This window comes from Silene latifolia, chromosome Y, assembly GCF_048544455.1.
Source record: "Silene latifolia isolate original U9 population chromosome Y, ASM4854445v1, whole genome shotgun sequence".
In the NCBI taxonomy this organism is placed as follows: Eukaryota; Viridiplantae; Streptophyta; class Magnoliopsida; order Caryophyllales; family Caryophyllaceae; genus Silene; species Silene latifolia.
In genome coordinates, this window is record NC_133538.1 from 11,303,012 (window position 1) to 11,375,100 (window position 72,089).

General features: G+C 37.9%; 2 long non-coding RNA genes, 2 other non-coding genes and 1 pseudogene across 5 annotated transcripts; 2 read left to right on the forward strand and 3 right to left on the reverse strand.

Moving 5' to 3' along the window:
• Positions 1-1,742: 1,742 nt before the first annotated feature.
• LOC141636804 (small nucleolar RNA R71) lies at positions 1,743-1,849 on the reverse strand. The gene has a single exon (XR_012541389.1). It is a non-coding gene; the product is annotated as a small nucleolar RNA R71 (small nucleolar RNA).
• A 35,714-nt stretch (positions 1,850-37,563) lies between these two features.
• Positions 37,564-37,670, forward strand: LOC141635767 (small nucleolar RNA R71). Its single transcript, XR_012540429.1, has one exon. It is a non-coding gene; the product is annotated as a small nucleolar RNA R71 (small nucleolar RNA).
• A 1,914-nt stretch (positions 37,671-39,584) lies between these two features.
• On the forward strand, positions 39,585-42,899 carry LOC141626821 (uncharacterized). Its single transcript, XR_012536410.1, has 2 exons — positions 39,585-39,972; positions 41,406-42,899. It is a non-coding gene; the product is annotated as an uncharacterized LOC141626821 (long non-coding RNA).
• A 9,576-nt stretch (positions 42,900-52,475) lies between these two features.
• LOC141634130 (uncharacterized) lies at positions 52,476-57,235 on the reverse strand. Of its 2 annotated transcripts, none has more exons than XR_012538884.1 (7): positions 57,050-57,235; positions 56,307-56,381; positions 55,342-55,453; positions 53,615-53,693; positions 53,432-53,493; positions 53,134-53,228; positions 52,476-52,940 (listed from the first exon to the last, which is right to left on the reverse strand). It is a non-coding gene; the product is annotated as an uncharacterized LOC141634130 (long non-coding RNA). The 2 variants fall into 2 exon arrangements; XR_012538885.1 differs by having other exon boundaries at positions 53,615-55,069.
• Positions 57,236-70,657: 13,422 nt separating this feature from the next.
• Positions 70,658-72,089, reverse strand: part of LOC141627599 (beta-amylase-like) — a 2,906-nt pseudogene continuing 1,474 nt past the window's right edge.

Here is a 72,089-nt window from a genome sequence, read left to right on the forward strand (position 1 = left end):
TTTTTGTCGAGTTTTATTCAAGTTTTAGCATACAGTTCTTTAGGAAATAATTAGGGTTCCGAATATTGTTTCGTATTCAATACAAGTTACTTTTTGCATTCGTTTTCTGGATTCTATTCCTGCAAATTCTTCCATTCGGTATTCTCATGTTCTTGTTCAGTTTTATTGCTTATATTCCGTTCATATTATAGATTTGCTAGTTAGTTTCCCGAAGCCAATTATCGTTCATTGTTATTTGTTATTTAATTAACTTAAGTATGAATTCAGTGGTTTATTTCGTTTATATTGTTATTGTTTTCATCAATATTATGAGTAGCTAAATTCATTGTGCTAGGATGTAGGGGATCTGTAGGTTAGGCGGCATTAGAATTATGTAGACCTGAAATCGCGTGTTGGTCGATCGACCGCCCTACCTGGTCGATCGACTGGCCACGTGGGGTTTTGCTTCGTTTTAATTAATTTAATTTCTATGTTTGACGAATCGAGTGCACGCGACTAGTTGAATGTCTAGGATTTGACCGATCCAATAAATATCGAAAGATAGGGAAGGGAGATAGCCTACCTAATTAAGACGACTAGATTAACGAGATCGAAAGATAAGTTAGTTTAGACCTTTAGTCACTTTTCAGAACGAAAGTTACTATTAGTGATATTAGGGACCTGTAGCGAGATCGAAAGATGCTACCTATGAGAGTGGACCGAGAGGACCACTTATTTTCCTGTCTCACGTGTTTGATTTAGACCTACCTAGTATGCTGCCGCCGAAACTATAGTGAACCGACCATCTTAGCACCCTTTTAATTCTTGATTTCATCTACTGGTTAGTTTGTTTTACTTTTATTGCCTTAGCTATAGATCACTCAAATCAATCAACCCCCACATAATGTTACCTTAGACTGAAATTAGACAACTAATAATTACATCTGCCTTTCTGTGGTTCAACCCTATTACCACTAGCTTCTGTTAGTTTTAATAGGTTTTATAAATATTATTTTTGGTACTCACAACGACGAGTATCAAATTTTGGCGCCGTTGCCGGGGAGGCAATTGTTCTAATTTTTAGTTGTTTTATTTTGTTCTGCTTCTTAGTTTAAGGGACATTTGTTCCTTAAACTATTCTCATATTCTTTTTGTAGTTTCCTCTTATACGCAGGTCACAGGGTGGTGAATTAGTACCGTTCAATCCTGAGATTGAGAAGACTTTGCGCGAGTTGAGACGATCATCTAGGATATTGCCGACAGAGGAAGAGCTGAGTACTCTGTCTAGTTACTACGAGAACGAGCTGTTCGAGGAGGATCCACCTTCATCTCCTATTTCTACTTCATCAGCTGAGACCGTCACTTCTCCAGATTTTCTAGAGATGGCTGAAGAAGCAAATATAGCAAGTCACTCTGAGCCGACAGCTGCAAATCTATACAAGGGGTTCGAATTACCGGGAACTGATAGGAAATTCGAACCGAAGCCTTCTTATAGCAACTTGGTTGAGAGAAACCAATTCGGGGGAGCTGCAAATGAAGATGCAGCCAAGCATATGGAGATATTTATTGATTATTGCTGCTCTATACCCCCGCCGACCAGTGTGACCCAGGACTAGGTGAAGGAGACAATGTTTATATTCTCACTCCGTGATGCTGCAAGGGAGTGGTATAGAGACCTCGACCGAGCTGCTAATGGGATCACCGACTGGAATTCTTTGGCCTTGGCATTCTACAAGAAATATTTCTCTTCCTCGAAGACGAATGCTATTAGAGCTCAGATCACGAGCTTTAAACAGGGTCCTGATGAGAACTTTCATGAGGCATGGGTCCGTTTCAAGAAGCTGGTGCGCACCATTCCACATCATGGGTTTGAGAAGTGGAGCCTATGCAATCAGTTCTACAATGGCCTCTATGACGATTAGAGGGCTATCCTGGATGCGGCAGCCAGTGGTCGATTCCAGGAGAATATGGGAGAAACTAAGGGGTGGAAGATCATTGATGACTTGGCCACCCATAAAGCTGAGTATGGAAATTCCAGGGGAATTCAAAGGAGAGCTGCTGAATCTCCTTCTGTAGCTGCATTAGAGGCTCTCACGGCGAGATTTGATAAGTACGAGTTGGGAGGAGCTTGAAAAAGAGGGATCTACCATGTGAATGCTGTTTTAGACGGTCCTTTTGTCTGCAAAAGATGTGGAGCTGAGAGACATGTTTCAGACAACTGTCTTAATCCCTTTGAGTTCTGTGCTACCTTTCAAAATTATAGGCAGATAAACACTTAATATGAGCCGAATGTCCATCCGAATCTGAGGTGAAGCAGCCAAAATGTCTTGAATCCGACTCAATCTCCACAGCAGCAGCAGCAGAATTATGTGCCCCCTCATAAGCAACAACAGTTCCAAAAGCCTCCATATGTCCCTCAGCAGCAACAACAATCCCAAAATTCTGAGTTTGCCGAACTGAAAAACTTGTTGCTGAAGGAGTCCCAAGCCAGAGAGGCCGGGATGAAGATGTTAGAGAGCCAAATTGCCCAATTGGCTAGCAAGAATACAACTCGAGCTCCGGGACATTTACCGACTCAAACTGATCAAAAGGAGACCTTAAATGCAATTACCTTGAGGAGTGGGTCTACCCTTGATGGGCCCATTATGGTTGAGGACGTCACTGAAAATGATGAGGCCGCCTCAAACAAGGAGAAGTCTGTAACGAACAAAAACAAGAAAAAGACGATCAGTAGGTATGTCAGTCGATCGACTGACATACCCGATCCGATCGACCGTCCGCGACAAACCGAAGCTCTTTTTTCTGTAGAAGTCGGGCCGATCGATCGACCAACCTGGTCGATCGATGTGACGTCTTGCTAATAGTGATTCTTTTCGTCCTCCGATGCCCGATAACTTGAGGGATCACTTGTTTCGGGGTACTACTGCCCCGAAAATATTGAGGCCAGACCCGACTGCTGATGGGTCCGCTACGGTTCCGAAGTACGACCCTTTGTCGATTAATGGCTCACATTTGAGACGGTCTGAAGAAGGGTCAAGCTACAACAAGGAGAAGGTGGTGGATTTTCAGCCTAAATCCACCGATGCCGACATGAGAGATTTAGAGAAGAGGGCTAAGTTGCTACTTTCAGCCCCCTATCCGGAGAGATTAGTGCCGACAAAGGAACAGGTATCATTTAATCTGTTTGAAAATGTTGTCCGTAGCTTAAATGTACAAGTTCCTTTTCTTGAGTTAGTAAATCAAGTGCCTGCTTATATGAAATTCATGAAGCAACTCTTATCTAAAAAGAAGTCACTTGAAACTGTGCACACTGTCGCACTAACTGAGGACTCATGTTCTTATTTGACCCATACTGCACCCCTTAAGCTAGAAGACCCGGGTAGTTTTTCAGTCCCATGTAATATTGGCACCTTTCCTATTGAGAAAGCCTTATGTGACCTAGGAGCCAGTATTAGTGTAATGCCCTTAAGTCTTGCTAGGAAGTTAAAGTTTAATAGGTTTGCAGTCACGAACATGACAGTACAGATGGCTGATCGATCTGCGGTCCAGCCAATAGGAGTCTTAAAGGACATTCCCGTGCAAATAGGGAAGTTCTTCTTCCCTGTTGACTTCGTGGTACTAGATATGCCCGAAGATGCCCACATTCCTATTATTTTAGGTAGACCATTCCTGCACACTGCTGGTGCAGTTATTGATGTTGGTTCGGGTACTTTGACCTTTAAGGTAGGCAAGCATTCCATTGTCTTTGCCCAGACGGCTAGGAAGAAAGACCCCATGTGGCCCGTCACTTGCAATACGGTTTCTGAAAAGAAATCTTATTTTATACTTCCTGATATGCCTATCTCTGTCCCTACTCCTGTTGTGACACCTCCACCCCAGATTGGGAGCAAAGTGGAGGAAGATTCTTCTGTTTTAGATATTGCAGGAGCTGGTTTGGGGAAGGAAGAGCCACATGTCGCTCCAGCTGTGAAGGAGCCAATAGTTCAAAGAGGCGGTCTAGGATGCCTTAGCTATGGCACGGATGAGGAGCCCGAAGATGAGCTACCAAAGCAACGGAGTCGATCTGGATTCCGACGAGTCCGAAGAGGTCATTGAATGGGAAGATGTCTGACATGCTGATCCGTTGAGTTCTGCGGATACTGGAGCTGAGAAGAGTGCAGCTAAGAAGATGAGCACTATTGAGGCTACCTCTTGTAGCCAGAAGCCGACCAAGTGGGCCATTCCGTGGCCATTCTTGATCAACTATTAGTTGATTAAGGCTTTTTCAAAAACTATACACTTTATTGCTTTCGTTGAACTTTTATTATTTTGTGTGCGCCAGACTTCGCATTTTAATTTTGCTTAGGATTTTTAATGCTTTATACCGTTACTTTGGGTTTTGCGCAATTTTTGGCGCGGTATTATGTGCTTTTGCAGGTTTATAGACCATATTAGCTTAAGTTCTCGAGCTAATTCGAAGAAATCAGAAAGTTACAGCGAGTTTTCCAGTCGATCGACCGCCTACCCTGGTCAATCGACTGAGGTGCGACTTCCAAGAGCTTCTGTTCCTGTTCATTCTAGTCGATCGACTGGCTGCTATGGTCGATCGACCGTTATCGCTGCTGTACCTGTTCACGACCTTTCCCCTGCTGTGTTTGGTCGTTTTACGGAATTGAGGGAGTCTTTCCTCCTCTTTATTTTCCGACATAATTTTGTTTTCTTCGATTTCTTCATCTTATGCACGTAATTACCGCTTCCACATTGCTTTCTCGGTTTTATGCGTGGTATTGTTGTCTTTTCAGGTACCTATTAGTAGCACTGTTGGCTACTGAAACCTCCTAGCTCACGCTGGTTTGGGGAGGTTTTCTTTTGCTGCGCTTAAAGTCTTGTGAGTTCCTGTCCTTACTTCATATCTTATTTACTTAATTTTCTCGCAAATTCCCGTTTTCCTTTTCTTCATTACATGATTTTGCACAATGGGGACAATGTGCGATTTGGTTTGGGGAAGGGTTTTGCATCGCATCTCATATGTTTTTGCATTCACGTTTACATTTTGTCTTGCATTGTTGTTTAATTTCTCCATATTTACAGAAAATTCAAAAAAATTGAAAAATTTCAACACAAAATTCAAAAAAATGCACGTTTATTCTAGCATATAGGTTGAGTCGGAACGGTAGTATTTCAATGATGACATTGCATTTGCATCTGTTTTATCGCCTAAGCCTTGCTAATTGACATGTTATTAGTATAATCAATTGCATAGTCTACGAGTTTTCGTTAATTTATTTGCTGAACTTGAGACTTGACTTAGAAATTTGGCAAACTACATCATTTTCTGAGATTTAGAGCCTATAACTGGTGACATCCATGACCAGTTTATCTAGGATGTGAGTAATTACTCCTTATGAGACATGTTTCATTAATTTGCATAAATATGAACTTAATCTGCTTAATACCTGTGTGCATTCGGTCTGTGGTTTGTTGACACATGTGGTAGAGGTCCCCTTTTTCTCGTCTTACCCATAAACTCCACACTGCCAAAAATAGCCTTTTTGTCCCGTTTACTACATCCTACATTTAGCCTGCCCTTGTCAAGCTAGTAGTTTAGTTTTTGGGATTGTTACTACGTCTTTGGTGGCATATGCTCATTTTGAGATGAAGTTGGGAAGTTGGAAAAAGGAAAGAAAGAGAGGAACAAAGGCAAAAAAAAAGAAAAGAAGAAAAATGATTCGAAAAAGAAAAAAGAGAGTGTTGTACTGTTTAATGCAGTCGATCGACTGCTCTACTTGGTCGATCGACCGATGCCCGAGAAGAAAAGAAATGAATTCGCATGATTCAAGTCTTTATTCAAATGGCGATTTTTGCTCCGATGTTTCATTTGTATTTGATGGGGAGTTAGTTGATTGATTACTATGGAGATTGTGAGTTTTGTGCTTGCTATAGCACCGTGTCAATTGAAGTTTGAGCAAGAATTGGATATTGTCATATGGTTTTGTTACGGTACTAGCTTGATCACCTGTACCCCCACATTCCCATAAATGTTTTGCCCTTCTTGCCCATTACCTCACATATCCACATTTACCTCGGCATGTGTCATGGTCTTTTGTTCGGTTGGAATGCATATGTACGGTTGTAGAGATTACTTTTATATTATATTGCAGGCATGTTCTTATAGGTCGTAGTTAGGTGAGTGTCACTAACAAAATGAATTCTTTCTATCTTTCACATATATTCACCTGTATTTATTGAGTGATTTGAGCGACCCGTGAGAGTCCAATTTGATAAGTCTCTATAGTTGACGGTTCAGCAGTTTTTGATGACTACATAACATGTTTGCATGATTCACATTTCTAATTGATTGTTGGTTTCTGCATTAAATTGGTTTAGGCTTTACTTGTGCATTTCGCTCTGAGATTGAACTCGTTCCATTAGGTTTTTAGGATCGAGTCTAGTTCTTGCTTGGGGACAAGCAAGGGTTTGGTTTGGGGAAGTTTGATGCGTGTCATTTATATGATGTTTTACACCCTATTTTACACGCATTTCATAGCTCATTTATGTAGTTTAAGGCTACTATTTACCCCATTTCGTCTACTTTCGTATTTTTATGTAATATTGCAGATTTATGCGGAAATGAGTAGATATTGAGCCAAATCCGTCCCCGAGTATCTTGCATTTCATTTGATGTGAAGTATTTGCTCAAGGAACGAGCTTGGTGCGCATTTCAAGGCCCGAAAGAGAAATCCACGAGAAGTTAGAAGTCAAATAGCAACTACTTTAGTCGATCGACCGCTGCCCATAGTCGATCGACCAACCCACGAGTTCCAGTAGCCACTGTTCAGCGAAGAGCAGTCGATCGACTGCCTTGCTTGGTCGATCGACCAAGACGCTCTTTCAGACGTGAATTAAAAGATCGTGAAGTTTGAAGCCCATTGTATTAGGTTTTAGGAAATAAGAACTAGGTGGTATTCCTATATAACGTAGCTTTAGTTTCAGCATAAGGCAGTTCCTTTTTGTCGAGTTTTATTCAAGTTTTAGCATACAGTTCTTTTGGAAATAATTAGGGTTCCGAATATTGTTTCGTATTCAATACAAGTTACTTTTTGCATTCGTTTTCTGGATTCTATTCCTGCAAATTCTTCCATTCGGTATTCTCATGTTCTTGTTCAGTTTTATTGCTTATATTCCGTTCATAGTATAGATTTGCTAGTTAGTTTCCCGAAGCCAATTATCGTTTATTGTTATTTGTAATTTAATTAACTTAAGTATGAATTCAGTGGGTTTATTTCGTTTATATTGTTATTGTTTTCATCAATATTATGAGTAGCTAAATTCATCGTGCTAGGATGTAGGGGATCTGTAGGTTAGGCGGCATTAGAATTATGTAGACCTGAAATCGTGTGTTGGTCTATCGACCGCCCTACCTGGTCGATCGACTGGCCACGTGGGGTTTTGCTTCGTTTTAATTAATTTAATTTCTATGTTTGACGAATCGAGTGCACGCGACTAGTTGAATGTCTAGGATTTGACAGATCCAATAAATATCAAAAGATAGGGAAGGGAGATAGCCTACCTAATTAAGACGACTAGATTAACGAGATCGAAAGATAAGTTAGTTTAGACCTTTAGTCACTTTTCAGAACGAAAGTTAGTATTAGTGATATTAGGGACCTGTAGCGAGATCGAAAGATGCTACCTGTGAGAGTGGACCGAGAGGACCTCTTATTTTCCTGTCTCACGTGTTTGATTTAGACCTACCTAGTATGCTGCCGCCGAAACTATAGTGAACCGACCATCTTAGCACCCTTTTAATTCTTGATTTCATCTACTGTTTAGTTTGTTTTACATTTATTGCCTTAGCTATAGATCACTCAAATCAATCAATCCCCACATACTGTTACCTTAGACTGAAATTAGACAACTAATAATTACATCTGCCTCTCTGTGGTTCGACCCTGTTACCACTAGCTTCTGTTAGTTTTAATAGGTTTTATAAATATTATTTTTGGTACTCACAACGACGGGTATCAAGCACGCCCTATTATCATTCATGGACGGGTATGCTGGGTACAACCAGATCAAAATGGCTGAGGAAGACATGCACAAGACTGCATTCACTACACAGTGGGGTACATATTGCTACACTGTCATGCCCTTCGGACTAATCAACGCCGGAGAAACTTATCAAAGAACCGCCGCCACTCTCCTACATGACATGATGCACAAGGAAGTGGAGGTATATATCGATGACATGATCGTCAAATCAAAAGAGCGGGACGGCCATATCAGCGCCCTTCGGAAATTCTTTGCTCGCTTTCGGAAATACAACATGAGACTAAATCCTCAGAAGTGTGCATTCGGGGTCACCTCCGGAAAACTCCTGGGACATGTTGTCAGGAAAAGAGGCATTAAAATTGATCCTACCAAAATCAAAGCTCTTTAACAAATGCCTCGGCCCTAGAACGAGAAAAAGATTCGAGGGTTTCTCGGTCAAGTCGAATACATCAGCCGCTTCATAGTCAAGCTCACTATGATTTGTAAACCAATCTTCAAGAAGCAAAAAGCCTTCGACAGAATAAAGGAAATCTTATCCAAATCTCATGTCCTCATGCCACCTCAACAAGGAATTTCCTTATCCCTATACCTGACTGTCACCAACACAGCCATGGGAGCAATGCTAGCACAAACAGTCAACGGCGAAGAACGAGCCATCTACTACATCAGCAAAAAGGTCATCGAATAAGAAACAAGATGCACCCAACTGGAAAAGACATGCCTTACCTTGGTCTGGTCAACAAAGAAGTTGCGACATTATATGCTCAGCTACACGGTTCACATCTACTCTAAGATGGACCCGGTCATATACATCTTCGAAAAACCGGTACTAAACGGAAGGCTGTCTAGATGGACACTCATGCTATCCGAATTTGACCTCAAATTCTTACCCCTCAAGGTTATCAAGGGAAGGGCGGTCGCCGATTTCCTGGTAGAAAAATCCCGTCAACGAGGATACATAGACGGACACATGGTCACTTCCTAACGAAGACATCCTTTGTGCCGACACCGACACATGGGACCTATACTTCGACGGTGCATCAAACCTGAGAGGCTTCGGGGTAGGGATCTTTCAAATATCACCAGAAGGGGAACATGTTCCAATCTCAGTCAAACTAGACTTCGCCGTCATCAACAATGCTGCTGAATATGAAGCATGCCTCATCGGCCTACAAGCATCCATAAAACTGGGCATCAAGAAATTGAGGGTCCAAGGCGATTCCTCACTCATCATCAATCAAATGTCCGGATCATGGAAAATCCAAAGCGACAGCTTAGCACCCTACCAAGCAAAAATCAATCAAGAAGATGAATTCTTCGACCAAGTTGACTACTTCCACTTGCCACGGGAGGAAAATCAATTTGCTGATACCTTAGCAAAACTTGCGGCGCTCGTCAACATACCTGACGACGGTACATCGATGCCCCTATGTGTCGAGAGAAGGAGCGAGCCAACTGACATCTACGCCGTCAACAACGACGAGGAGAACCATGTCTAACCTTGGTACCAAGCCATCCTCAATTACAAAACCAAAAATAAAATCCCTCCCAACTCTAATACAAGAAGACAAAGAGCCATCCGTTTACTTGCATCACAATTCGTGATAAACCAAGAACAACTATACAAAAGAACACCTCAGAGGATTCTTCTCCATTGCATTGATCACCACAAAGCCGAAAAAGTCATGGGAGAGTTCCACGATGGAGAATACGGCCCTCACGTGAGCGCAATGATGCTAGCCCGAAAAATCATGCGGTTAGGCTACTACTGGACCACCATGGAAGCCGATTGCAGAAACTACTTCAAACATTGCCACAATTGCCAAATCTTCGCCAACATACAACACATAACACCATCCCTCTTATACATCATGACATCACCCTGGCCTTTCTCGACTTGGGGCATCGACATCATCGGGAAAGTCAACCCGATAGGAACCAAGGGGTATTGCTTCGTCCTCGTCGCCATCGACTACTTCACCAAATGAGTGGAAGCGCAGTCCTATGCAATCTTGACCGCCAAACAAGTGGCCAAGTTCATCCAGCACAACATCATCTGCAGATATGGGGTACCCCATGAAATCATCAGCGACCAACGCTCCCACTTCCGGGCCGAAACACAAGCCTTGCTGGATAAATACAAAATCAAGCGGCATCGATCATCTCCCAATCGTCCCCAAACCAACAGAGCGGTAGAGGCAGTGAACAAAACTCTTGTCACCATTATCAAGAAGATGTAAGATAATTACCGCGATTGGCCGAGCAAACTCCCATTCGCACTCAAGGGATACTGAACCTCCATTCGAACACCAACAAGAGCCACACCCTTCTACCTAGCATACGGTATGGAGGTGGTTCAGCCAGTAGAGTTGAAGGTCCCATCTCCGCAAAAATCTCATTTGAAATTCATCCATGACGGTTTGAGTTTTAATTTTCGAGTCCCAAATCAATTTTAAGCAAATTTCGGTGCAATTTAATTCAAACACAAGTTAATTTCTCGAAATTTCAAATCAGTTTCTTTTGAAAAATTCAAACGTGACGACTGGTCGCGGAATTTTGATAATTTCTTTCCAATTTTAACTTCAAGCCATCGTGGTTATTTTTGTTTTCATCAAATGCTTTTGCGTGTTTACGTGTATGCGTACTTGCTACCTGTTGTCAGTTTTCTACACTAATGATGCAGGGACAAATGCCAAAGCAAAAGGGGAATCAGCCACTGAGCGTGCTTCTCCGAAACACAACAAAAAAAGCCAAGGAAAAACAAACTACAAACCAAAAACACATATATACGAACCGCCTCACGCAAAATGTATACATATGCAAACCAAAGTCCAAAACACGGACAAACAACTACAACTACTCGACGCCTCCCGGCGGGCCGATCTCGGTCTCACGAAGAGTCGCGGGCAAAGCAGACACCACCTCCGGCTCCGGCCCCCTCTCAGGAGAACTCTCCAACGTCTCGTACTCCATCGTGATGCGAAGCTCCTCCGCCTGAGCCAACTGAGCCCTAAGAGAGGCAATCTCCATGATGCGTGTCTAAAATATGACGTTTCGCACTCTATTCTACACGCATTTCAGAGCTCAGATGTGCAATATATGCCTATATTTCCCTATTTTCTTCTACTTTCGTGTTTTTGTACTTTATTGCAGAAATGTGAAGAATTCAACGGGAAATCAAGCCAAATCCGTCCCCGAGTGACCTGCATTGCATATGACGTAAAGGAATTACTTAAGGAACGAGCTTGGTGCGCGATCCAAGGCCCAAAAAGACAAGTCCACGAGTTAAAAGAAGTCAAGTAGCGGCTCGGCCCGGTCGATCAACCACCTTGTCGGTCGATCGACCAATGCTCGTGTTCCGAAGCTACATTGTTTGTTGAGGAGCGATCGATCGACCACCTTTTTCAATCGATCGACGGATTTCTATTTCAGACGAGAATTAGATGACCGTGAATCTTGAAGCCCGTGAAGTCTAGGTTTAGGAAATAAGTTGTTGCGTTGATTGCTATATAACGTAATGTAGATCATCAAGTTTTTATCTAAGTTTTACATCACAATACAAAGATGCTTTGAGTTTTAGTTTTATTTCGAGTAGCTAGGGTTTGGGATAATCGATTGTTGCATTGGAATTCTGCCCTTGTTCTTGATCCTTCCTCTGAAATTCTCGGTATTCATTCTCGCCCTAATTCCATTTATTGTTTCGCTTTTAAATCATTAGTATTAGGATTGCTAGATTAGTGCCCAAAGCCAATCATTGTTATTGTTATTTGCTATCTATTTCAAATCATGAATTCAGTACCCTATTGTCTTAGTTGTATTATTGTTTTTACCTTTATCATGAGTAGCTAAATCTGTAGTGCTAGGATGTAGGGGAATTGTAGCATAGGCGGCATTAGATTGAACACGGATCGAACCGCGTGTCGATCGATCGATCGATCTTGGTGGTCGATCGATCGACCTTGTAAGGTTATCCTTCATTTTAATTGTTCTTAATCTTGTATTTAGCAAATCGAATGCATGCGACCAGTTAAATACCTATTTTGTGACCGACCCATTAGATCGAAAGATAGGGAAGGTTATTTGACCGTCAATTAAATCGACTAAAGTGTGCTAAGATCGAAAGATAGGTATAGTTTAGACCATTAGTCACTTTTCAGACGGAAGTCGATTAGTGACAAGAGGGACCTATAGCGAGATCGAGAGATGCTATATGTTAGGAGTGGACCGAGAGGACCTCTTATTTCCCGCCTTACCTGTGTTTGATTCAGACCGACTTAGTTTGCTGCCGCCGAAGCTATAATGACCCGACCATCCTAGTACCCTTCTTTTATCTGTTTAAATCGTATTTTTAGTTTATTTTCTTTCTATTGTTATTAGCTATAGACCAATTCAAATCAACCCCCATAATAGTTACCTCAGACTGAACATAGATCAACTAAAGTTTACAACTGCCTCCTTGTGGTTCGACCCTGTTACCACTAGCCTAGGTTAGTCTTAATAGGAGATTATAAATTTTATCTTTGGTACTCACAACGACGGGTATCAAATTTTGGCGCCGTTGCCGGGGAGGCAATAGTCCTAATTTTAGTTGTTTTATTTTTTGGTCTTTCTTAGTTTAAGGGACATCCGTTCCTTAAACTTTTCTTATATTCTTTTTGTAGTTTCATCTTATGCGCAGGTCACAGGGTGGAGAATTAGTACCGTTGAACCCTGAGCTTGAGAGATCCTTGCGCGAGTTGAGGCGAACACAAAGAGTATTACCGACGGAGGAAGAGCCGAGTACTCGTCAAGCTATCACGAGAACGATCTGTCAAGAAGACCCACATCTTCAACAGCTTTCCACTTCTTCACCGAGAGACAAGCATTCTCCCTAATCCCGTCATGGCCGAGGAAGCAAGTATAGCTAGTTATTCTGAGCCGACAAATGACAACTTATATAAGGGGTTCGAATTACCAGGAGATGCCAGGAAATTCGAACCAAAGCCCGCCTACATTACCATGGTCGAGAGAAATCGGTTTGGTGGAGCCGCAAATGAAGATGCAAAGAAGACATATGGAGACCTTCATTGATTACTTCTTTGCTCCATTCCCCCACCACCGGCGTGACCCAAGATCAAATCAAAGAGACCATGTTCATCTTCTCCCTTCGTGATGCCGCAAGGGAGTGGTATAGAGATTTGGACCGACCGCTCCGAGATCACGATTGGAATACATTGGCATTGGCGTTCTACAAAAATTACTTTTCTCGCTTCAAGGACGATCGCTATTAGAGCTCAAATCACGGGCTTTAAACAAGGGCCAGATGAGAATTTCCACGAGGCATGGGTCCGATTCAAGAAGTTGGTGCGAACCATACCGCATCATGGGTTCGAAAAGTGGAGTTTGTGCAATCATTTCTACAATGGGTTGTACGACGATCAGAGGGCCATTTTGGATGCTGCAGCCAACGGGAGATTTGCTGAAAATTTAGGAGCAACCAAGGGGTGGAAGATCATTGACGATCTAGCTACCCACAAGGCCGAGTATGGGAATTCAAGGGGAAACCAGAGAAGAGCTGCTGAATCCTCTTCTTCTTTCGCTTGAGGCTCTCACCGCGAGATTTGACAAGTATGAGCTAGGAGGAGCTTCTAAAGGTGGGATATACCAAGTTAATGCCGTGTCGACGACCCTTCGTCTCGTGAAAGGTGTGGAGTTGAGGGCCATGTCTCGAAAAATTGCCCTAGCCCCTTTGAATCTTGTGTCTTTGCTTTTCAACACTATAGGCACAAAACACCTACTACGAGCCACCGCATCCGAACTTGAGTTGGAGAAGCCAAAATGTCCAAAATCCAACCCAACAGCCGCCACAAAGAAGCCCATATGTCCCGCCTCATCAAAAGCAACAAAGAATACCGTAAGCCTCCTTATGTGCCGCAAAGAAAGAACAATCACAAAATTCTGAGTTCTCCGAGCTTAAGAATCTATTGCTAAAGGAGTCCCAAGCAAGAGAGGCCGGGATGAAGTTACTTGAGAGCCAAATTGCTCAACTGGCTAGTAAAAGTAACACTCGAGCTCCCGGACACTTACCCACTCAACCCGAACAAAAGGAGACCCTAAATGCCATCACTCTGAGGAGCGGGTCCACCCTTGATGGTCCTGCCATGGTTGAGGATGCTGTCGAGAAAGATGAGCCAGAAATAAGTCAAGAGAAAGCTTCAACGAATAAATCAAAGAAAAAGGCGTCACAGGCATTTCGCGATCGATCAAGTACCTAGTCGATCGATCAAAACACGGGTTCCGGAGCTTCGAATCAGTGCAACCCACCGATCGATCGAGGAGGTTGGTCGATCGACCAATATCACTCGATGTTGAAGAGTTTCGTCCTTTAATGCCAAATAATCTACGAGACCACTTGTTTCGGGACCACCGTCCCGAAAATTTTGGGGGCGACCAGTGTCGATAGGTCGGTCCCGCTCCGAAGTTCGATCCAATGACGGTCAATGGTTCTCATTTGAGACGGTCTGAGGAGGGGTCTAGCTTCAACAAAGAAAAGGTGACGGACTTTCAGCCTAAGTCCAAGGATACCGGCACGCGCGACTTAGAGGAGAGGGCTAAGGTGCTCCTTACAGCCCCATATCCGGAGAGATTCGTGCCGACGAAGGAACATGTATCTTTTAGTAAATTCGAGAAAGTTATTCGTAGCTTGAATGTTCGTGTACCCTTCCTTGAGTTAGTTAACCAAGTGCCAAAGATACACTAAATTCATGAAACAGTTGTTGTCAAAGAAAAAATCTCTTGAACATGTTCACATTGTTGCGTTAACTAAAGAGTCTTGCTCCTACTTGTCTCACACTGCGCCCCATAAGTTAGAAGATCCTGGCGCTTTTTCGCTTCCTTGCAAGATAGGTACCTTTTCTATCGAAAAGGCTTTATGTGACTTAGGAGCTAGCATAAGTGTCATGCCCTTGAGTCTAGCTAGGAGGCTTAAGTTGACCAGGTTTGCAATAACCGAGATGACAGATTCGATGGTGACCGATCTGCGGTCGAGCCTATAGGAGTCTTAGAGGACATACCCGTCCGATAGGGAAGTTTTTCTTCCTCGTTGACTTTGTTGTCCTTGACATGCCTGAGGATGACCATATTCCCATTATTTTGGGTAGGCCATTTCTGCACACTGCTGGTGCAGTTATAGATGTCGGTCTAGGAACTTTGACTTTTAAAGTGGGAAAGCACTCTATTGTCTTTGCCCAGCCGGCTAAGAAAAAGGATCCCATGTGGCCTGTTACATGTAATACGGTCTCTGAAAAGAGATCGTACTTTGTACTTCCCGATATGCCTGTTTCTATTCCTGTTGTAACCCCTCCGCCCCGGATTGGGAGCAAGAAGGAGGAAGAATCTGTTATTTTAAATAATGCAGAGCCGGTTTGGGGAAGAGCAAGCCGCAGTTATTCCAGTAGCGAGAGAGCCGATCATTCAAAGAGGAGGTCTTGGATGCCTAAGCTATGGGACCGATGAGGAAGTGGAAAATGAGCCAGCCAAGGTGAGATGGTCTGATTTGGAGTCTAACGATCCCAAGGAAGTCCTTAATTGGGGAGATGCCGAAGCTGATCAGCTGAGTTCTCCAACTGTTGAAGCTAAGAAGGGCGCAGCTGATGAGATGAGCACCATTGAGGCTACCTCTAGTAGCCAAAAGCCGACGAAATGGGCCATACCATGGTCCTTCTTGATCAACTATTAGTTGATCATGCTCGTTATAAACTTCATTCTTTTTGCTTTGTTAAGACATTTTTATTGCTTTTGTGTGCGCGAAAACTTTGCTTTTATTCTTTTTGCTTAGAATTTTCAAGTACTTTAGACTTCTTTCTGGGTTTTGCGAAATTTTGGGTGCGTACTATTGTGCATTTGCAGGTATTTAGGGCTTGTTAGCTCTACTCATTGAGAAATTACGAAGAAATAAGAAGTACAAAGAGTTCTTCCAATGATCGATCGGCTATCGTGGTCGATCGACGAGTTTCGCTTTCCAGAGCTTGATCCAGTTCACATGGTCGATCGACTACCCCTATAGGTCGATCGACCACGTCTCTTCGTCCAGACTGTTCACGACCTCTCCCCTGCTGTGTTTGGTCGATTTGCGGACTTAAGGGAGTTTTCTACTCCACTTTATTTTCCGTCACAATTATTTAATTCTTCCATTTTCTCAATTGTGCACAGTTTTACCCTTCCAAATTGTTTCCTTCGGTCTTATGCGTGGTTTTGATTGTCTTTCGTGCACTCTTATTGGTAGCATCACTGCCACTGAAACCTCCTAGCTCACGCTGGTTTGGGGAGGTTTCCTTTGCTGCGCTTAAAGTCTTGTGAGTTCCATATCTTTCCTTTATGTCTTGCTTATTTAATCTCTCGCAAATTCCCATTTCTATTTTCTTCATTACATGATTTTGCACAATGGGGACATTGTGCGATTTGGTTTGGGGAAGGGTTTTGCGTCGCACATCATTTGCTTGCATTCACGTTTAATTTTGTTTTGCATTGTTTTATCTCATTTCTCTTATATATACAAAATTCCAAAAAAAAAAAATTTCAAAAATTTCAAGAAATTTCCATAAAATGCACGTTTATTTTAGCATATAGGTCGAGTCGGAACGGTAGTATTTCTATGATGATTTCGCATTTGCACCTGTTTTTGCCTGAGCCTTGCTTATCATCATGTTATCAGTAGAATCATATAAGTGCATATCTACGAGTTTTCGTTAATTTACTCACTGAATCTTGAGACTTGACTTTGAAAATTGGCAAACTACATTATATTCTCGAGATTTAGAGCCTATAATCGGTGACAATCATGACCAGTTCATCTAGGAATGTGAGTAGTACTCCTTATGAGACATGTTTCCTTAATTTGCATGAATATGAATTTGATCTACTTAATACCTGTATGCATTCGGTCTGTGGTTTGTTGACACATGTGGTAGAGGTTTCCTTTTCTCATTTTGCCCATAAGCTCCACACTGCCAAAAATATCTTTTTTGTCCTATTTGCTACATCCTACATATAGCCTACCTTTGTCAAGCTAGTAGTCTGGTTTTTGGGATTGTTACTCGTTTTTGGTAGCCATTGCTCTTTTGAGATGAAGTTGGGAAGATGAAAAGAAGGAAAGAAAGAAATAAAAAAAAAAAAAAAAAAAAAAAAAAAAATGAAAAAGATGAAAAAAAAAGATTCGAAAAAAAAGAGTTCTGTACTGTTCAAGGCAGTCGATCGACTGCCCAATATAGTCGATCGACTGAAGTTCGAAGAGAAAAAGAAAAAGTCAATTCGCACACTTTAATCCTTATCTTTTGGCGATTTTTGCTCCCATGTTTTGTTCTTATTTTATGGGGAGTTAGTTGATTACTTTTACATCTGGAGATTGTGAGTTTGTGCTTGCTATAGCACCGTGTTGTTTGCCTATGAGCAAGAAGTTGGATGTTGTCCTTTGGTTCCGTTTTGGTACTAGCTTGATCACCTGTACCTCCACTTTACCATGAAATGTTTTGCCTCTTCTTACCCATACCTCACATTTCCCATATATACCTCGGCATGTGTCATTGGTCATCTGTTTGGTTGGAATGCGTATGTACGGCCGTAGAGATCACTTTCATATTTTATTGCTGGCATGTTCTCATAGGTCGTAGTTAGGTGAGAGTCTCTACAAAAATGAATTCTTTCTATCCTCTTACATATATATCACCTATGCTTACTTGAGTGTTTTGAGCGACCCGCGAGAGTCCAATTTGATAAGTCTCTATAGTCAACGGTTCAAATAGCTTTTTAACGACTTTATAATTCGTTTGCATGATTCACATTACTAATTGATTGTTGGTTGTGCATTAAATTGGTTTGGGCTTAACAATTTGCATTTCGCTCTAAGGTCGAACTCGTTCCATTAGGTCATTAGATCGAGTCTAGTTCTTGCTTGGGGACAAGCAAGGTTTGGTTTGGGGAGATTTGATGCGTGTCTAAAATATGACGTTTCGCACTCTATTCTACACGCATTTCAGAGCTCAGATGTGCAATATATGCCTATATTTCCCTATTTTCTTCTACTTTCGTGTTTTTGTACTTTATTGCAGAAATGTGAAGAATTCAACGGGAAATCAAGCCAAATCCGTCCCCGAGTGACCTGCATTGCATATGACGTAAAGGAATTACTTAAGGAACGAGCTTGGTGCGCGATCCAAGGCCCAAAAAGACAAGTCCACGAGTTAAAAGAAGTCAAGTAGCAGCTCAGCCAGTCGATCGACCAGCCTTGTCAGTCGATCGACCAATGCTCGGGTTCCAGAAGCTACTGTTTGCTGAGGAGCAGTCGATCGACCAGCCTTTTCAGTCGATCGACTGGATTTCTATTTCAGACGAGAATTAGATGACCGTGAATCTTGAAGCCCGTGAAGTCTAGGTTTAGGAAATAAGTTGTTGCGTTGATTGCTATATAACGTAACAGAGATCATCAAGTTTTTATCTAAGTTTTACATCACAATACAGTGCTTTGAGTTTTAGTTTTATTTCGAGTAGCTAGGGTTTGGGATAATCGATTGTAGCATTGGAATTCTGCCCTTGTTCTTGATCCTTCCTCTGAAATTCTCGGTATTCATTCTGCCCTAATTCCATTTATTGTTTCGCTTTTCGTCATTAGTATTAGGATTGCTAGATTAGTGCCCAAAGCCAATCATTGTTATTGTTATTTGCTATCTATTTCAAATCATGAATTCAGTACCCTATTGTCTTAGTTGTATTATTGTTTTTACCTTCATCATGAGTAGCTAAATCTGTAGTGCTAGGATGTAGGGGAATTGTAGCATAGGCGGCATTAGATTGAACACGGACTGAACCCGCGTGTCAGTCGATCGACTGATCTTGGTGGTCGATCGACTGACCTTGTAAGGTTATCCTTCGTTTTAATTGTTCTTAATCTTGTATTTAGCAAATCGAATGCATGCGACCAGTTAAATACCTATTTTGTGACCGACCCATTAGATCGAAAGATAGGGAAGGTTATTTGACCGTCAATTAAATCGACTAAAGTGTGCTAAGATCGAAAGATAGGTATAGTTTAGACCATTAGTCACTTTTCGGACTAAGTCGATATTAGTGACAGTAGGGACCTATAGCGAGATCGAGAGATGCTATATGTTAGGAGTGGACCGAGAGGACCTCTTATTCCCCGCCTTACCCGTGATTGATTCAGACCGACTTAGTTTGCTTTGCCGCCAAGCTATAATGACCCCCGACCATCCTAGTACCCTTCTTTATCTCTGTTTAAATCGTATTTTTAGTTTATTTTCTTTCTATTGTTATTAGCTATAGACCAATTCAAATCAACCCCCATAATAGTTACCTCAGACTGAACATAGATCAACTAAAGTTTACAAGTGCCTCCTTGTGGTTCGACCCTGTTACCACTAGCCTAGGTTAGTCTTAATAGGAGATTATAAATTTTATCTTTGGTACTCACAACGACGGGTATCACTCCACATCTCGGCTCAGCAACCCGTCCTCATGACGCTTCAGCTCCTGGTCCCGACTAATGATCCCCAGCTCCTGTGCCTGGATCGTTGACCTCGCTGCATCCAACTCAGCACGGACCCGAGCAAGCTCCGTCGGATCCGCAGTACTCTGTAAAACACAATGTAAATCGTTGAGATCTAAATGTGAAATGCAACACAAAAACACACAAAACAACAAACAAAAGGCACTTGCGCAAGCTGAGACTCCCTCGCAGCCAAGTCACCGGCAAGTGCTCTCCACCGGTTAGCCATCTGCAACAGAGCCTGATCACTGATGGTCGACACCTACAAAAAGAAAAGCCTTTCAAAAAAACAAAAACGTAAGGCAAGACACAAATAAGAAGGAGAGTTTGAACCAGAAACTCACCCTCAAAACTGTCAACGTCCACTCCATGCCAACGTCGGTCACCTCGGGAACCGCAGGCTCTGGCAGACGCAGCTGTAACTCCTCACCACCCGGCCTCTGGAAAGTAGTTTGTGATGTGAAAGCTGGGGGTTAGGTCCTCACGAGCTCGTCAACACCCTATAACGGGAAATCGTGTCGAAGGTAACAAACCCTTCCACCAAAAAGCAAGAGGATGCAATAAAACAAATAACAGAGGAAAACGTACCTCAATCGGGTACCAAGCAAGCCTCGACAGACGGAAAGTGTCGTAGTCAACCTCCCATAACAGCAACTCCTCACCTCCACGGCCATGAAGGTGCTCCTCAACCTCGTCAGGTGTCGACTCCTGGAACAACACCCTAAGCGGATCGGCCGGCACCACGAAGGTCTCACTGAAACACTGACGAGCTAAACGCTCACCAAGGTACCAAACCGGCTCAATCGCCGTCTCGAGGTATAGGCACTGGAAACTACAAGGTCGCATACACTGCCTGACAGCGACCGGCACACCCGTGTAGTGCTCCTAAGGCCACCCGACAAACTGCACTCATAGCAAAGCTAATCAACTAACTGGGGGCTTTCTAAGCTACCTAGTCATCCTATCTCTATCCTTTTCTACAAAACAAATGAGATGAGAAACAGTGACTTACATCACCAACTCGGAGGGCATTCACCTGACGCCTGCATGTTGGAATATGTGTCCTCCGACAATAATGCGATCACAACTGTTGATCATAATGATCACATGTTTAAATCTCAGTTTAAAAGAATACGTTTGGGAAGTATTTTTACTGTCAACTGTTCCACACATATCGGTAATGATTGGCTGACTAGAGTTTGACATTACTGTCGTGCGACGGTGGTGATCAGTTGATCCCCTAGGTCATACCTATAGGGCAACACTCTTAATTGATCATTTAATTGATCGTATAACGTTACGAGTCAATTAAATTATTTAAAATTGACGGAAGATTTTGGAAGTATTATTTACGTATCTCATTGAAATTTGATTAAATGAGATACGGTCTGAGTAACTGAATTGTATCATTACTCAGATGAAATTATTGTTTAAGAAAACAATTAAATTTGAATGAATTATTATAAATACAAATTGTTGTGATTTATAATTGGTAAAACATTTTGGTACAAGTAATTATGAATTACTAAGTCGATTTTTGTATATGACGTATTTTTATTAATACGTTGATTTTTAATATGTTAAAAATACATAACAAATTTATGTAACATATGACATGTGACATAAGACAAATTGACATTTTGACAAAGATAATATGGAGTCCATATTATCTATATGTACCGAAATTAAGGGAGGATTAAGGATAATATTGTGTTTATAATGTGAGTGGTAAACACAATGATTACCTACTAAACTAGCCATGCAACCCTAATGCTCATTGTGAAGAACAACTCAAGCATGCATTGGCTCCCTCTAATCCCCCCCTTCCACCCGATTTTATGAGATGAAAAACCACTTTGGTTTTTCATCTTATTTTTACCTAATATACACTAAAATGTAGTTAGTGTATCATTCATTCTTCATTCACCTAAAATTAGAATTTTAGAAAGATAAAAAAAACCTTCCTCTTCTCTTCTCTCTCAACCGGTTTTGGGAGATTAAAACCAAATTATTTTGGGTCAATTTTTCTACAAAAATTAATATTGTCTAGTATACATAATATTAATTTTATTAAGAGTGTGCTTTGGGTATTAATCCTTAGGAGAGATCCTACACTTGGGTCTTTGTTCATCCAAAAGGAAAGCACAAGAACAAGAGAGAAGGTGATCTCTCTTGTGCCCATTTAAACCGAATTTCCAATGTAAGGATGAATGCTTCTTCTTTATTTTGTTTATAAGTTTGCATGCATAAGATCATTTATTAATTTTATGACAAATTAAAATAGAACATATATGAATATGTTAGGTATATAGATCTACTTTTCCTTCAATCGGTATCAAGAGCCATGGTTGTTTGCATGCAAATCAGTAAAAAGTTTTTCCGAGTTATAAAGATTAACATATAAAACTTGTATAATTTGTGTTATTATGATATATCACAAAATTAATTTTTGCATGTTAAAGTTTCTGATCCTAAAATGTTTTTAGGATATTTTGGTTATTTTATGGATTTTTATTGTTCATATTTCACAATAATGGCATTAAAATATGATTTTATGAGTAAAAATGTCATTTTCGGACTAAAATTAGCTAAACTTCGAATTTTCCAGTGATTTTTGGATATGTTGTCACATGTATTATTTTGAGATGACCTGTAAATTTTCATAATTTTTGGACTTTTTATGCTCGAAAAATGGATTTTTCATTGTTAAAATCGGATTTAAGTGAAAAATAGGTTAATATGAGATAAATTTCGAATCTGGTCATAGAAATTTAGTATGTTGTCAAATGCAATTTTCCAAGATGTGTGTAAAATAATAGGCTATAGTGAAGTCTTTTTGCATGATTTATGGATTTTTGAAGAAAAATAGCATGAATAGTGACTTTATTAGTGAAATATTAATAAAACATACTCTATGACTAAGGAAAAACATTATATGTTGCATTTTATTATCTTTTTTAGATCTAAAATTGAAAAGTTGATGTGTATAATTTTTCACATGTTTTTATGATTATTTTAGTTAAAACCGATAAACCGCAACATTGTTTTTCCGGATAAATTTCGTAATTTTTAACCTAAGTTTTTGAACATTATGAGTGTCATGGTATTTTTACAGAATGTTCATGAGTTTAAATTTCAAATTTTGAATTTATTTGAAATTTTGTGATTTATTTGAAGTTTATAGCTTATTTTTATAATTTTTAAGTCCATTAATGAACAAATTTTAGAAATATGAGTTAATTATGGTCAAATAATTAGTGAAGACTAAATTTTGAGTCCTACGAGGTTAGGGTAATTAACTTATGCATAAATATGAATTTATGTAATTTTTGTGATTATAAAATGTTGAAATCACGCAAATCCGTAAAAACCAAGTAATATACGGTATTGGCTAATTAAAGGCGATTTAGCATAAAATTGGGCATGTTCATACATATTATAATGCTGCATTTTCTATATGATTGTCATAATTTTAATTTATGTAATTTTTGAATTATGTAATTTTTACTTAGTATGGCCTTAGTTTTTAATTGGTATTTCCCGAAATGTATGGGAATATCGATTCGGTTGTAATTTATTGTGATCTCGTATCACCATTTTGTAATTTAATAGATTTATTTTATTTTAGTTACAAATTTATAATAGGAAATTATGTAATTTATTATGTAATTTTATTCATTTCGGAGTTCCCAAAGACGGATTTCTTCAAGATGGTGATACATAAAAACGGTGTTACCTCGAGATGCGTGCCACAACCGAAGTTCAAGGGACCAATGGAGTTGGTTTCTGAATGTGTAATAGTTAAATAGTTTTCTATTTTAGGAAGGCCATACTAGGATTTTATTTATTTTTTTTTATGCTTTGCATTTTATTTATATGTCGCATGCATCGCTAAATCGCCATAACTAAAACATGCATCTTCTTTCATCGAGTTTATCGACCGTGTCAATTAGAATTATCGTAGTTCACCGCTTTAGTTCACTTAAAACGTGATAGATAATAAATTGACATGACCTCTCGCTAAAACAATTAATTGAGACATAGCCTTACCAAATAGTAGAAACCATGAAAACCTATTTCGCAAGGGAGTGCACTCGGCCCTACCGGGGTACAAACCTTGTTACATAGGGGAAGTGGGTGATGAATGTTTATCCACCGAGTTCATGTTAATGAGAGTTTCATCGGCCATACAGTGCCCAAGTTGATGTGGATTTGGATCATGGACACATTTATTCGAAATTTGGATTGAGCTCAACGGAAGTATTCGTGACCGTAGTTGCATGTGTTCCGGGCTATAGATAATTATTAAAGTAATTTTATCGACCAAGAGTTCTAAAAGTAGAATCGATTAAAACGTTAATCCACCGGGTTATATTGATAAGGGTTTCATCGGCCATACCGTGCCTAAGTCGATATGAATTTGGGTCTTGGAATCATTTATCTAGTTGGGTAGAGGTCACTAGAAAAATGCATAAAACTTGTTTAAATTATAAATTTTTACGAGTATTATTATTAAAACGAAATTTGTTTTACTCATTCTATTTTGTTTTGTAGACCACTTCTTTTTCTCATAACAAATGGCAACACCAACCCTTAACGCCACGCCTCTCGCTAATTCATCTTGGCTCCGATCCTTCATGGATCGATGTAAACTTGAAAAGAATGGGTCAAATTTCTCCGATTGGGATGCCCAACTCAAACTAGCCGCCCAAGGTGACGACAAGCTTCGTTACCTTACCGAGGCCTCTCCACCCGAACCTACTACTAGGTCGACCGCCGCCACTAGGGAAGCATATGAGGCTTTCCAAAAGGAGTCCGCCACAATGAAAAATGTCTTGATATTTGCAATGGAGGCGGATCTCCAAAGGAGAGCCTTTAAAATGGGCAACACTAATGAGATTTACTCCAAGCTTGTGACAATGTTTTCACAAACTCCGCGGATCGTCCAATATGAGGCGGCCGCGGCATTCTTTGATCTCGACTTCAAAGAGGGCCAAAAGGTTAGGCCTCATGTACTCAAACTTATGGAGCTTGTCGAGACCTTGAAGATTCAAAAGGTTAAAATCCCCAAAGAACTCATTGTAGATAGGATTCTACACTCCTTGTCCAAAGTCAAAGCATATGTTCAATTCCGGGTGAATTTTAACATGCAAGACAAGGATGTGTCTCTTGAAGAATTGCACAAGTTACTTGTGCAAGCCGAAAGGGACATGGGGTTAAATGTGAACCCTCCAAAGGATGTGCTTAACATAAGCACTAAGAGTAAGGGAAAGTTCAAGAAGAATGGGAGGAAGGGTAAGAAGCAAGCTCCCACTTTCACCAAAGATAAGGCTAATGATGCTAGCACATCAAAAATCAAGAAGGGTCCTCTTGATAAATGCCATTATTGTAATGGTATGGGACATTGGAAAATAAATTGTTCCAAATACCTTGGTGATATTAAGGCTGGAAAGATTACTCCAGTAGGTAAATGATTATCCTTTCTTTTATATTTCTAATTCAACAATGGTATTGTGATACAAAGTTGTGATAATGTATCTCCCTTTTTATTGTAAATAGGGCCTCCACCAAGCAAAGACAAAGGAAAAGAAAAGCAATCTTAAGAAACCATCAAGGAGCTAGGAATAGCTTTCATGGAGCTTCGCTTTTTATTGTCTTATTTTAAATTATGTTTTGGATTTTTAGAACCTTAAGTTTCCGTGTTCGACATGGAAAGGTATTTTGGATAATTGGTTGTATTTTGGATAATGGTGACTTGGTTTGCAACCCATGTCACCCGTTTTATCATTTTATCCTTTTGTTCTAAAAATCATGTTTAAATGCTTGTTCTTAGAGACATATAACTTAAAGTGATCTAATAGACAAATATAATGACGGGATTCATTATATGTCCACATGCTTAAGGCTTGTGTATGATCATTTACAAAGTGATTTTGAGTCTATGAACTCTCTTAAAGGATTGTCAATCACCAAGTACACTTGCGAAATCTAAAACTATTAGTCGATCTATGAGATATTTCTCCTTATACTTCAACATCATTATTTGTGTCTCATATGCTATCTTTGAATCTATAGTGTATTTATTCTAAAGATAGAGTGGGAGAAAAATGAGGACACAACACACGATAAATTTGTGTACTTGTGTAAATGAGATCTACGCAAGAGAGAATGATTTGAATGAAGGTATATCTATTCACATAGTGTACCCAAATAGATGAGATCTATGGTCTCAAGTAAGTTCTATATGACTTAAGAGACCAAGTAATGTAGTCATAAGAGTATGTTCTCAAGATTACTACACGAGGAGACCAAAAGAAAGCTTTGGAAGAAAAAATGACTAATGTAAAGTCTTAACAAGAGTTTTGACTAGTTTATGAAAAATTTTGACCAATAGTTTCAACCTTGAGATTTACTTAAGAGCCTAAATGAATCAAAGTAACATACTAGTTATGAACGAATTGCAAGGATTGATATACCGATATCCTCTATAGCTAAGTTTTTAACCTCGCAAATGTCATTACTTAACCGCATTATGAAAATGAATTGGTTAAACCTCCTTCTAAATGGGATATTTTGAAGGACGTGTATTAGATATTACTTATATTTAATAAATGACATTGCCACACATCATTATGACATGAATGTGTTAGAGATTTAAAATCTCTTTCCATAAGGTTAAGATGAGACCCCTTCGAAATAGGAATTTTGAAAGGATATGATGGGAACATATATGGCTTCATCTTAATAACTTTGCAAAAGCAACATACATTCCAATTTTGAAATGTTTTCGATTAAGTAATCAATTTCGAAACATGTGGGATTAAGTGGGAGTTTGAAATTATCATGTGAAGACATGGAATTTAGTGGGAGCCATCATCCTTTGAATGTTTACAAACTCATCACTCATTGAAGAATGACGAGCTAATACCTTCTTTCACAAAGAAGTATTTGAGTTTTCAATTCTGGATGAATATGGACTATGATGAATCCAATTACATTAAGAAATATTGGATTAGTATTAAGAGATACACATCGTATCAACATACACATAGGTTATTCATGTAGATGGAATTGCCATTAGCAGTCATGGTCGTTCATTGAACCTATGAACGGTTGATCTCATGATTATTAGTAACTAATGTTTCCGCCATTAGAATAATCATGCACATGTCCAATAGTGAATCATATGCATGAGAGCATGATGATTCATTGGCAAGCCATACAAGAAACGTCATGAATTCTCGAGGAGAATCCGATGAGCGATTTCAGTGTTTGACAGAATACTCTATTATGTGTTAAGAGGTTGCACATATTATAGAAAATCCGAACACACGTAAAGATTTATGAAAATCCTAAACTTTTCAAGTCAAAAGGAGAAATAAGAAGTTTGGAAAGATACTTAGTTGAATAAGAAGTTACTCAAAACTAATCTTTCCTAACTATGCTAGGACTTGTAAGAAGTGCTAGGCTAATCATCTTGACAAATTGTTGCAAGACTCTACAAAACATATACCTAGTGCATTGTGTGTAGATGGAGTACTTGATCAGTAAAAGTTATATCATTCACCACAAATTCATTCGTTATATGATAATCGATAAGGAAGTTCTTTCAAGATAAAGAACCGAAACCAAGGTCGGGAACCTTGATGTGTACTTGGTAAGGTTCATGCTATGAGAGAGAACATGAATGTAAAGGAAAGTGCAAGTATAAGAAGTTTGAACACATGGACACATGGCATGTTAAACTTCTATTGCAATCAACAAGTGTTTACACACTTACGATATGCATCACAAGGTTTTAATATGATATTGACTACCCGAGTGTGATGTCGACATTTGTCGTTTGAGTTATTATTAACTCACCTTATACATTGTTATATCCAACCGGGTTGTAGAGACAATTGAACCCCGATAAAGTGAACATGGATTAACATTGTATTTGCCCATAGTCACTTGTATGAGGTGACGTCTCGAAGTGACTAGAGTGTGATGCGATTGATGGCAAGTTCAAGTGCCATGGAGTCATGTGAGATGACTAGTCGATCACATAGGCAGACTGCTAGGAACTTTTGTCGGGCCTTATGACCGCTTATAGAGTTCTGGAAAATTTATATAGCCTGGTCGTGGCGAGAGCTACTATAGTATTCAAATGAGTCGATTATTTTGACTAAAGACTATTCCCCTAAGATGGCACAGTTTCAGATTAATTTTGATTTGTGTTACTACGACCTTCGTAAATGGGGTCAAATGGGCATATTTTGGGTTATGATGGCTGTGACTAGTTGAAGGGAATAAGTGCGATAGGAATTGTCCACCCCTTGTCAGGGTTATAACAATATCTCAGGGCCACTCGAGGAGTAATGAACTGGAAATGCGTGGCCACGCTCGGAATGTATCCATGGTGGATAAATCCGGTCAATCAGTTATTCTCCAGATCGAGGAAACCACTCTCGATATGATCACTTGTAAGTACGACCTGAAAGACACCTTGCATTGAGTGGGAGATAGTAATAAGACAAGAGAATTGGTGACGCACACTTGTCGAGGACAAGTGGGAGATTGTTGGAATATGTGTCCTCCGACAATAATGCGATCACAACTGTTGATCATAATGATCACATGTTTAAATCTCATTTTAAAAGAATACGTTTGGGAAGTATTTTTACTGTCAACTGGTCCACACATATCGGTAATGATTGGCTGACTAGAGTTTGACATTACTGTCGTGCGACGGTGGTGATCAGTTGATCCCCTAGGTCATACCTATAGGGCAACACTCTTAATTGATCATTTAATTGATAGTATAACGTTACGAGTCAATTAAATTATTTAAAATTGACGGAAGATTTTGGGAGTATTATTTACGTATCTCATTGAAATTTGATTAAATGAGATACGGTCTGAGTAACCGAATTGTATCATTACTCAGATGAAATTATTGTTTAAGGAAACAATTAAATTTGAATGAATTATTATAAATACAAATTGTTGTGATTTATAATTGGTAAAACATTTTGGTACAAGTAATTATGAATTACTAAGTCGATTTTTGTATATGACGTATTTTTATTAATACGTTGATTTTTAATATGTTAAAAATACATAACAAATTTATGTAACATGTGACATGTGACATAAGACAAATTGACATTTTGACAATGATAATATGGAGTCCATATTATCTATATGTACCGAAATTAAGGGAGGATTAAGGATAATATTGTGTTTATAATGTGAGTGGTAAACACAATGATTACCTACTAAACTAGCCATGCAACCCTAATGCTCATTGTGAAGAACAACTCAAGCATGCATTGGCTCCCTCTAATCCCCCCTTCCACCCGGTTTTATGAGATGAAAAACCACTTTCGTTTTTCATCTTATTTTTACCTAATATACACTAAAATGTAGTTAGTGTATCATTCATTCTTCATTCACCTAAAATTAGAATTTTAGAAAGATAAAAAAAACCTTCCTCTTCTCTTCTCTCTCAACCGGTTTTGGGAGATTAAAACCAAATTATTTTGGGTCAATTTTCTACAAAAAATTAATATTGTCTAGTATACATAATATTAATTTTATTAAGAGTGTGCTTTGGGTATTAATCCTTGGGAGAGATCCTACACTTGGGTCTTTGTTCATCCAAAAGGAAAGCACAAGAACAAGAGAGAAGGTGATCTCTCTTGTGCCCATTTAAACCGAATTTCCAATGTAAGGATGAATGCTTCTTCTTTATTTTGTTTATAAGTTTGCATGCATAAGATCATTTATTCATTTTATGACAAATTAAAATAGAACATATATGAATATGTTAGGTATATAGATCTACTTTTCCTTCACTGCAGTCCTCGTAAGTCAACTTGGTGGACTTCTTCCGAGCCCTCGTCCAACCCCTCACAGCCGGGTAAGCCAAAGGCACGTCACCCGTCGTCTTCAGGCGTAAGGGGACAAATTAAGCAAATAAGCATGCTTGTAACAAAACACACCAACCACAAATTAGCCAATTTTTTTCAAAAAATTGCCAAAACTCAAAAATCAATCAAAAATCAAAACTAAAATCAAAACAAAAAAAAACCACAAAACGCTCGTCCAAGATGAGGCCGGGACCAACCAAAGCGGGAGAACTCCCATCCCCCATCACCTCCCGGCGAACTGCCGCATGCAAGCAACGGGTAAAACTTTCCAAGGTCGGCGTCACCCAGTCGTACTGACCTAAGGCGTCTAGGTTAGCAAGCAGAGGAAGTACCTTGGTCGACAAGCGCTCACCCTTGTCACCAAAGTACGAGGTACCCAAGAAGTACCACAACCACAACTGCGCCTCCTGCGCGTCAGCCTCAGCCTCAGCCTCCGGACTCGCCAACGGCACCAGTATGAAGCCATTCACTCTCCCCCTAAAGTGATCCCTCACGTAAGAGTTCGCTATCAGGAAAGGAGTGATTTCAGTCGGCGGAGGCAAAACATTGCCGATCAAACCCGTGACCACGGTAGAAAACACTCTCTCCGGCGTCTTTGGGAATTGAACAGGCGTCTCGCCACAAGGAAGGCCCGATATCATGGCAAAGTCCTCCAAGGTGATAACGACCTCCCCAAACTCTAAGTGTAACGACGACGTCGTCTCCCAGTAACGGTCCAACGTGGCGCGAATCAAACACATGTTCGACCTAATCGAAGTCCCGTGAATCTCGCGCCAGGCAGCCACCAACGGCCCCATAGCCGACCTCTCTATCAACGCCCTTGAACCGGCCGGGAGAACGTCGTAAAATCCTATGCAAGTCGACAAGCCTGAGAAAGTCCTCATGGTAGCAATCTCTTGAATTTGGGAAACAAATAACATTAGAACACCTATTCAGGTCTTAAACAACAAAAACGGCAAAAAAAGCTCAAACAAAGCAACAGACTCACCAAGCCCTCGTGCGCACGGTAGGAGATGTGAGTGTCTAGCCGCAACAACAACTGGCTACCGTCAAAGCCCACGGCCCAAGTAGGCGCCACCCGCATGTTCAACCCCCGCGGGGCTGTAACCCGTCTAGCCTCCCAGTTCTCGACGAATACGTAATCTGCCTCCGTCTCCACTCTCCGCCTCTTCGTCCCGCGAGACTGCACGAGACGAGGGGATCCCTCTCAATGATCCGTACGACGTTCTGGAGCCTCTGCCTAGAGACCCGGGGATCCCTCCTCACAGTTCCGACCCTCCTCCCAGAGGAACCAGCCTCGGACCCCGACTGAGCCCTCTCAGCACCAACAGCCCCAACAACGGGCCCCTCCCGAGCCTCTGTGGTTCCCTCAGCACCAACAGCCCCAACAACGGGCTCCTTCCGAGCCTCTGTAGCTCCCTCGGCTATAACAACCTCCTCAGTGGGCTCCTCCTCGGAAGCGTCCTCCACCACCACCTCGGGCACACTTGCCGGAGTACTAACTGTCCCAGTCCCAAACAGGAGCTCTAAAGCCTCAGTGACGGACCCAAGAGGCCCAGAAGCCCCAGAACACTCACCTGCAATCAGAACAAAATAAAAACGCCAGCCGAAATTTCGGCATTACTACGGCACAAAATGGACAAAATCCAAAAAAACACACCAACAAATCACCTGCAAATGAAAAAAAACAAAACAAGGGCAAACCCGCCCACACTCATCCAGCAAAACACTTCACAAAAAATTCACAAAAAACGACTCGCCCTTCTTTTCAAGCAAAAGACGAGCCAAAACAATGACAAAATTACAAAAACCACCCAACACTTCAAAGACCACACAAGTTCCGCAAAATAAGCAACAAAAATTCCCGACACAACTGGGTATTTTTCACAGCTCGAAAAAGGCAATTTTACGCCAACCCGGGCACAAACAGGTTAAAAATTCAAATTATGACCACAGCAAAGCAACGTGATTTAATCACGTCTTAAAGTGACCTAAACTACCGTTAAGGTCCATTTCAAGACAAACCAGCTCAATTGTAGCCCAAACAGACGCTTATTTCATCAGCATAAGACCGTCTCACAGAGGCAAAAATTCAAATTTTGCCCACAACGCCCAAAGAAGGTTCAATATCGCAAAGACGGTCCCCCGACTACAATGCGACCTAGTGGGACACAACTCAAGCAAACAAACACGACATTGACAAATAAGACGAATTTCCGTCTCATTCACGTTTTTCGAGCCTAGGGAACGGGGACCAAAATGCAAACTAAAACCACCCTTATACTCCTAAACAAGTTTCTAACCTAATGCAATCATCAATTTCACTCAAAAATGGGCCAAACAAAAACGCCCAAATTGATTTTCGAAGGGTTAGGGTTTCGCCCAAATTCAATTGACAAAAAGACCAATAAATTCAAGTGGAATCAATAGGATTTACATACCTTGAGATGACATGATGAATTAGGCACGAACACAAGCAAGAAAACACAACCGAAAATGGCGATTTTTTTGGTTTATCGTGTTTAAAAGGTTGAAGACGAAGCAAAATGAGGAGCTGAACCTCCTCGCGTATTTTTACTGAAAAAAGGAGAGCCTCCTTGCCTCGCAGGAAGACTCGCGCCTCTTTGAGGTGCTCCCTGCTCTTTCAGCGAAACTTTGGGCTTTAGCCCAGTTTCCACACTATTTTCACAAAATTTTCAATGACGGAATTAAAAACCGTCATTTCTTCAAACAAAAACAAATAGTGAAATTCAAACTCGCTATTTTCACAAACTTTCAAACGACGGAATTAAAAACCGTCCCTCCCTAAAAAAACAACAGAATAACGAAACTCAAAGTTCGTTATTTTTCAAACAACGGCATTAAAAACCGTCACACATTCAAACGTGAAAGTGAAATTCAAAATCACTACTCCTCACAAATTTCAAGTCATCTGAAGACGGAATCAAGACCGTTATCCCCCAAACACACATCAAATGGCGGAATTCACATCCTCTATTTCTACAAATTCCGAACAACGGCAATAAAATCCGTCACCTCTCTTCAAGATTCGAAATCACCGTCGTCCACAGGAGCCAGTCTCACAAGTCTATCTCTTTTCGGCGCCACAAGCAACCAATGCAAACACCGAAATTCCTCAGCAGGATATCGAAGGCCTCCCCATGGAGCCCGCTAAACACAACGAACTCTCGAAATAGGCCCGTACAACACGGCTATTTCCTACTGTCGATCATTCAGTATGGCTGGCGAGCCTCACAACGCACCTTCAACGTGGCTGGCGAGCCTCACAACGCACATTCAACATGGTTGGCGAGCCTCAAAATGTACCTTCTACGCGGCTGGCTAGCCCCATCATATCCGCGACATGGCTGGCAAGCCTTTGCCCGCAAACAAGAAATAATTTAAGGACATATCCCGAAGATGCCTCAGGTATGACTCATTCCTATGGCTGGCGAGCCTTCGTACGTAGTCTAACGAATTTAAAACGACCCGCACGGACAGTCGACAGCTCTAAACTGTTCCCGATGACAGGTCGTTAACTCGTATCCCCGAGTCATCTTGGCGTCGCCCTTCCCGATGGCACGTCCTTGGCCCGAATCCTTTCGAGCCGCCTCGACGTCGCCTCGGTCTCCAGGTTGTAATCTTCGATTGACCATGGGGCTATACTTTGACTTTTGCCCTGTCCAAGCCTCAGTCAAAGTGGTGTCTCTGTAGATACCCAGTATCTGTTGAATCTCCAACAAACACCCGTTGATTATCGGACTACAACATGCTTAGTAATCGCAGCGTTTAATCGACAGTTTTGTATAACTATACGTCGGAAAACTCAAAACGATTTCGAAAACAAAACATTTCAAAAATTTTAAAAAGTACCTGGAGTGTTTTATGCACGATGACGGGGTCTCAATGACACTAACTAGAGTCAAAACCGTCAAAGGACCAAAAACCGACTCAAAAATTCAAATCCCGACTCAGACAACGAGTCAAACCGAGTCAAACACAAAAAACAAACATCACAAAGCTTCCATGTTAAGTATTCCCGGAATACTTGAATGGTCAAGTACAAATCATGCCATCCAAAACCTAGGATAGAATAAATCATGATTTCAATTGCGTGATAGTGACAAGACCGCTCGAAGACACGCGAAATGGCTCGTGCCTCTTCGAGTAGCCCATGCGGCCACGTCGCTCAAAATGCACACAACCACCCATTTATCTATAAATACCCCTCAAATGCCACCATTTGAAGGTACGCGAGTGTCTGCCCCCTCATATCTCTCTTAAAATTCTCGACTCGACTTCTTAAGTCACAAACCGACATGTATTTTCAACCTACCGATCGAAAATACAAGCCATACACATTGTTTGGTACCGTCATCGTGCATTAAATCACTTGACCGACCATCTCGACCAACTACACCATCACTAAACTTAGCAAAACACTCTTTACAATGCTAAAACGGTTTTCAACCGAATTTTCCTACCTAACAAGTTGTTACACTTTCGTCGATTTCTCGTCTCAAACCTAGCATATAAGTATGAGGGTGTAAAATCCTCTTCTTTCATGTCTTTTTATCTATTTTATGACTTTAACATGCTAAAACTAGCATAATATGGTCCAAAATACGGATCCAATCAGCCAAAATAGAGTTTTGACCGAAAACAGAAGGCCTTATGCACCACAAGGTGCCCCGCGCCTCAATGAGGTGTCCTGGTCAAAACTCAAACGTGTTTGAGTTCATTCTTTCCATTTTTCATTCTATTTTACAACCTGTTTTTACCATTTCAAATCATTTTTATGATGAATCTTTTTAACCATAAAACATTTTCACCCTTGGTTCCTTATACCATGACGGTTTAATCCGTGTTTCGGAGATAATATTTGGTTAATTACATTTTAAATGGTATTTTAAAACCTTTTATTTCATTTCTTTACATTTCAAAACCAACATATTAGTCATAAATGCAAAGTCATCCTTGGTTCCATATACCATGTCGGTTTAAACCCGAGTACTATGATAAACATTGACTAATTACAAACAAATGAACTTAATACAATTATTTCATAATCATTTTTCAATACTATTCATGTCAAGCTTGCAAAACCGAACCTGGCGTCGAATATTGTCAATACAATGACGATCATTCAAGTCCCGTTCCTCACATTAACACAAAGCGGTCTAAACGACCTTTTCAAACCAAGACGGGTTCAAACACCCCCTTTACAAACCGTTTTACAAAAGTTTTCAACAGGCAGAAGACATCCCTTGGATCATCTGCTGCCCCACGCCTAAACAGGCCAACTGTTTTCCAGTTTTCAAACTAGGACAGGCCTGCTTGCATCGCCTGACGGCTCGCGCCTCAATAGGCCGCCTGATGCAAACCCTGCTTCTTTTCCATCACTCGTCTAGGACGATCCCAAATTCAGTTAATCCGAATACAGGATGGATCAGATGACTAACCTGCCCCTTTTACATTGTATTTGCAAAACGCCTTTCTAAGACAAATGGATCACGTTATGCACCATAAACCTAACTTGGTAAATGGATGTTTAATTTCCGTCTTGCATGAAAATCAACATTAAATCCAACTTGATATCAATTACTTGATATTTGGATAAACAACCGAAATAGAAAGCTCACATGTTAGGTTCAAACTTGTGGATACGCATTCATACATTTACCCGTTTTATCAACTTTTGCATTTAACCAACCATGATCGATCAGTAGAGGCCGCTACCGCGGGCGGGATTGGGTGTCCGATTAAATGGCTTCCTAATACGTACCTTCACCTCATACTCAAAAACTTTGGATAGTGGACGACCTTATCCAGGGCGTACGAGAGTCGTTCTAGAGATAGGATGCTAAAGAGGGACGACTCCTTATCTTTAGTACCTATGTCAAACACCGCTTTTTTCCTTGGTTGACCTAGGTATAAAGTGGATTCGAACGGGTTCCAAGCATCCCACAAATGCTTGGTGGTGACTCTAAACATCTCTCGCATCGTTTTGAGACCCTTGCCGAGACGAACCCGACCGATCTAAAACGATCCGGTCGAAAGCATTTTTTACGCCACCGAGCGTGGCTTTCAAAAGACTGTTTTACGTCCACAGATCGGCTGGGCGTCGCAGGTGGACCCATGTCCACAGTCCTGCAGAAAGTGAAACAAAAGCATGGTCCTCTATCTTGCTCCCAGCATAGGGCGGAGGTGTCACAGCAATAGCAAGATATGACTCAACAGTGGGACTATCAGGTACCTTAGTAGACTCTACAGGGGAAATAACATGGCAAGGTACAACTTGCATGGGTGCCCTACGAACATTATATTGGGTATAAGTCAGTGCCTCACCCCCACCTTAAATGTCAAAGTCTTCGCTCCTACGTCAATTATTGCACCAGCAGTGTGCAAAATTGGTCTCCCTAAAATAATATGGGTGTGGTTATCCTCAAGAATGTCAAAAACAACGAAATCGACGGGTATAAAGAACTTCCCAACCCGCACACGAACATCCTCTAAGATCCCTAAAGGCCGCAACAAGGAGCGGTTGCCATCTGGACAGTCATATTGGTTCATTTAAACTCGGTCAAACCTATCTTTTTAGTTAAAGACAGAGTTAAGACACTGATACTGGCACCCAAGTCACATAAAGCATTATATATAGTATGGGTGCCTATAAAACAGGTTCTGGAGAAACTACCTGGGTCAGCCAATTTGGGTGGAGACTTGTTTTATAGAAGTGCACTACACTCCTCAGTAAAATCTATAGGCTCTACCTCATCAAAGCTCCTCTTACGAGTCAAAATTTCTTTCATAAACTTGGCATAAGAGGGAACCCGAGTAATAAGTTCAGTGAAAGGTACCATTACCTGCAGATTTTTTACGACCTTTAAAAACTTCCCGAATTGCTGCTCAATCTTCGTATTCAGCTGTTGGGTCGGAAAGGGAGGCTTAATCACAATGGGTGGCTCAGCTTCTTTCTTCTCCTTATCAGAATTGGGTGTTTTGTCAGCTGCAGTAGATGACCCATCAGCAACAGGTAGCGTATTAGCAACTCTGTCAGGCAGAAAAGTCGATCGACCATTTGCAACAGTCGATCGACCAACAACTCCGGTCGATCGACTAAAAGTACCTTTCGATCGACTTTCACGGACAATCTAAGCATCTAATTCAACCAATTTAGTCGATCGGCCACTATTGCCAGTCGATCGACTTTTCCCAGTCGTTACATCAGCTTCGACTGAAGATTTTTCTTCCGCATCAACTTCTAAGTCCTCAAAAATAACATCGTTATTTACTTGGGGCATCTCCGGTCCATCATAAGTAAGACCACTTCTTAGGTTGATAGCATTTACTGTCTTATGTGGTTTATTAGGCTGAGACGGCAACACACCCGGCTGCCTACTTGAATTTTGGCTTGATAATTTAGCAATTTGATTGTCCAAGATTTTATTCTGAGCCAACAATTAAGCAATTAAAGCTTATTGCTTTTGTGAAGCTGTCATTTGTTGTTGTAACATTGCTTTAATTTCCGATATATCATTGTTTGGAGCTTGAGGAGGAGGCTGCATCTGTTGAAATTGTTGTTGAGCCAGCCTATTAAAGTTCCTTTGTGGTTGATTACCACGATTTTGGGGAATGACATAAGCATTGGTCGGTTGCGGGGTAGGATTTTGCACATTGAAGAAATTAGAGTATGGGCAACCTTGCTTGAAAGACTGATAGGAATTAACTTATTTTATAGTACTCATACATCCAGCTGCAACATGACCTTTAGTGCCACATCTCTCACAAGGGACCTCCTGTTGAACAATAGCATGGACTGTCTACTTATTTCCCAAAGATTGGGATGTCTTTAATTCGGCAATTTGGGCAGTTAATGCCTCCAACTGAGCCACAACGGCTCCATCCGAACCACTCCCTCTTGTGGTACCTCTTGGATTACCATATTCAGTAGTGTGAGTAGCTATCTCATTGATCAATTTCCAAGCATTGGCATCAGTAGTGTTGTTTTGAAACCTCCCATTGGCAGAAGAATCAAGTAGGGCTCTATGATCGTCATACAGCCCATTATAAAACTGATTGCATAAAAACCAGATTTGGAAGCCATGATGGGGAACGGAGCGGGCTAGTCTCTTGAAACGAACCCATGCCTCATTAATGTCTTCAGTGGCACCTTGTTTGAAACTCGTAATTTGGCTTCTAAGAGCATTTGTCTTATGCGGTGGAAAATACCTCTTGTTGAATGCAAGAGCTAGTAATACTTGGTCAGTAATACCATGTGCTTCCATATCCAAGTCACGCAACCACTCTACAGCACCATCTCGTAGAGAGAAAGGAAAAAGGACCTATTTTACTTGGTCATGGGTTACCCCAGCAGTCAAAGGGTTGGAGCAGCAGTATGTAACGAACTTCTCCATATGTTTAGCCGGGTCTTCACTAGCTCCACCTCCAAACATGTTTCGCTCCACCAAGTTAATGTAGGATGAAGAATCTCGAAGGTGCCATTATCGGTGGTGGGTAGCTTGAATTCCTTGGGAATAAATGTAAGGGTGGGCTCTGAATGGCTTGCTAATGTAGCCATGATCATAGTACGGTCAGAAAAAGATGCGTCTTCCTCTAAACACTGATTTTCTGCAATAAAAGCGGCGTAAGCTGAATCAAGGGTACTCAAGTCTTCTGCTTGATATATCTCCTTCCAAAAGTTTTGTCTAGCACGGAGAGTCCTCTCTGGTTCTGGATCAAATAGTATGAGCTCAGACCTGAAAGACCTGGGCATAAACAAAACTAGCACTGAAAGGTAAGATCGGTCTCAAGGAACGAAAGTTCCCTGAGACAAGACAAACTAAAATAAGCAAACAGAAAATTGTTGCCTCCCCGGCAACGGCGCCAAAATTTGACAGACTAAATCGCACACCTATCAAAGATAAACCAACTGGCCTAAACTAGTGCAGTAGAGAAAGTCGGGATCGTATCCACAGGGAGACAAAAGCGGTCTAATTGCAGTTCTCAGTCCGTCTGAGTCACAAATTTTGAGGTTGATTGGTTTTGTCTATTAACTAAAGTAGAAAGCAAAGGAAATTAAATTAAGGAAAAATATTTCAAATAAGAGAAAAGGCTAGGATATCGGGTCACCACGGTCAACAACGATCAAAGGTAACGTCAACGGTTGGCATAAATATGGTTTGAGGGGTAATAAAAAGGTCCTTCCGGTCCGCTATTCGCCTTAGAGTACTAATTTAGCTTTCACTCTAATTAGGATGGTCCATTGTTTGTAGCAGGTCTAACTTCTTCCAATCTCTCGATCTATATCGAAGTTTCCCAGATCAGATAATTAATTACATCGACTTAACCAATTAAATGCTATTAGAAGCTACAACTAACAACACATATTTATATTAATGCCAGACCGAATAATCTAATTATGATCGTCTTATAACCATGGCTTCCCTAATCCTAGCATGAGAAATTTAGCTACGTATATTTGAATTGATAAACACAACGATAATAATGAAAATTGAATTAAACATGTTGACAAGATGTAAATAACAATTAAACATAAAGCTTGCAATTAATGAAGAAGAAGAACGAAATAAACAATAATAATTAATTGAAGAACAAGGATCGATAAATTACCAAAATAGGGAAGAAAGATTACAAAGTTTTAGATCCAAAATTCTCGAGTAAAAGCAACGTGTATGAGAGAGTTTTTGCAAATTCAAAGATGCCCTAATAAAGTTCTGAGTTCCCCCTTAAATAATAATAAGGGAAAATTATTAAACAAACAACTAATGGGCCGTAATAAAAATAAACACATCTCGCAGAATTCACGAGATTGTCAATCGATTAAGATATCAGTCGATCGACTGATTCCAGACTCAGCAACAGTCGATCGACTAAAAGGGATGGTCGATTGACTTTTCTGCAGTATAGATTATCTTTGATGCACTTCCTTGCGTAATCACGCACCTCGAGGCAGTAGCTTCCAAGCTTCAATCTTCCAACATCCAAAATGCAACACCGGGGACAGGTTTTGGCTTTTTTTTTTTTGGTTAAATGTGAGGATATATTAATAATGAAATGTTGTCCAAGAAAGGACTATACACATACCAACAAAGCCAAATACCAACAAAAGCCAAATACAATCAGACCAAGAAAAATGATTAAAAGACGGAAAAATCTTCTATCATTCATCTTCCTGATCATCTTCACTTTTTAATTCACTCAAAACAAACCCAAACGATGGAGCCAAACATCAAGCCATCAAACGATTTCACCATTCTTGATCTTTCCTGTCAATCGGCATCTTCACCTTTACTCTTACTCGAAGGATCACTTCGTTTTTTATCATCTTGAATATTCTTTCTGGGCATATCAATATCCCATTGATTCGCGAGTTATTCCGCTGGGTCCAGATAGCATATAAGCAAGCGTTAAGAATCACCATTTGAGTTTTCTTCCTTATGCTAGAGCTCTTCATTCGTCCTACTCGATGGAGTGCTTGTCTCTTAGGTACTTTAATACCACTCCAATCTTCAATTATATTAGTAACTATCCTTCTATTGTCACAAGAAAAGAAGATATGATCCTGGGTTTCACTCTCTGGATTACAAATGCAGCATAAGTCGTTTTGAAAACATCCATTCTGAAAAAGCTTTGACTTAGTATTAAGACATTTGTGCATACCCATCCAAGTAACCATAGAGTGTTTAGGTATCACCCAGTTATTCCAGATCTGGTAGTACCAATTCACTTTTGGTTTCTTATCTCTGAGCCATTCATACCCTTGTTTTATGCTATAGCCCTTGTCATTAACAGTCCTACGCCATTGTTATAACCATGTTTCATCCAGTCCTTCACTTTGCATATATTCCTCCATGTCTAGCTGACATCTGATGGAGGAACATAGTCGTTCCAGTTCTGACCCTTCAAATGGGTTTGATGAACCCATTGGACCCAAAGCCAATCAGCTTTGCAATAGATCCAATCAACAAGCTTAGCAATTATTGCTATGTTCCAATTTTTAGCTTGTTTTATGGCTAAGCCCCCTTCCTTTTTTGGCACAGTAATTTTATTCCAGGAAACTAAGGGAACTCTGTTAAAATCAGGGCTTCCATCCCAAAGAAAATTCCTACAGATTCCCTCCACTCTTGAAATTACAGCTTTAGGAAGCATAAAGATAGCTGCCCAGTAATAATACAGAGTATTTAGAACAGAGTTGATAAGAGTAAGCCTACCTGCATAAGAGAGTTTCTTAGTCCTTAGTGCCCTTATCCTCCCAATGATTTTCTCCACAAGAGTAGTGCATTCAGTCTTAGTCAGCCTACTGGGCTTAACTGGGACACCCAAGAAATTGAAAGGCATAGATCCCTCAACAAAACCTGCAATAACTTTAATATCTTTTTTCAAATCTTCAGGCATACCATTGAAGTACACTTCAGATTTATTAGCATTCAAACTTAGTCCAGTAGCTTTAGAGAATGTAGAGAAAGCTCTCATAAGGAGGGTAATAGAATGAGCATTCCCTTTACAGAACACTAAGAGGTCATCAGCAGACATGAGGTGATTCAACTTCATTTTGCTACATTGAGAGTGGTATTGGCTTGTTTATACTCGTCTGGGTCCAAACCTGCATAGAATGAAAAATAACCCAAATTAAACCATTCATGGGAAGATAGTGGCTATTTGCTACGTAATAAGCATAGAAATACGTGCTAAATGACAAAGAAAAGTGCATAAATAAAGCACGCATCATTTATTCAGCTTATTATGATCTGTGTGACTACCCTTTCTTACTCTCTCAATTTCAATGGAAATACTTTTGGTTTTTTCCATGGAAAAAGGGGATTGAGACAGGGTGATTGTTTATCTCCTCTGCTCTTTACTCTATGCATGGAATACCTTTCTAGGATTCTGCACATTGTAGCTCAGCAAGATATTTTCAGGTTCTACCATATGTGTGGGCATATCAGGCTCAATCACCTACTATTTGCAGATGATCTTTTAATGTTCTATAAAGGTAATGAAGCTTCTATTATGTGGATTTTGAGGGCATTTTCTACTTTCTCTGCCACTTCTGGACTATGCCTGAATAGAGACAAAACAGATATCTATTTTAATGGAGTTAGAAATGAAATTATGAAGGACATTGTCAAGATATCTGGATTTAGAATTGGTAAGTTGCCTTTCAAATACCTAGGGGTACCCATCTCTTCAAATAAAATCACAACCTATGAAGGTCATAAACTTATTGAAAGAATTGTGGCTATGATTAGAGGACTGGGAGCAAGGCACCTTTCTTATGCTGGCAGATTAACTCTGGTGCATTCTGTTCTTTCCACTTTACATTCCTATTGCGCATCAATTTTCTTAATTCCTTCTGGGATTATGAAGAAAGTGGAGTTCATATGCAGAAATTTCATATGGGGGGCAAGGATTCATAGCTTAGAGCTCCAAATGTTAGCTGGGAGAAATGTTGCAATCCAAAAGATGAGGGTGAACTTGGCTTGAAGAATTCTCAACTTTGGAATAAACTTTATTGGGTAAGTATACTGGTTAGTTGGCTTCAAAGAAGGTCACATGTGGGTCAAGTAGGTCAATCATGTCTATATGAAAGGTTGTGACTGGAAAGACTATAGTGCTCCTTCAGATTGCAGATGGTCTTGGAAGAAAATTGTCCATGTCAAGGACATTTTCAAATCTGGATATACTAACAACCTCTGGCAGAATTCTGATAAATCATACACTGTTGCTGCTGGTTATCACTGGATTAGACCTAAGATTGCTAAGGTTCCTTGGAGATTTCTATGTTGGAACGGTTTGAATGTTCCTAAATCTGCATTTATATTCTGGGCAAGCCAACATCAAAGGCTCTTGGCCCTGGATAGAATGCAAAAAAATGGGTATGGGGCATGATATACACTATTATATTTGTGGTGTGGAGCCTGAAAATCATTTTCATTTGTTCTACTGCTGTGAGTATTGCAAAGTTTGCATGAAGTTGTTATAGGATAAGATTCACATTCAGTTCCCTGCTGTTGATATGATAAATTGGCTTCTAAAGGAAGAGGCAGAAGTGGACTTCAAAAGGTCTTTACTGGTGCTTGCTTTGTGGGGATCATCTATGCAATTTGGTATGCTAGAAACTGTGCACGAGTGGATTATCAGCTACCTGCACCTTGGGTCCTGGTGAATCAGGTTTGCTCTAACATTAAAATGCGCTGGAAAGAGAGGAACATGAAGCCTTTGAAGCATAGTGACCAGAGGTGGATTGATAACATTATTTAGTTTTATGGGATTTTCTATGGTGTACTCTCGTATTTTTCAGTTTTCTATGTTGTACCCCTACATTTTTGAAATTCTACGGTGTACCCCTAAACTTCTTACCTATTTCTCCATCATGACCTCCTTCAAATCATAATTAACTTTTCACTATCAAACAAGCGTACTTTGACCTTTATTTGGACACATTAATGTTGTATCACCATCATATATGTGAAGCATCACAAATCTCTTTTAATAAGCATAAACTACTATTAAATACCTCGTTATGAAGCATGAAATGATAATGGAGATTTGAGTTAAATTCGTATACTGTTTGGTGGGTTAATGGATAATTCGCGAATTAATAAGTAAATGAGTAGGTTATCGAACAATTGTAATGGTAAATAGACGATTTAATAAATCAACTAAGAAACTAAATTAGCAAAAACAATAAATAAGGTCATGGTATAGACTAATGTATAGAGTTTAGGGGTACACCATAGAATTTTTAAAGTGTAGGGATACAGCATAGATAACCAAAAAAACTTGGGGGTACAACGTAGAATATCCCTAGTTTTATTATGATGTGGTCTCTTGGCTGATTTTAACTGGAATTAGTTGGTTATTTTCGATCTAATATTGTGATGTACTATATTTTTTTATTTATTATATACTTACCTTTCACCACAAAAAAAAGAATAAAGAAAACTCATCACGAAATTGACTTCCTTCTTTTTATTGTGAAATATGAGTTATTCATTATTATACTTTAACTACTTATAGTATCAACAAATTAGACGGGAAATTTGGTAATAGTAAGGCTAACTCCTTGGATAAATACACGCACAATTTACTACATAATGATTTAAGTGAATCGTCAGTTTCATTTGAATGTAGTCAGGATTCGCTCGAAATCAAGTAAAATCGAACGACTTTGGAGTGCACGTTTTTATATAAACTCGGATCGACTTTGCGGATTTCGAGAAAAGTGATAACAAGTAACGTTATATTAATTATGTTGGCTAGTTATTAAAGTCATTTCTAGTTCTTTAGTACTCAAGACATATGCAAGATCTCAAGGGCTTGTTTGTCAGCCAATGATCTTATTTCTTACTTAGCCAAAATTTCTTCAAGTTTTTCAATAAAAGTTATGCTCTCGGAGCCGGTGTTAGGAAGGCGGACGATCCACCGGCCATTAACTTTTTTACGCACATTTTGTTTCTTCGTTATCGTATTTTGCGGGTTTTTATCATTTTTAGTTAAAAAGTGGTTATTCTTGTCTCAAATGGGCGCATTGGGGTGACAACACCTCATCTCTTTGTTAGCGCATGTGAATGCTAACCATTTCTCATTTATATTCATCGGGGTGCATGCTATTTTGCAACCCAACAATTTAAACATATTATAAGGTCCACTGCATATTTTTTTTGAGATATAAAAATGTCAGTTGCTTCTTGCTTCACTTCCAGTCTAAGAAAATAATTTAACAATCTTAAATCCGACAAATTTTCCATCATTGAAGATTTGAACTCGGCAACAATAGAGTCAGACGTCGCTATGTAGATCATATCGCCGACATATAAAGATGCCACTAAAAAGTCATTGTCGCATTTTTTGAAATAATGGGTAGACTCATTTTCGCTCGTTGTAAAGCCAGATTCATGGAAATAAGAGTCGCTTTTGTTATACTAGTAAGTTGATTATACATCTGATGTAGTACATCAGATGATATAGTTTTTGAGCATTAAGATAAAGTTTTTAAGTTTTAATTTAAAAATTTTGAATTATATTATAAAGTTTTTGAGTTCATTTACTTAAACATTAATATCAAAAAGTTACATTATAACTCAAAAAAATTACATATAAACTCAGAAATATTTGATTTTTTACGTCATAAAACTAAAATGTAATTTATAAATATATAGAACTCAAAAAAAATACACAAAACTCATTAAGTGTGAGGTAGTAAATCTGATGTACAATCCTTTTTCTCTTGTTACACCATGCACGCATAGCTTGTTTAGGACATTACAAAGCCTATTTAACCTGTAAAGTTTGTTTTCGTTTCCAGTTTTCTCAAAACATGCATATCCCTTACCAACTAAACGTGCATTGTGCTTTTTTACACTTATATCTACATCATAATTTGTTCAAAACACTCATTTCAACCCTATCACATTCTTCTCTTAAGTGGTTCTACCAACTACCAAGTAGAATTTTTCTCTAATGGATTGCATCTCCTCGTGCATTGCATCTTGCCATTTTGAATCGACTTTCAACATAATCATCATAAGTAAGAGGCGTTGACGTGAATAACGCAAATGTACAACTTGTATACACATCTCGAAGTGATCTGAAAACTTTGGAGGTGTCTCTTTAATTGAGCTTGAAGTTGAACTGCTAGGAGATGATGATTAAGGATTAGACGGTGAGGCTGGCGGTGTTTGAGTTCTTCTACCAATCAAATGGATATGAAGCTAGTGAATGATGATTGAAACCACCTTCATTTTCTAGAGAAAAAACGTAATTTTTTTGCTCTTCAATTATTGATTGTGATTTTCATCATCTTCAGGAAATAAAATCGTTGTATACATGTACTATTCTATAGGCAGCTAGCATCTTCATTAAACACCACATCACTACTTATAATAATTTTGCCACTAAGTGGATCATATAACTTCTATGCTTTACATTGTACTCCCTCCGTCCCGATCAATTGTTGTCCTTTTGTTTTGGCACAAAGATCAAGGAAAGAGGAAAGGACCAATAATTAAATGACAAGTGGAACAAATTGAATGAGAATGATCAAATTACTCATCAAGTTCATTCTTAAAATAGAAAGGACAACAAATGACTGAGACACCCAAAAATGGAAAAGGACAACAAATGACCGGGACAGAGGGAGTATAATATAACCAATGAACACACATTGCTCATATTTTTCATCAAACTTGTGACGATAGAATTTTATTAAAGCATTGGCTACACAATCAAAAACTCTTAAGTGACTTACCCGAGGCTTATTACCTCGTCATGCTTTATATAATGTTTTGTTAAGAACTGCTTTTGTGGGTAATAAATTAAGAAGATAAACTCGTGTATCAACCATCTCTGTCCATAACTTATTTGGAAGATTTCTTGCCTTTAACATACTTCTGGCCATTTCAACAACAATACGATTTTTCCGTTCAACAATACCATTTTGTTTTTGGTATGCATGATGTAGTAAGCTCCCTACGAATACCATTTTATTCACAAAAGTTATTAAACTCTTGTGAGCAAAACTCACCTCCCTTGTTTATAGGAAGTATCTTAATAAACTTTACTGTTTGGTTATAAAGACTTTGAACTTTTTTAAAACTTCAAAAGCATCAGATTTTAAAGTTAGGAAGTATATCGAACGACTCAATCGACTCTTGTCAGTGAACAACAAGAAATAATAACTCTCGTTCAAAAATGGAGTTTTCATTGTTGCGGATCAGACAAATATGTGTGTACTAGTTCAAGGCATTTAGACGCTCTCCACGGTTACCCTAGGGAAATGATGTTCTACTACGCTTTCCAGGGACACACCCTTCACAAAAGTCTAGGTCATCAACCACCGGCAACCTTAAGATAATGTCTTTTCCTTTTAGAAGTAAGTATTGACTATATTGTACATGCCAAAAATCTTACTCACATAACTTATTCGCTATGAAAACCTTTTTTTTTTTTTTTCAAATGCATATCTAATGAAAATATCTTATTTTGGGTCATTTTAATGGTGACTATTGTTTACCCGGATTTCTTATCCAAGCTTATGCATCTTCTATAATTATCATCACATACGACCATGTAACCACCGAACATCAGTTGTCCCACACTCAACAAACTATGAGCTAAACTGACGACACATCAGGAATTAATTTCAACTTGACAAAGCTAGTATAAACAGTAATTGTACCTTTATCTTCGACCTGTACTACGTTATCATTGACGAGGCGTACTTCATATTTTTGCGACATGTCTAAATCCATGAACAAACACCCTGAACCAGACATATGGTTTTAGCAATCATTATAAATAAACCAGACATCGCACGAGACTGCATTGTCATGAAAGTGTGCCATAAAACGAGTTTTTCCCTCTTCTTTTTCAGCAAAATTTGCTGATTTTGCGTATGCTCTTTTGCCTTTATCCAATAACTCACTTCATTCAAGTCAAATTTCTTGCAATAATGACATTGAATGGACAACTTTTGTCCAAGTGTCTCTGCCAAAAATATTGGCCACTGCCTTTGTCGCCGCCATGAACATAGGGCTCAGAAGTTTAGGTTCGGACCAGAAAAACGGACTGGACCAGACCATTTGGTCTGGACCGTGACGGAACGATTGAATTCTTTTAGATCCAGTCCTCGGTCCTTATTTTTTGGAATTTTGGTCTTAGGTTCATTCTGGCCGAACACCAATAAATTTAGGTCTTGACCGAATGGACCGGTACTTTTGGCTTCTATGATCAATCTTTGAAACTTTGTGAGATAATCTAATATGTTGCTCCTAAAAGTTATTATAATATCAACAATAGCAATTAATTTAAGATAATCTTTATTTCAAACAACTCCTTTATTTGATTTAATGAAATTAAAGTGTAATAGTTGTACACATAATAGCAAAAAATCTTAATTTTAGGTCCATTTCGGTCTAAGACAAGACCGGATCAAAACATTCGGGTTTGCTCCTGGTCAGGACCGAAAGTTTTAGGTACGGTCTTTGGTCTACATAATTTATTTTTCGTTCTTCAGTTTGGTCTAGTCCGCGCCATAGAAACCACCTCTATCGTTTCCACGTCCAGTAAATTTTTTTGGGATATTCTCTCGTGTACCCCCGAACTTTTTCGTTTTCTATGGTGTACCCTCGTTTTTTGAAAAAAAAACTTTGACTGACAATAATTCTCTGTTACGAGTCCAGAAAACGGTAATTTTTTTTTCAAACCAATTATGTCGTCAAGGCCTTCAATTTGAAAAAAAAATTCACCGCTTTTTGAACTCGTAGCCGGTAGTTATGGTTGGTCAAACAATTTTTAACGAATAAACTTTGACCGACCATAATTCCCGACTACAAGTTGAGACGTCGGTGAATTTTTTTTCAAACGAAAGACCTCTTAAAGACAGTCAATTTGTAAAAAAAGTTTATCGTATTCTGAACTTGTAGCCAAGAGTTATTGACGGTCAAAGTTTTTTTGCATGAAAAGAAGGGTATATCATAGAAAATGAAAAAGTTGAGGGGTACACGAGAGAATATCCCAATTTTTTTTCTTTTTCAAGACTCTCCTGACTCCTGCTATCTGAAATGTTTTTTCTTTATTATTTTCTGGTGAACAACTTAGTTGTTACTCGTGAGCTTGCAAAGAACTAATCAATTCATCAAAAGAATAAGTTTGGCCAAAACTCGACCTGACCCTGATTGCCAACTATGAAACCTTTGAATTTTTTTGGAAATTTTGCAAAAACAAATGAAAGAGAACTTGATTAACATTAGGTTGACTCAAGTCTAGAACAAGAGGAAACCATTGTCTTATCGCGCCGGAGGTTTGTTGAAACCCGATGCACATGCACTTATAGGGAAGAAATACTCTTTAAGAAAAGCGGTTTACTATGTGATTCATCGTTTTTTACAAGTTACGACTTGTCATTGTTTATTCACTATCCATCCTCCATATACAACATTTTCACTATACGAAGAAGCTTCATTATTGAAATCATTAGCACTCGTATTTGTCCCCGTGTGTATGTGTGGTTGTTCGCAGGGGCGGACCTGGGGTACGCACAACACCCCCACGTGCGCACCCTCGGTTTTTGATTTTTTCTTTTTTTTTTTTAACTTTGTGCAACGCTATTATAGAATTTTATCAGAAGCATACTTAGCGTGCTCCAGTGGATAGAAACTGAGTGGTGTCATTGATAGGGCGGGGGTTTGAACCTTGCTAGACTCCTTTTTCTAATAATTTTTCTTTTTTTTTTTGTTCAATTGATTTGTTTTGCTGACACACGAATATTGCTTTTTGGTAAAATGTTCAAAATTTGTTCATTGTATAAACAAATTCGACCATTGCGTTTATAGTTTATACACTCAGTTGTTCAGGTAAAATTTGTTTGGTTTGGATAGACAAATGACAATTCATGTGACAACTCGGGATAGATAAATGACTTCATACATCATATAGAAACTAGAGTTCAATAAATTCTGGTCCAAATGTCTAGGCGTGGCTTTAGTTCCACCACTACTTACTGCAGTCTGACTAGTCCATGTAATTTGAGAACTTCTTAGTCCAACTCTTATCCCCAACTATATAAAATCCTAATTTGGAAATTGATAATTTGAGAATCCTAATTTTCATAGCATTTTTCAAATTCAAATAAGTTTTAGATTTTATATTTCATATAAAATTGATTAAGAAATACAAGTCTTCGAGTTTTTTTAGACCTGCGGAAGTTAATATGATATTTATTATCACTTTCCTCCCTTAAAAATGATTGAAAATTTTAGCTTATTTCAAACCAATTAAAATTTGGTTCAATTTGTATGGAGAGTACTTTCAGTTTTATTTTCTACAGGTGTGTAAGTGTGTAACCCGTGCATAAATGCACGGAAATAAAATACTTTTGTTTATATAAACGCATAAAAAAACAGAAATGTATGGATTTACTTTTATTACCAATGTAAAAGTTATCCCATCCTAAATAAAATGAGTATTTTATCAAGTACTCATTTTAAATATTTTTTTTTTTGAAATTCAATCAATTTACATATTGAGATGCATAACTGCATAAGTCATTGATTTTTCAAATTAATATTTTGATAATAAAACTAACCATTTAAAACAATTACAATAATGCATAATCAATATACTACGGAATATGAAATTAAGAGTTTTGGAAAATATTTCAAAAATTATGATTATGATTATAGTTGAATTACATTACCATTATCCTTCTCCCAAATAAGAATTTTAGAACCTTCGTCACATTAAGCTGTCAAAGATTGAACAATGAAGATATAGATAATTATAGACTAATATGAAATGAGGCTGTCCGAACTCTTGATATAGAAATTTGGTCTATTTAACCCATTTATATAAGCTTTCATTTTTTTTTTTTTATAAGCTTGATCCAGCTTAATAAAAAAAAAGTTTTTTTTTTTAGACAAAGGTATACTACTTTTATAAACTTCAAAATTTAAGAGTGCATACAAACCTGTTAAAAAACAAACCGGGGGTAAGAGATACCCTTAAACTAGTAGGTAAGAAAGTAGGAAAAGTAGAAGTACAAAAAGATCCAGTCGCACACAGACGACGCTTCTTGAGAGGGGAATGGTAAAGGGTGTCGAAGTGAATTGAACATTCTTGTTTCCGTTTATAGGTCACGGTCGCCTTTTCCAGCGTCTTTGTATACCTGCAAAAAACAAAATCTCTAACCGACATTAAAGACTTATTCTTTAACTGAGCTCGATCTCTACTCATACGGTGGCTGGCACTAGGATGATTCCCAGATAGCCTAGATTTGCTACATCGACTACCTTTTAAACCTTTCAAAGCTGAGAAAATAAAATGAGTCGGAGTCGGCAAAGGGGACGAAACGGCCATCACAGAGTGCTCCATAAGATTGCTAACAAGTGAAGACACTTCATAACATGTGTTGTTAGTACTTGGACTCTCCTTTTGGAACAGACGTGGTCTCTTAACATCAACACGAGTAACTACTGCCTCACCAACAGAAATTTCTAAATCATCAGTCGACCTCACGGGCAAAGGAGAAGAGGAGGGAACTGCTGCTTCCCAAGAAGACGTTTCATGGGGAGTTCCCGTCAAGATAGAAGGTTTAAAAGAGATGGGGCGAACTTTCATATAAGCCCCCGACTTTGGATGATAAAATTGCAGATTCTTTCCTAACATCAAGTTTTCGTAGTCTTTGGACGAGAGACACAAATTTTTGTGGGTTTGTGTTTTGTTGGAGAAACTATATTTGGTAGACTTGGCAACGCAAGGTTGATTATCACAATGCTCAGACGAGAGAGGGCAATACTTAGCATTGGAGTCGGACTCCAAAACCACATCCGAGCTCCTACTACTTTGATTAAAATCATAATCCATCCCATTGATCAGTGGCCCCCTACTACAAGAAGTTTCACCCACTTCATCAAGGGGCTGTAACTTAGCATCCACAACAGTCTCAAGAATAGGTTTCTTACCTTTTTTTGTCTTTGCCCAAGGGGTCAAAGTAAAAAGCAGGTCGCTTCCTGTTGGGTTTCAAAGCAAGACAATCAGCAACATAATGAAGCTCACGATTCACATCCTTATTATTAGGGTCAAGTTTCAAGGCATGTTCAAAATCATCAAGGGCCTCCATAAGGAGATTCAATTTCTGAAAGGCTAAACCTCTACGATAGTAGGCTTTCACATTGGAGGGATCAAAGTTTAAGACAAGAGTACAATAACACCACGCCTGATTGTAATGAGAGAGTTACAACTCACATGCCGCTAAATTAAGAACAAGGGAAAGGGCAAGGGAAGTGGGAGCCTGCTGGTCATTTGTTGAAGGAATGTCGAGAAAACAGAAGAACTGGAAAGCTTGTTTATAGAGGTTAACAGCTAAAGAAAGATTCCCCTCCTTGAAAAGGGAATTACCCCTATCTTTCATCACATGAATGTTGTAAATTGATGGCTCCCCCATGTTCATAATCCATTTAATAAAAACATCATCACCCATACCAACATCATTCATAACAAAAAGCTCACAAAGATTCAGAAGTAATAACCGATACTCCATCTGAAAGAGCAAGATGGTAACCGAGGATAAAAACAAGAGACTATTGAGGGACAAGATCAAACTGGAAATCTTAAAGAAGGACGGTAAAAAAAACAGGAGAAGACTAAAAACAACGAGGCAATCAAACTATAAACACAGCAGAACTAAATCAGCAAAACCCAGGACAAGGAGGATGAATGAGAAAGGTAAAAGCACAAAACCTAGAAGCATACACCATTTATGGTCGAAATCATATGGTCAAGCTTCTCATCACCTCGGTGCCGCTGTTGTATAAAGACGGGTGTGACTCCTGGCACGTCCCTCACTGGCAACCAGAAGAAGTTTTGCGGTGGCCGCCGGCGAGAGAGGGGAAAATGGACAGACGGTGGAAATTTGAAGGGTTTTTTATTTTAATAAAAAAAAAGTTACATTCACATTCGTGGAATAAAATACATTTGTCTATGAGAAGCACATCAAAAATACATATGTAAGTATTTACTTTTATAATCAAAACTTTATGTTTCTTTTAACAGAAAATTCACGTGGTACCCTCGAAATTTGTCATTTTGCATGTGGTATTCAACTTTTTAAGTTAGTGTACATGATACCCTCCATGTTTGATTTTCACGCACATGCCCTTTTTGTCAATATAAAAAAACTCAATTGCGCATAATTCATAGACGGAAATTCAGAATCGTCCAATTTTTTTTCCTAAAATAATTTTCTTTTCATAATCTACGATTAAAGAAAAAAAAATTGTCGACTGGCATTTTATAGGGTTTTTTTAAATGAAAATCTCAAAACAACTATATCTTCGATCTTAAATTTTCGAATGACCATTTTTGCTTTATCAATTTATAGATCTCAAAAAGGTAATCAATTTGGAAAAAAAAATTAGTCTATTCCGATTTCTGATCTATGATTTATACTCAATTGAAATTTTAAGAACGAAAAAAAGGGCAAGTTGTACTTGAAAATCAAATCTCAAGGATTAAAAAGTTGGATACTACGTACAAAATAACAAAATTTGAGGGTACCACGTGAATTTTTTTTTCAAGTTGCATATTTAGTCGCATAATTCCTTAGTATGTCATCGACTTTTGATAATAAACTGAATATATCATACATATGTAATAAAGTATTAAAAACAATTACATATATTTATACCTAAACCATTGTACACATGCCATCATTCTTCTCCCAAATAAGAATTTCAAACTCTCCAGGCATCATGTCAACCACTGATAGTATCGTACTTCTATGCCAATAGTCATCTTACGAAGTACGGAGTACCATATTTGGAATTTCAGAAAGAATGACTTGCTTTGAGATTTCAGAAATGATCATTTGCTTTAGCAGGCATAATGATTTCAATACACGATTGGCAAAATGGTTCTCAAGAGGGCGTGATGATTGTTCAATTCACATTACAAACCTATACATAAGAAAAATTAGTTACGATGTTGCTCAAAAATAAAAGGCATAAAGGAGATTGGTAGCGCGATTTGGAAGGTAACCACCAGAACTGAATATTTGTTATGTGGGATAAATACCGATCTTTAGCATTTTTTTTTTTTTTTGTGTTTAAATAAGAAGTGCATACAAAAAAACCTGAATAAAAAACTCACTCAATAAAACAGGAGATTGATAGCCAGATTCTTCCTTAAATCAATTCATTCATTTCCTTATCACTTGGTAGCTTGTATCATCAGCCCTTAATTTCCTGTGGTAGAAAGGTTATATTGAGAGGGATAATAACATGTCATGTAAGAAGCATAGTTGGCATAGCTTGGAGAAAACCATAATCACTTACTCCTCTAATCAACAAATTGTTTACATTTGATTAAAATACTCCTCACAAAAGAGTATAAGTGTAAACCTACTGAGTCGGAAAAAGTACAATTTACGGGGATAAAAAAGTTGTACCTTTGTACCTTTAGTTCCTAACTAAAAGATGCTCTTCCAAGTATGACTCGGTTCACAAATATCTGTCGTATGACAAATAAATAACTTAGGAGGCATCCATGTAATCACACGTTTATTTGAGCATTAATTTAACCTAAAAGACATGGATTGAAATCAATATTAAAGGAGTGCAGAAAAACTAACCTGATGAACTTCAGATGAAGGATCTCAAAGAAGGGGAAATCAAAAGGATCCGGAAACCCCAGTTCATTAAGTCCATCTCCTACCAATGAGAAATTGAATGATAACATCATCCGTCAATTTATTTCACAATTCCGTTATCTAACTACTGTTAATGAAACATCATCGTATGCGATCCAAACTAATGTGGGTTCATCCTGAACCCTTAACTGACTATCATATAATCACTTTTTAAGGTTGATGTGCATAAGTTGATCATCAAATATCGAAAAAAGTGTTTCAATTGATTATAAATTTTAATCTAATCGTCTAAACGAAATCTATATTATAGCGTTATTACAAAAAAAAATAGAAAATCCAGTTAAAACAAAGTCTAATGTCAATTTTTTATGGTCTCTATAGGGACGCAAGGATAATGATGAAAATTAACAATTTGTGAACGCATGTTTAATGGAACTACAGAAAGTATGTAAGACCTAGTAAGCAAACACATCAAAAATTTAACAAAACACAGGGTAAATCTGTTAAATAAATATAATCAAATTGATATAATAACTCAAAATGCATAATAGGTAAGAGTAATCACATTACCTATCAACAGACAGTGGTGGAGCCAGAATCGTTTACATGTGGGGTCTATTCTAATGTAATGTTATTCATTTTTTATTACGGGGTCTTAAAAGACATAAAATTTTCAAAACAAACAAATATTAATGATAAAAAACGTTAATTGTCGAAAAGTTGTGGGGTCTTAAGACCCCACTACTCTATATGTGGCTACGCCACTGTCAACAGAGCACTATGTTTCATCTACAATTTAGGGTCGTCCTCCTCCTTCGTATGTATGAGTCAACCTTGTCGTTCAGCTTAGTAGACTGATAAATCAGCACAATCAGATATAAATGGTTGATGGCAGTTTTGGAGGCCTATACAGAGGTAGCAGTCATTGTGAGCAACCACAACGCAAATTTGGTGTTTTAGTAAAACATTCTGATGCATACGAACCCGGATAATTAGTACGTAGTTCACATGCACCAATGTTCACCAAAACTTATCAAATATCCAGACGCGACTATTACATTGATAGTGTTCCTACGTGAATACCACACAAATTTTAGGGTCAACGCCAAAAGAAATTATGTGCAAACATATTAGACTAAAAGAATGAATAATAGCAGAAAACAAATTTGTAACGACAATTATTAAATAGAAATATATGAACCTTGTCGATGGATAACGAGAAAAAAAGGCATTACGTCAATGCCAATGCCAATGCCAAAACACGTGTCCCTATAGTTGCCTACTTATTCTTGAATGCTGAATTACCTCATGTAGCAATTTAGGTACATTAAAAGTTAACATTGGTCCAAAATATATTGAAACCTCTGCAAAATGATAATGACAATGTATCATAGTTGCAACTCCATCTGATGAAGAGGGCGCTCCCCCTAATCACACCTGAAATGGCACCTATTTATGATTGAGGTTGGCCTTGTTGTAAATTAGAGGTGGCCATGTTCGTCTAATCATTCTGATGTATGCAGAATCACCTATTGCCTAGAATGCTACTCAGGAAGCGAGAATTAAGGATGCCATATCGATGCAAATTTGACAGCTGAATAACTAAGATTCACTATATTAATGCAGATGAATGACGAACTTTCAAATAAATTATTAGTTAGACAAAAATGTCGTCAAATCAGGAAGAAGATGTAATACATTAGTCGAACCTGTGCAAAAGAAGCATGGAATTTCTACTCCTCCGACCACTTTTCCGCGGCTCCATAGTAGCAACTTTTGCATATTAGTCGTCAACAACCTCAGCTTAATTCATAGGGATACCTGATAATTAAACAATATCAGAAAAATAAATAAATCTAAGTCTCAATTAATGAACCCGATATACCAATACGTTAATGAGACCAATAAAATAAGTATTGTTCGACTTAAATGAAATTAAAATCCTCTTCGAATGACTCCCTTGTGTGTCTGACTCTTTGACCAATTATCTATAATATATGTTCGATGCAAGTTCGTGAAAATATCAGTCTTATGGAAAAAAAAAAAAAAAAAAAAAAAAAAAAAAAAAAAAAAACTCCATGGCTGACATCTTCAATCACTAAGTAAAACAACTATTTAAGACAGAGAAGAGGGAAGGGCAAAAGTTATTCCCTTGAAAAACGATTATACATTCACTACGCATAGGATAAGAAACCCAAAAAGGAAAGAAATAAATGATATTTGTATGGGAAATTGCATATCAACTACTTTTACTTTGATTTACAAGAAAATACATTTATTACTTTCTATTTTGGGTTTTTTATCCTATGCCTAGTGGGCATAGGTTAGAAAAACCCTATTATTTATTACCATTATCGGAGGAAAAAAAAATAAGTATTGCAAATGTTAATATGTAGACTGAGCAGGATAACGATGACTCCAAATAAAATGCACAAATATGAAAAGCTGAAGAAAAGATATAGCGTATCAGGTATACAATAATGGTGAAGCGAGCTAATGCAGGAGATGGAAAGGCATGTAAATAAGTATTGAGACTATCAAGTGAGATATACCGAAACTTCCTATAGAATATAAAAACATTGATCAAGGTTTTCCATGTTTGTTAAGAAGTCACGTAATTGATAGTAGCAACAAATATACAAACAATACATACGACAACAGATAGCTAACTTACTTCTGTTTCATCCATCGGAGAACGCTATTCACGGCCAGCTAACTTTTCGAAAATACTTGCATTAGATAGCTATTTCTGCAAGGTGAAACAAAATGTAAGAAAATGACTATTATAGAATTGTGAAAATATCATTATCTATGAATGAGAAATGGAGTATAGAAGAGGTATATGAACGGAGTAAAGAGTGTCTAAGATAACAAAAAAAATCAATCAGAATAATGCTATACTCCATTTGCCCCAATCATTTGTTTGCCCTTTTTATTCGTTATGAGGGGTATTTAAATCAGACGGAAACAAATGATTAAGACGGAGTGAGTATAATGTTTACTACACGCCTGCTCCTCACTATCAAATAAACTGCCCAGTCCCCACACTCTCACTCAAAACTCACTGCTCTACACTACCATCATTAATTTGGGTTCAAACAGACTGCATTTCGAGGATTAAAAATCAATCAAAGTCCAAAGATTCCCTAACTTTTCCAGCCAATAACTCCATAATAGTTAAACTAAGAGTCTTTAAATTACACTTAAATCGCAATCATACAAAACCTTATGGTACCAAAATTTAAACAGTAGAAAACAACACTAAATAATGTTGCCATCATCGAGTGTGAAAGATCATCATGCTAGGGTTTCAAAATCACCAGGAAAGATTAGAGTAAAATTAATCCCCAAATTACATCACATCAAAAAAAAACTATGCATCACCTAAAAGGAATTAAGAAGAAATAAGGGAATTACCGGATAGGTAATCGACGGTAACGGATTTGCCATTTATGGTAACAAAACAGAGGTAATCGAGAGAGTTGAAATCATCAATGACGTTAAATACCCAGGTTTCACCGATAGCCGATAAATAATCTGGCCGGAGATGAGTATCGCTGGTAATAGCGGGTGAGAGTCCTGAGAGGTTGAGGAGGATGGGGTATTGAGTTAGTGGGTAGTTTTTTTTTTTATTATACTCCGTAACTTTAATGTTAATGTATCTGTATGCATGTCTACGTATAATATACGGTTAATTCACTACAGCTTGACACGTCAGCTTTTGTGTGTATTTTGACGGTTAGTGGTTGTTGCTGATGAATGATGATGATGACTAGATTTCATGCCCGTGCGTTGCACGGTTACTAAAACTTGCAACAAACCAAAATTTTTGCTAACTTATTTTTTTTCCAAGTGTATAATAAGTAGTTTATTTAACAAAATAAATATTATTAAATAATTAGTATTTATATTTTTATACATAATTACATAAATATATATGAAATGTGAGTTTTTTTTAAATAGTTAAATGTAACTTATAAAAAATAACTTTTTTATAAAAAAAATTATATAAATGTGGTAACTACTAAATATGTATATATAAAATGTCAAATTATTAGTTTTTTTAGAAAAGGACAATATATAAAAGCATCTTAACTATTTTTTTACTCGTATTATGATCATGACCCGATCCGTAACTCGTATAGCGCGACATGTATTTGACTCGGCCGTATTCATTTCGATCCATATTCTGACCCGGCCTACACCTGACCCGTCTGGGCCGTTTGAGAGATCTAATGTATGTACTACTCAATTGAAAATGATATAGTAATGAACTACTGATCGGGAAAAAGATTATCCAAATCGACTGAAAAAATCTCTGACATAACATATTAAATTATTATCTTTCGTAATATATACTTTATACTTTATAGTATATAGATAGATGGTGAGAACTCGAAAAGAAAAGAGTCCTAATAATCAAACAATTCATAGCCAACATGACCTCGATATTCGTATTTTAACTATCCAAAAATTTCTCTTCGAGTTATATCTTCTTTAAAGTTTCGTGGTAGTCTCCAATTTTTCTAAAACACCTACAAATAAAAAATAATAAAATAAAATAACAACTAATAATTTGCATATTAATTTATGAAAGCAATTTATTTTCGCAGTACGATTTTTACTCATTAGAGTACTTTTTATATCGAATTTTCCATTTCTCTACCCTTGGCTAAAAAACATCAAATCTAATTCTCTCTACCATCTCTCTATTGTTAAATCCGAACCTTCTCCAAGCTCCTTAAAATAGTTCAATTATAAACGATTATTCGAATGAAGAGCGAGTATTTAATTTATTAAGCCCATAGTAACAATTTAATTGACTCTTTCTCACAAATTTATTCCTTTTTAATTAGGGTTTATGTCTAAATTAATTAATTGCTAATTAGTATATAATATGGTGGGTGCGTTGGTGGTGACGGTGGTCCGCCGCTGTGGTTCGACGGTGAGAGTCACCCTTGAAGCAGTGGTACGGTGATAATGTTGTTTGTGGTACCGTGGTAATGGACCGCCGTACAGTAGTAGTATTGTTGTATGTCAACGTAGTACAAGGTTAGGAATAGTTGAATACAAGTCTACAAGTATTGATTAATCAAATTTTTTAACCCAATGCTTTTTATTCAATGTAGTACACAGTGGGTGAAATGTACTATTCCGTAAATTAATTACGTTCACAACACACCGCCGGCGACGGCAACCTACTCCACCGGTAAACCTCCTCCCCCAACGACGACTGACAAGTCGATAACATTAGCTTGAAATAGGGCAATGTGAAATTAAAGGAGAATAGGTATGTGAAATTAGAGAAGTTAGAGAGAGAAAATAGGAGTGGAAATGAGAGGGGTATAATTGTCAACAATGTACTACTATGAGTAAGATGTGTACTGCGAAAATCAGCACCCTTTATGAAATAAGAAGCAAATTCTATCTAATTAATGTGATAAAGTTACATATGGTTACAAATTTATTAAGTTGTTGAGATCTATTTGATTAAAGATGAGAAGTTAGAAATTGATTGATGATAAAATTTTGGCATTGAGCATGCATATAAAAGGCTGTAACATAGGCACATAACTATCACTTTTCTCCCCTTAATTTTGTGCTTAATAATATTTTGTGTGTCTATTATGTATTTTTATTTTATTTTTAGTTTTGTTCTCATGTTAATGAATGTTTTTTTTATAATTTCTTGCACATAATTGCGCTAATTGTTTTATTTCATATTTTCAGGTGCATGATATCGGACTCCGTGAAACTAATATTTAACGGTACATGATTATCTATGTTTAATACTCCCTGGGAAATAATTTGGATGATCGTTCTCACGTTCTGTTACACATTGCCTTTCTAAATAATGACATATTATTGAGTTTTTTTCATCTACTTTGTTTGAATCGTTGGCTACCCAGTGTGTATAGATAGAGTAAGACCTCTTAAGACTACTCATTCATTTATTTCTAATTAATAAAGGATTGTCTTTTTTATACAATAGAATAGTCTATAGTCTTATAGACTTGGAGAAGATTAATCTGTATACAATTTGACATCATAGTATCATGCAAAACAAAATACTGTCAAACACCATGCAAGTATAGGACTAATAGGAGTACTATTTTTCAACTGTATATGACTAAGCATCTGATTTTGATTTTTGTTATACGATGCATAAACAAATTCTTCTTCGCCAAAAATCGTAGTCGTGGTCTCATTGACTCCATTGATATAAGCTACACTATATTCAAAATTTGATCAATTACTAGGATTACAAGCACTAAAAGCTACACAATGTTTTTCAATGTTGGACGAAACGATTCAATTCATTGGATCGGCAGATATATTATCGCATTATATTTATCTGAATACGTGGGGTTTAATCAATATAGCGAAATAGGCTGAAGTATTAGCACTTAATATATCTAATTATCTATCTTTATCTTTCGGCATTTTTTCTGGTATAAATATATCCAAAACTTAAAGTGGGTCTTAAAATCTTATACTTATATTTTTCCACTTTCTCTCCGTCGATACTTAGACTTATAAAAAATATTTATAACAAAATATGAAACTCACTTACCCATTCACATTTTACTATTCATAAGTTTTAAGTTAGATTATATTCACATTTTACTATTCATAAGTTTTAAGTTAGATTATGGAATATGAAAAAGTAAGTTAGATTAAGGAATCCAAGACGGGTAACACCATATTAGCAAATTACTTTCAATATTAATAGTATATTAATATACTGATGTTAAGAATTACATGGATCTTCACAAATTCTCATTTTAGACGGACACTATTCGTCTAAAATTGTAGACGGGTTAAATATCACACCACTCCGTATAAAACAAACAACAAGTGGGATGTCACCACTTTGTCTTATTACGTAAGCGTGACATATTTGACCAGTCTATACTTTAGACGGATATACCCTTCTAAAGTAAGACTAATGGATGGATCTTATGCTCATATCCAAATTGGTAATGTCGCTACTTCGTAACTCTCCTTAAGTGATTAATAATAATTTTTGGATAGGATCCATATCAAACACAAATGATAAGCGATCTTAACTCAACATTCGTAAACTTAAGATTATCTTAATAATAATTACCTTTGTTTATGAATGAAAGGTTTTTTTGTACAATAGGTAATAGTTGATTTTATAATAATTGTAATAGTAGAATAAGAGTAGGTTGGTAATTGTATTTTGTGTAAAAGTTCTCGAGGACCAGAAACGTGAACAACAATTCAATAAACGTTTTAACGACAAAATATTCAATTGATTGATTATAATATTTCTACCTAATTTTTTTATTATCATGTTGACAGGTTCAATTATAGAATCATCTTAAAGACGCTACTTAACTTAGTCGTGAATAATCCAAGACGGTAACACCATATTAGCAACAAGCCAGCAACATTGTTTTCGCTTTCTTATAAAATTAGGGTAATGATAAATACAACCCATTGGGTTGTATTTAAGAAACCAAAAGAGGAAATAAATTCTTAATATATGCATTAAATGTATTGGTTAATGTGTAATTTAGTTCTTAATTCCTAAATGAATACCCAAATTAGAAGGTATTTATTGCTTAAATACAACCCAGTGGTTTGTATTTAGCATTACCCATAAAATTATATTCATATTCTTCTTCTTTCCACCTTTAATTTGTGTATTAATTAATTCTATATATAATTTTATACATAAAAATTTCAGAAAGACGGTCTCTTAATAGCGTTATTAAGAGATCTCTCACAGTCTCACATGATGGGGTGAGGTGTCATGAGACCTACTGATTTTTAAAAGAGGTATTTTTCAAGAATCCAATTTTCTTTTTAAAAACACCAAAAGTAAAACACTATTTTTGTTACGTTGTTTAAACAACAGTAAGTCTTGTTTATAACCGTTGTAAGTTGTAACGAAGGGGTGGAAAACATATCACTCCCAAAAAAAACGTTGGTTTGGATGGATTTATACCTCCGTAGTATTATTCCTGTTTACAATGGACGTAAACAAGAATTTGTGTTTAAACAAAACACTATTTATCTGCGATGCTTCCTCCAAATATAAGAAAGAGAAAGTAATATTAAGATTTTACAATTAATACGACGACGTTAATTCATAAGAAAAATAAAGCCTTAAAAGTATAAATATGAAATTTAATACATACTCTATAGGATCATTAACAAAACAAAAACAAAGTTGAGAATAATATAAGAATGGTGGGAGTACTGTAAATGTGTAATGGAAAAAAAAAGTAGATCGACATTAGACATTATTACGTTAATAGTTAGAGTGCTTGATTATTAAAATTTTAGCTTACCTTTAATCCACCATAAAGGAATCCAATTTCTTTGTCATAGTCCCTGAAATAACCAAAATATTCTATCAAAATAATGAAAGAGAAACAACCAATTAACATTTACGATAATCAATTGTCAATCAAGTTAAGCAAATAATGGGTGAAAACAAAACAATGGTATGTAATTGTAATCAGAGTGGTTTAAATAGTCAAATATGCTTGTTTCCTTCATATTGAAGAGGATGTAGACTTGTAATGTAAGAGGAATTCTTGTAAAGAAGTACAACCACGCAGGACAACAATTTTTTATATATAAGTTATTTTTTGCATTTTCTGTTGGGCTGAATTTATATCTTTTCACAATACTGTGTTTATTTTAATAAATAATTTTTAATTAATAACTATTGAAAATATTTTATTTATATAAGTGTTTTAGAAAAGTTGGAGCTTCTCAAGATGCCTGAAAAAAGCTTCTTTTATATATATACATTGATTGATTGTTCAAATCAAATTTTCATTGCGTATATTCTTTAAACAAATTCTCATTTAGGACGGCACTATCAGTCTTAGGCCTCATTTGGTTGCCCGCAGGAATACAACTCCATAGGAATATCGAATTCATGGGAATTAAATTCCAGCATGAAATTCACGTGAATTTATCAAATCCGTTTGGTTACCTACATAGGAATTTAATTAACACAGGAGTTTAGAACTACCTAGGAGGGGCTAGGTAATTCAATTCCTCCATTATTGGGGAGTTGGAAAATCATGTGATTTTCAAACTCTTAAACTTAAGATAGGTCAAGTATCATACCACTTATGTATATAAGACAAATATATTATTTTTCTCTATGCATTCGTATATACACAAGTGACATGTATTTGACCCGCCTTAAGAGAGACTCACTATTATTCTATACAGGTAGATCATCTTTGTTGAAAAGTGCACCCCCAGCTTTTGAGGTTGTTCGTCATATGTATATAGAGCTGACAAGTCTGACCCGACCCGAGTGACCCGACCCGAACCCGAGCAAACCCGACCCGACCCGAACCCGAAAATATTGTGACCCGAAACCGACCCGACCCGATCCGATGACGACCCGTAACCCGACACGACCCGATTATCATTGACCCGAACTCGACCCAGACCCGACCCGATATTGACCCGATTAAATTGATGACCCGATAATTAATAAGCTTAATTTTGATCAAAATGTAAGTGATTTTGTGTTTAGATTGATATGTTTGACTTAGTAATGAATTAATTAAACCAAATAATAGGTTAAAAAATAAATTTAATGGTAAAAAATTATAGTAATGCGATTAAGTTACCGGACCCGATAATGACCCGACCCAAACCCGACCCGATACACCATTCGACCCGAAATGACCCGACCCGATAACGACCCAAACCCGACTCGACTCGACCCAAAAGGGTATGCTGACCCGATATGACCCGAACCCGATATGACCCGACCCGACGTGACCCGACCCAAACCCGACCCGACTAACCCGATTGCCACCTCTATATGTATAGCTGCATCGTTATTTTTTAATGGCTCGATTGACATTTTAAGTTGCCCAACAGAATGCAAAACATTGAAAGTTGCTGAAAAAGTAAGGATCAAGAATGAAAAAGCATAGTACTCAATAATTGTTACTCCCTCCTATTCATTTTAACCTTCCCCCTTTCCTTTTTCATCTATTCATATAACTCTCCCCCTTTCCTTATTTATTAAATTTTTATACTTATTTTAATCACCTAACCCCACAACAATACCCCACAATACTCATACTTTATCTTATTTTAATCACTTTACCCAACAACAATACTTATTTTAATCATCTTACCCCACAATAATACCTTCCCTCTCTCCAATTACCTTACACCACCACAATACTTTACAATAAAATAATCCTACCCTTAATTTGCGTGCCCTTTTGAAAGGGGAAGGTTAAAATGAATAGGAGGGAGTATTAGGAAAAATTACTTTCTTCAAGTAGTACACATGAAAGATCTATCTGACTCGCTCACAGTCGAGTGAAAACTTATTTATTTTTCTTCTTTTATTGTGCAGGAACAAGGGCGGCCCTTACATTGTTCAATTCGGTTCATCGAACGGGGGCCCAAAAGGGTTGGGGGCCTTATCTGGAAACAATTCTACTTAATGTATAAACATTCTATAATGTAAGCATATCTTTCCTTTGACATAATGGTAGTGGGCCTAGGAGTAAACAACTTTGAAGTCCTACGGAGGAGGTCTTGGGCTTGATTCTTCGTATTGTAATTTTTACATTAATTTTTTTTGCCTTCCATTTCCATTTTCCACCTCATTCTCGTACATATCTATAGGCTCGGAAACTTGATGAATGATGACACCCAGTCAACTAATTAATCATTTTTCACCATTTTAGTGTAAGTTACTTGAAAACTTTGTCACTTTAAAAAAATTGTTCGTGTTGCATAAGACCATCGAACAGAGATGAAGTGTGGTTCTGGCCGAATGGGCCGTGGCCCTGGTGGCCTTTATGATAAATATACATTAGCAGCAATACTCATGACCCATAATGGAGGTTAGCAGAGATGGTAAATCTATTGTTGGGTTTTCACTGATGTTGGAGATCTGCGGTTCGAATCTTGCCACTGCATTTTGCTGATTTTATTTTTCTTTTGTTTTTCACAATTTTTTTTAAATAGTCTTAATTATCTCCATTATCAAAATCTTTTCTATATTTGACTTAATTTTACTAAAATAAACTTTGATAAACGTGTCTTAAAAAAAAACTAATTTTATAGTCATAAACAAATGCTTGTATCAAACATAGTAATTGAATCAAATAAAATACTTTTTGTATGATAAGTTTTTAGTAACACTTTTCCTCATTTTTCCTTTTGCATTTCTTCTATTTAGCGTACATGTCTTCCCTTTTATAATAAAAATAAAAAAATTTGTGCAAATTTTATGACTAAATGAACAAAATAATTTATATTTGTTATGTTTCTACAAAGTAATAATTATGTCAAAGTGCTGATGATAGAGCAAAATATACGAAAGGTTTATAAACCGGCCCCCCTTACTTTTTCGTCATAGCTTCGTTCCTGCCGTCGAACACCCTTCTTTTACTTTTAGCTCTATTTTAATCAGGGTGAAAACCGTCTTAAGTTAAGACGGTCTTAAATACGAATAGTGTTAAAAAAAATGGGTCATCTCCTAAAAAAACAACTATTACAAACATGTTATTAGCGATGATGCACTTATCGTAAGGGCCTCCACCTAATATTTGGAACAGGGCCTCCAAATTCTCGGGGCCGCCTGGAGGAGCTTGAGCAACAGCAACCGCAGCAGCAACATCATAAGCAACAGTTGGAAACGACGACAGTTACATAGAAAACAACGATTTGAAACCTCGTGAAGTCTCAGGATGTGGGTTCGAAGGTTGATTTATTGGCATATAGGTACTACATCACTTTTATTCTTAAGCAAAGGTCGCGCTAATTAGGTCGCGCTAATTTTCTTAAGCATCACTTTTATTCTTAAGCAAAGTCCGCGCGACTTTTATTCTTAAGCATCACTTTTATTCTTAAGCATCACTTTATTCTTAAGCAAAGCCCAAGCAAAGGTCGCGCTAATTAGGTCGCGACCCGGTTTTACTCTTAATCTCACCTTATTAACCTTGACCCACTTTTACCCTCCCAAGCAGAAGGTCACGACCTAGGTCATCAACTCAATCATTTTCCACTTTCCAACAATTTCAATCATTTCTCACATAATCACCCCACTAAAGATTTTCTCATTTTTTTCCCAATTATCATTTAATTTATATAACTTAATTTTATTTTTATAATTTTATAAATAATTTAATTTTAAAATAGTAATTACGAGTCGATGATAAATATTTTATCTTTAATTCGGATATTAGTAAAAATATTAATTTAATTTTATAGTTGTATTTTAACGAAAATCTATTCAATGTAATAATCGTATTACTATTTTGAACCGTATAATAATCGAGTCAATATGATAGCTTTAATACGGAGTATTAAACAAACTCAAAAACAAAAAACAAAAAACAAAAAAAACAAAAAAACCTAAATTTGACGTGGTCAGACCACATAGACACAACAAACCAAACTCTAAAATTAATCCCCCTTTTCCCAAATCATTACCCCCAACCCAGATATACAAAGAATCCCAGTTAAAAAAAAATCCTAGCCGATCTTCATCATCACCATCTTCAGTGCATCACCATACTCGATGTTCAACTTCATCATCATCGATCTTCTATTTCTTAATCAATCAAACACTGTTAACATCTCCTATTCAGATCGTCACGTCTCACGACCGTCATCTTGAACGATTACCATCACCGTCGTCGATCAACACCGTCTTCACCATCACCTTCACAACACCGTCAGGTAGCCATGTATTTATCTTTATTTATTTTTCTGTTTTGAGGTTGTTTTGATTTTCTTATTTATAAAAATATTAAAAATATAATGGTGTATTTGAGAAATAGAAAAAAACGAGTGAGTCAAAATATATCAAAATTAAGCTCATTTAGTAGACAATTTAAAAATATAGTTCTTTTTTATATGCTCATATTTTTTATTGTTTTGATTTACTGTATAATTTCCATTTAGTTTCTTATTAATTAGTTCTTCATATATTTCTTTTATTTGGGAAAATTGCAGGCATTTGAGAGAAAGTAACAACTACTTTTGCAGACAAGACTAAATTGTGTCCTTGTAACCAAACAGAACATGACACCTAGCAGGTCATGGAAGAGGTCGAGGTCACCAGAGAAGGTCACAAACTGACCTTTACTTGCCTTGGCCACGACCTGGGTCACGCTAATTTTTCCCTTAATCATGATTAAGGTGACCCAAGCAAGGTCACGACCTCCTTCACGACCTTGCTTGGGGATGGTCTTAGACTTTCATATCTGTTTCATTGTTAAAGGGGAATGGTGCCATAGGCTGAGTTGCTTCCAAAAGAACCTCAATTGGAATCTTCGGTTTTGACAGATCGCGTGGGACGATGCGACTGTCGTATTCATCAGAGTTTGGGCAGTATTCCTGAACATAATTGAAGGCGAAAATGTTAGAACCTGTCTTTTTAGTTGTTTTCCTGTCGTACCTTGTTGCGCAAATGTTCACAAGGAAGTTATTTTCTTACCTCATTCGCGTGCATCCTCTTCACAAATGTCTTAAATGTTTGAAAATTCCCATCATAGAGAAGTTGATTGCACAAATGAAGATATGTAAAACCATACATCCTAAGTTTTGGAAAACCATCTCTGTTCACTCAGGGGTGTCTAAGGCCACGGGAAACCACGGGCGTGGGAACCGGGCCTCCGCTTTTGGTCACCGTATTATAAGCTTTTATTAATGAAATTCAATACAAATCTCGAAGTATAATATACTTGTGCATTCATTTTGGGGCCTCATTTTTCCGTGTCGCACTGGGCCTCTATTTGTTTTAAGACTCCCCTGTGTTCACTCCATTTGGCCTAGCATTAAGCAACATCTGATCATATGCATTAGGATCGTATCTTGGTAGCGCATTTTCACCAGCAACTTCAATATTTTCTCTCCAGCTTCCACTTAGGACCTAAAAAGTTGAAGGACGGAAAGGGGAAGCTGATGGCGCAAAAATGAGCTAAAATGGTTGAGAAATGAGGGAGAATTCTGGGTTTGAAGGTGGATGATTAATGGAGTTTTATTGTTGTTGTTTGCTACTGTGTGTTGTTGCTGCTACTCGAAAAAGGAAAGGAAGTAGGGAGGGGGGTTGACCGGGTATGAGAGAGTGTGAGAGATAGAGTGAAAAAAAAAAAGGAATTATATAAATGAGGTGCAAAAAGGTAGGTATGTGATGTCGACTTGTGATTGGTTCGGATTAATCTAGTCTCATAAGAGAAATGTGAGTGTCTTTTGCTAGACGGAAATACGTCCTAAATCTACTATAATTTAAGACGGAAATTATTAATATTACTATTATTACTATCCGACTAAATGTATATATTTTTATATAATTTAAGCTTTAAAATTATAATTTTATAAATATTAGGCTTAAAATATAATTAATTAAATTAAGAAATTTAAAAATATAAAATAAAGTAATAGAATGGTTAGTTAAATTATAAATGTCAAAATGAAAAATTCGCGGGTGTTACAATTTCATCATCTTCGGGAAATAGAACCGATCTATCATCAGTATTGTTCTATGGCCAGCTAGCATCTTCATTAAACACTACATCTCTACTTATAATAATCTTGCCACTAACAGATCATATAACCTATATGCTTTATATTTCATACTATAACCAATAAACACACATTTCTCGGATTTTTCATCGAGCTTGTGGCGATAGGATTTTATTAAAGCATAGGCTACACAGCCAAAAACCCTTAAATGACTTACCCGAGGCTTAGAACCTCGCCATGCTTCATAAGGTGTTTTGTTAAGAACTGCTTTTATGGGTGATAAATTTAGAAGATAAACTGCTGTAGCAACTTCTTTTGCCTAGAACTTATTTGGAAGTTGTTTTGCCTTTAACATACTTCTGGCCATTTCAACAACAGTACAATTTTTCCATTAAGCAATGCCATTTTTTTGCGGAGTGCGTGGTGCAGTAAGCTCCCTACGAATACCATGCTCTTCACAAAAGTTATCAAACTCTTGCGAGCAAAACGCACCTCCCCTGTCTGTACGAAGTATCTTTATGACCTTTCCTGACTATTTTTCTACAAGCACTTCGAACTTTTTGAATATTTCAAAAGAATCAGATTTTAAAGTTAAGAAATATACCCAACTCATTCGGCTATAGTCATCAGTAAAAAACAAGAAATAATAGCTTCCATTCATAGACGGAGTTTTCTTTGGTCCACACAAATTTGCGTGCACTAGTTCAAGACATTTAGACGCTCTCCACGATTGCCCAATAGGAAATGAACTTCTGCTATGCTTCCCAAGGACACATTCTTCACAAAATTCTAGGTCAGCAACCTCTGGCAACCGTAAGACCATGTCATCTTTTTTAGGAGTTTTAATCCATTTTCATGCAAGTGACCATATTGTAAGTACCATAAATCAGACTCATATAACTTCTTAGCCATAAAAACCTTCTTTTCAAAACAATTTATGTCTAACGGAAACATCTTGTTTTGGGTCATACTAATAGTAACTACAGTTTGCCTGGATTTCTTATCCAAGATTGTGCAGCTATCATAATCAAATAAGACCTTATACCCACTAGACATCAACTGCCCCACACTCTATAAATTATGAGCTAAACTAGGCACAAACAACACATTATGAATTAATTTCTTCTTGCCATAGCTAGTGGAAAGAGTAATTGTACCTTTACTTTCGACTTGTACTACCTTATCATCACAAAGCCGTACTTCTGATTTTTTGTGAGGTGTCTAAATCCATGAACAAAGACTGTGAACCAGACATATGGTTTGAGCAACCATTATCAACAAACCAGACATCACCCGAGACTGCATTGTCATGAAAGTGTGCCATAAAAAGAGTTTCTGCCTCTTCTTTTTCGCAAAATTTGCTTGATTTTGTTTTTGATTTTGCGCCTTTATCCAACAATTCACTTCTTTGTGACCGAATTTATTACAATGATGACATTGAATGGAAGACTTTTTTCCATGTTGTCGCTGCCCAAAATGTTGGCCACGGCCTCTGCCACCGCCACGACCTCGACCGCGGAAACCACCTCTACCGTTTCCACGTCCACCAAAATTATTATTGTCATTTTCTTTTGAAGACTCTCCCTTCACCTGAAATGCCTTTTCTTCATTCTTTTCTTTTGAACAATTTAATCGTTCTTCATGAGCTTGCAAAGAACTCATTAATTCATCAAAAGAATAAGTTGACATATCATGAGCTTCTTCAATTGCAGCGACAATAGAATCAAATTTAGAAGAAGTAAGACTTCTCAAAAATTTTGGAACCACTGTTTTATTTGAAATATCTTCCCCATAAGACTTCATTTTATTCACAATTGTACTAGCTCTAGATAGGTAATCCTACACGGACTCATTATTTTGCATATTTAAAGTTTCAAAATCGCGGCGTAGCGTTTGAAGCTTAACAACGATTACCTTATTCGAGCCTTTGAATTCAGTTTTTAAAATTTGCCATGCCTCCTTCGAAGTTGCTGCTGATGCAATTCTGGAGAAAATATTTTCATGAACAGATGATTGAAGAAATAAAAGCGCTTTTGCATCTTTTTTTCCTATTTTCTTTCAATCTTTGTTGTTCAACATCCGAGTCGTCAAAACCATTTTCAACTAAATCCCATAGCTCTTGAGATTTAAACAAAGTTCTCATTTTAATCGACCAAAACTCATATTTATCCCCATCAAAACTGGGAATGAATGGTTGAGAATTGGTGGAGACTCCATTAGTAGCCATGACACTCTAAAAATTATTTTATGGGAAAACTCCGTATATTTCACTCACTAATTTTTTATTTGATCTTACCTGAGTTAGACAGAGAGGAGCTGCGTGACTCTTAAAATTTCTTTCTTGCCTATAGTGCTCTTGATACCAAACTTGTTGGCAAAGGAGAGAGTAAATAATATAAAGAGATAATTGTTTATTATTTGATGCATATTACAAGTAAATTAGAGGCCTTTATATAGCCTTATCAATAACTCACCTTTATATTAACACATTATTATTGTAATAACTTATTTGAAGCATTATTCAACAGTTCCATCTGGCCTGTCATTATATTGTCCTGAATTCCCTGGCATCTCCCAGTCGCTATGTCCAGCATCGGATGCAGCTTTTTTGAAATCTTCTCTCAGATATTTGTCATAGCACTGCAAATCATTATTGACAAACTTATATTATGCATTGTATATTTGTATTCCCTCCATTCAGGTCATTTCTAAAAAGGAACTCGAACATGTGACTGATTATCAAGTTGCACATATATTAGAGCGAAACGTTGAAAAATGACTGAGATGCTCCAATAACGAAAACCGTAAAAGAATATACCTGAAATTCTCCTATGCCGGGGTAAGATCAGCCTTGATTTTGGGGATAGGAAAAATATCTCAGCTCCCCAGCAGGACCAAGGCCAACCTCAATGTCAGTAATGATTCCCGTATCTAGGAAATCTTTCATATTTTTTTCTGAAGCTCATCATGTCATCGCTGTACATCTGATCTCGACACAATAATTATCCAAAACAGATTCAAAAGTGAATCATCTTGCCCAATATTCTTTCACAATATAGAACACTGTTATGATTTTTCTAAAGTGAATACAAATAAGTGAACAGCTAACCTGGATAGTAGTCCGTCCTCCGAACAGTGGTTCATTATCCACCCCGAGGGTATCATACTCTTTGTTCCTGGTCCCGCTTTTATTAGTATAAAAGATATCAAGATTCGAGTCACCAACCCTGAGTAACCACTGAGGAAGTGGGATGCTCACGGCATCTCCTACATTTCCACCACATTGGTGGAATGACATTATAGCTTGTATTTTCAGTCCACATTCTTGTACGAGCTTAAACAAAGTTCGATATGCATTCCAGTCATACTGCTTAGGTCCTTTGGATTCGATGATGCCCACCAAACATCCACCATGACTCCATCAACCTCTGCTTCTTTCAATTTGTTGGGCTGGTACTTGATGTCGTCGTAATTCTCAAGCACATTGTTCTCTGAAACAACTCATAGCTGTGACGCGATGATGAGCTCTTATTTCTAAAATGTTTTGGCATCATTTGGAGCTCATTTGGTAATGTTTGGTGACGGTTTTTGACGATTTTCACGTTATTTAACCAATTCCGAATGCCTTATCATTTAGCACGATTTCTAGTGAAGAATGAAGAGCCAAGAGACCAAGAGAAGCGTCCAAGGAAGGGTGAAGAACAAGCATTGAAGAAATACCATGAGAAAGCCTTCCAAGGATCAAGCAAGCAACGATTGAAAAATGCGTTCCAGGGCCTTTTTCGCACCGTGCGAGTTTCCAGACCCCAGAACTCGCACAGTGCGAGTTTTCTGGGTTGGTTCCGTTTTGTGTTACGTGCTTTGCCTATGTTAAGCCCATGATTATTAGGTTATGTTAGGCTATATATAAGATGTTTTCCTCTAGGTTAAGACATCTTTTGCTCATTTT